This window comes from Zingiber officinale, chromosome 4B (assembly GCF_018446385.1).
Source record: "Zingiber officinale cultivar Zhangliang chromosome 4B, Zo_v1.1, whole genome shotgun sequence".
In the NCBI taxonomy this organism is placed as follows: Eukaryota; Viridiplantae; Streptophyta; class Magnoliopsida; order Zingiberales; family Zingiberaceae; genus Zingiber; species Zingiber officinale.
In genome coordinates this window covers 94,411,616-94,483,704 of record NC_055993.1, presented here as the reverse complement: position 1 = coordinate 94,483,704, position 72,089 = coordinate 94,411,616, and the positions used below count along the sequence as shown (strand labels likewise).

At 41.6% G+C, this 72,089-nt stretch overlaps 1 protein-coding gene across 1 annotated transcript; it reads left to right on the top strand.

Moving 5' to 3' along the window:
* The first annotated feature begins 57,710 nt into the window (after window positions 1-57,710).
* LOC121978406 lies at window positions 57,711-70,059 on the top strand. The gene is made up of 14 exons (XM_042530755.1): window positions 57,711-58,647; window positions 60,077-60,223; window positions 60,304-60,434; window positions 60,518-60,728; window positions 61,015-61,252; window positions 61,357-61,513; window positions 61,610-61,951; window positions 63,036-63,837; window positions 68,119-68,265; window positions 68,346-68,476; window positions 68,561-68,771; window positions 69,052-69,289; window positions 69,393-69,549; window positions 69,646-70,059. Exons 1-14 carry the CDS (start codon window positions 57,783-57,785, stop codon window positions 69,988-69,990), a joined length of 4,122 nt encoding a protein of 1,373 aa, XP_042386689.1. The 5' UTR covers window positions 57,711-57,782; the 3' UTR covers window positions 69,991-70,059.
* Window positions 70,060-72,089: the final 2,030 nt, after the last annotated feature.

Genomic DNA, 72,089 nt, shown 5'->3' with positions numbered 1-72,089 from the left:
GCGCTAGGGCTCGCCCGTGAGTTGCTGTGGTGGCGTCGGCTAGGGCAAAAATGATGGAGGAAGAGGAAAGAAGGGCCGGCGCTAGGGCAGAGGCGACAGCGGCCACAGCGGCACTGGGTCGAACCGGTGACCGGCACAGAGGAGACGGCCGACGGTATCACGAACCCAGGGAGGAGGAAGCAGGGTTGCGGCGTCGAGCGGCGGCGCGATGAAGAAGATGATGAGGAGAAGAATCGGGCGGAGGCAACTAGAGAAAGTGAGGAGAAGAAATGGGAAGTGATCGGGCGCGAGGGGAAGAAAAGAAGAAGGGAAGAGGCGCCGGTTAGGGCTCGGAGCAATCGGGCGCGGGGCGAGGCTCGGGCACGGGTCGGCTCGCGTGGGAGAGGGTTTTCGGCGAGGAAGATAAAGAAAAAAAAAGAATTTAAAAAGGAAAAGGAAAATCAACTTTTCCTCACTTAAATGGGGTAGCCTAAACAGGCTTTTCCGGGCCCCGTTTTTATCCCCGTCAACTCATACGTACGAGCTCCGAAAAATTCCCGAAAAATTTCCAAAAATTCCGGAAAAATCCCTTATTAATATTCGCCTATTTCCGGTATTTTACATACTCGCTTAAATTTTAAATCAATATTCACCCCCCTCCTCTATCGAATTACATGATCCAACAAGTGGTATCAGATCAGGTACCGCTCTGATTTGGTGCAACCATCAATCGGGCAAGGGGGGGTTCTTTTTAAAAGAAAATAGATATAATTTGTGTTTAAAACCATTTTCGAAAAAGTCATTTTCATCTTTTCACCATTCATCAATATTAGCAAAATAGTGTATTTTTCAAAATTTGTAATAATATTTTTTATTAATATTTTATTTTTTTAAAAAAATAATTAATTTTTTTTCCCGTATATTTCCTTATCTCCCACATTACTTACCCCAAGACAAAGTCTTGGAAATTGTCTCTTGTCTATTTTTTTTTGCATATACCAATGTCTATTCAAGAAGGGCAGAGCATCCACAAACTACCACCATACGATCAAGAAGATTTTAACTACTGGAGGCGAAGAATGGAATATTTCTTAGGAAGTCTAAATTTTGATTATTGGCTAATATTGAGAAAACCTTCTCGGGACTCAGAACTAAACAAAAATGTAAGTAAAATTATTTGTAAAGTTTTACCTAACAATGTTTTATGCAGACTAGAAAAGTACAAGAATGCACATGAACTTTGGACCCAGTTGATCAAGCTTCACGAGGAGCCAATGGAGCTAGAGGTTCAAGTGAAAATCAAATATGGACTCGAGTCATGTTCAATCGAAAAGCCTACTGAATTAGGGGATGCACTCAAGGTTAGTAATATTTATCAAAATACCTCTACTAGTAGTAGTTTAAATAATCTGCATGATAATTTAGATAAGTATGAGATTATCCCAAGTATGGTACATGATAATCCAAATTTACATTCAAAACCACAAATTAATTTAGTTTCTGATCAAGTCAATCAAGACTTTGATCAAATCAGTATCAACCTTTACTTGGTCAAACATAATAGTGACCAAATCAATTCAAATAATTCAGAAAATCTAAAATTAAGTGAAAACTCACTAGATAATCAATTCAAACAATAAAATAAATTCAAATTTAAAACTTAAAAATAAGAAAATAGATTTAGATAAAATTAATAAATACCTTAATAAAGTATTTAATCATCTAGACAATATCCATCTAAAAAATCCTATCCAAAACCAAGAAAATTTTAAAGACAAGACTAATCTAATAAATTTAATTAATAATATGAACTTAAAAACAAAGAAAATATAAGGAAGAATTCAAACATTCTATTAAAATCAAAACCAAATTCAAAATTAAATATGAAAGTAAATTCGAAATTAACAATTAATAACAAGTTAAAGGATAAACTATTAAAGAAATATAACTCAAACAATCTAATTAATTCAAATTTAAAAAATAATAAAAGCTTAAACATTAACAATAATCTATTAAAAGACAATTCAATTTACTTATTAAAATTAAAATGGAAAGAAAATTTAAATATTTTAAAGAAGGACAATTTGACCAATTTAATTAATTCAAAATTTAAAACTTAAATTTAAATTACAAATTAAACATTAACTAAAACTAATCTCAATTATATAAAAATCTTAAAAGAAAAATCAATAATTTAGGGGGAGGCTCCAGAATAGCCGACACCTCCAAAACTAATCTACCCGATCGAGAAACCAAAACTAACCTACCCAGTAGGGTAATTAGGAATAGTTCAAAGGGATAATAGTTTAACTTGATCAACGGTACTGGTGAAGTTTGAATGATAGTACATTCGGGAAACTTTGTTTATGCATGTCTAGGAAGATATGACTTTGACTTGGTGCATTTGGCTTAATGGAATTAACCGAAGCTACCCTTTACGGATCCTAACCAGTTAGACCAAGGTTTTGTATTAAGTTCAGTGGATAAAACTATTTGGAAAACCTCGAAGGCATGGTTACTCTAATGATGTCCAAGTGACTCACCGTAGCCTAGAAGTTTATCCAAAGAATGCCTATTTGTTGAGCTCAAAGCTAAATCTGAATCTAACACAAAGTAAATCAAACCATAAAATTGAACCTAATTCATCTCATAAAATTATAGGATTCCCTGATTGAAAATTTAAATCGTGTGAGATGACTAAGGACTGAACTTTAAATTAAATTAAATTAAAAATAAATTAAGTTAAATTAAAATTAAATTAAAATTACAATTAAATTAAAATTAAATTAAGTTAAATTAAATTTAAATTAAATTAAATTAAATTAAAATTAAAATTAAAATTAAATTAAGTTAATTAAAATTAAATTAAATTAAATTATTTTATCAAAAATCTTTTAACTTAAAATTTATTTTAAAAATCATTTTAACTTCAAAAACAATCTTGAAAATTATTTTAAAAACTATATTTTAGAAAATTATGTGAACTTAATAGCCTTTGAAAACTATCTAAACTTTATTTTTAGAAATTATACATGTAGATTAAAGACATATTTGAAAATCATAGCCCATTTTATTAAATTTTTTTACTCACGTTTATAAGTTTGATGCCCCCCCAGTAAACCTAAAAAATTTTCAGTTGTCAAAATTTACTTAGCCAATTTTTTATTTTTATAAGTTTACTTATTTATATTTATTATCTTTGATGCATGCCAAAGGGGGAGGGTTAGGTGGTTTACGTTAGAAACAAATACTAGACAAAACACCAACCTAACTAAATCAAAATTATTTCAGTGGTACAGTTATTTTTGTATATTTTTCACTAACTTAATGCAGGTTGTCATTACATCAAAAAGGGAGAGATTGATGATGCGATTAACACTAATGGTCTAACTCAGGTTTTGATGAATGCAAAAGTAGGTTAAGTTAGTTGTGTTATGATCTAATATTTTGACTGAGTGTGCAGGAGAACTCTAGCTAAGTCGACGGGTCGACCTGATAGCTGGCAAGAAGTCCAGATAGATCGACGGGCTGACCTGATATTTGACATGAAGCCCAGCTAGGTCGATGGACTGACCTGATAGCTAGCATGAAGTCTAAATAGGTCGATGGGATGACTTGATATATGGCACGAAGCCTAGCTAGGTCAACGGGCTGACCTGATAGCTAGCATGAAGTCTAGAGTAGTCGATGGGCTAACCAGATGTCTGGCAAACGGTAAGTGAATGTAAGTCACTGGAGGAGAGTGACTGTGAGGACGCATTCCAGTTGAGGGACATTAGGCGTTGGTCCAGTCTAGGACCATTTGGGATCCCTAGACTGAGACCTTGACTAGTTCCTGGTCCTGAGAGGATAGAAACTAATTACTCTTTTTATTATTTGTTTATTTGTCCTAACACATGTCTTGGATGATTAGTGGACTAATATTGTTTTGCAAGACAAAAGGAAGAAAATGGCCTTTGGCTGAACAGTGCCCGAAGGCGCCTTCCATAGGATAAATTTTGACTGATTTGCAGATAAGGTGTAGCGAAGTCAAGATAAATTTTTATCCCATTGGAGGCACCTTCAAGGCCTTTGGAAGTCGCCTTCCAAGCCCTTTATAAGGTTGTTTCGAGGAGGCTTTGGACAATCAAGAACATATGAGCTATTGCGTGCACCTCTGAGCCTTTGACTGCTTCCTGTTGCTGCTATGACACTACCAAGAAGTTGCTGAGCCCGATGACTGATCCGAGAAGCTCCTATCGCGCCCGGCAGATAGACATTAACACGAAGCGCATCATTTTCATTCCTATAAAGAGTGTTGGTAACAATTATTTTTCTGTACTTAATTTCTATAAAAGGGTAAGTGCAATTTGTTACACTTAACCTAATTCTTGCATACTCGACTTGACTTTGTTACGAATTTTTCGAGTGCTATTCACTCCCCTCTAGCGCTTTCACGATTCAACAACCTCCTCTAGCTGCTATTCTGAAAGGGTCGCATACATCAGTATATATGAGTCCTAACAGATCATTAGCTCTTTTGCTATGTCTACTAAATGGAGTCTTTGTTATCTTGCCTTGAAGACAATATTCACATACCTCATATGATTCAAAATCAGTCCAAAAGTTCATCCTTATGGAGTTGGGATATGCGACTCTCATTTATGTGACCTAAGCAACAATGCCAGATATATATTTGGTTCAAATCATTAGACTTGAACTATTTGGTATTTATGTTATAGATTCGGTTTTCAAAGTCTAGAACATAGAGTCCATTTAGTAGAGGTGCACTGCAATAAAACATGTCATTTAAATAAACAGAACAACATTTGTCCTTTATTATAAATGAAAACCCCTTCTTGTCTAAACAAGAAACAAATATTACGTTTTTGTTTAAAGTAGGCACAAAACAACACTCTTCTAGTTCTAACCCAATGGGCAAAGATAAGGAATATGTTTCTACAGCAACAGTAGCAACTCTTGCACCATTGCCTACTCGTAAGTTCACTTCACCCTTCGTCAATGTTCTACTATTTCTCAACCCCTGCACATTAGTACAAATGTGAGATGCACACGTGATACATAATACCCATGAAGAAGAAACAGATACATTGACTTCTATAACATATATACCTGAGGCAGAAATCTCATTTCTCTTTCTTTCAGTTCCTCTAGGTATACCTTGTAGTTCCTCTTCCAGTGTCCGGTCTCACCGCAATGGAAGCAGGTTCCTTCCTTAGCAACCTCGCCTTTAGGTTTCAGTGCATGAGTCTTGGCCTTGCATTTGGCTTGGGTCTTACCCTTACCTTTAGGCTTCCACTTGCCTTTGGTATAATCAAAATTGTACTAGGCTTTGCCTTCTTAAGGTTGAGTTCAGCAGTTCTCAACATGCTCAACATTTCAGGTAGTGGTTTGTAAATTTCATTCATGTTGTAGTTCATGACAAATTGACTGTAGCTCTCAAGCAATAACTGCAGAATAAGGTTAGTGGCGAATTCTTGGCCTAGTGGGAATCCCAACCTTTATAGATTCTCCACATACCCGATCATTTTGAGCACATAAGGTCCAACGGGACTTCCTACTTGCATTTTTCACTGAAACAATACCTTAGAGATTTCAAATCTCTCATACCTTGCTTGTCCTTGATATAGTTGTCGAAGATGTTCAACCATATCATAAGCATCCATGTTCTCATGTTGCTTCTGAAGCTCAGAGTTCAAGGTGGCAAGCATAAGACATGATACATCTAATGTGGGACGACTCTTCCTCGGACGAATCGGAGGATGACTTAAAAAGGTTTGATGGTACTATCCATATCACCAAGGTGCACCTTCCTTTTCGGAAGCCCAAACTTAAGAACTCCAAAGTTAAGCGTGCTTGGCTTGGAAAAATCTGAGGATGAGTGATCTCCTGGGAAGTTTTCCAGGGTGCGCACGAGTGAGGACAAAGCACGCTGAAAGGACCTCCGGTGGTCTGTGGAGTTAGTCGTCAACCCGATGGGCAATTCTAGTGGCGTTCCCGGTTTGGTTGGGTGGGGCCCATCGGGGCCGGGGCATTACAGATGGTATCAGAGCGACCTTGCGACCGTGAGTGCACCTGTGGTAAGAGCACTCAGGGCACCACCTAGTGAGGGAGATTATGGGATTTGTCTGTGGTGTGATTCGTGGTTACACAACGAGAACGTTGTTTCTTTAAGTGGGGGTGATTGTAATGCCCCGGTTCTGAGATTCTGGTTAAGTATGACTTAAAAGGTTAGATGGTACCATCCATATCACCAAGGTGAACCTTCATTTTCGGAAGCCCAAACTTAAGAACTCCAAAGTTTAGCGTGATTGGCTTGGAGAAATATGAGGATGGGTGACCTCCTGGGAAGTTTTCCAAGGTGCATACGAGTGAGGACAAAGCACGCTGAAAGGACCTCCGGTGGTCTGTGGAGCTAGTCGTCAACCCGATGGACAATTCTGGTGGCATTCCCGGTTCGGTCGGGTGGGGCCCGCCCAAGCCAGGGCGTTACAGAAAATATTGATGTCTGTCAGACAATCTCGAGACCACCCCAGCAGAGCATTGATCTGCTGGGAACAATCCTCTATAGCTAAGAATCCCAAGGGACTAAAACCGTTAATCATGCTCTGATACCATTTGTAATGCCCCGGCCCGGGCGGACCCCACCCGGGCCGAACCGGGAACGCCACCAGAATTACCCATCGGGTTGACGACTAGCTCCACAGACCACCAGAGGTCCTTTCAACGTGCTTTGTCCTCACTCGCACGCACCCTGGAAAACTTCCCAAGAGGTCACCCTTCCGTAGATTTCTCCAAGCTAAGCACACTTAACTTTGGAGTTCTTAAGTTTGGGCTTCCGAAAAGGAAGGTGCACCTTGGTGATATGGATAGTACCATCTAACCTTTTAAGCCATACTTAACTAGATCTCATAACCGGGGTATTACACATGTTATACCTCATCTTGAGTTAGCTTTGGCTAATTGCCCAAGACTTAGTATAATATAGGTAGGTAGCATTTACCAATTACATCCTATGTAACTCTTGTATCATTCGGTGAACAAGACTAATTGTTCATTTGTCCATCTTATGAAATCCACAGTATAGCTCATCTTGGGTTAGCTTTGGCTAATCGCTCAAGCCTAATATAACTTGAATTTCATCATATGGGATATGCCTTTAAGTTCTCAATCCAATTGATATAACTTAGTTAAGTCACACCCAAAGTTTAATAGTTAGACAACACAATTGTCCTGTCGCACTCTAGCAAGATAAATCGAGTTACTTTGCTTTGGAAAAACCTGACTACAATTGATCGAGTTAGAAGTGAGTACCAAACTTTGGTAGACATATATTAAAAGGACCTAATTATGGTTAAACTATACATGTATCGCATACAATCATGTCACACATCAATATATATGCTTAATTAAACGTGACATGGTTATGACCCCATCATCTACGATCCTCTCAAGCTAATGAGAAGATCGAAAGGTCAACCTAGGTCTAAGCATCTTCTCCAAGTGCTTCCTTGGTCGCCGTGTGTTGTTGTCCTTCTCCTTTTTCCACCATAGCCCAGTAGAATAATTCTTCTCTAATTTGTACATTACAAAATCTAAAGAACCCTTGAGTTACATTCAGCCAAAGCAAGAGAGGAGAAGAAGAAGAATGAATTCACACTCAAAAATGAGAGAAAGATACTTTTGTACTTCATCTAATAAAAATACTTAATAAGCATTAATTCACTTAATGAGACTTAATAAGCATTAACACTCCATTAAGGCCATTTTTGAACTCTTCAAAAATTTATTCAATTTTGAAATTGAATGAATTTCAAAAATAACTCTTCTAATGTTTTATTAATCTCCATTAATCCTCTTTAGTGAATGAATTCATTTGAATCTAACTCAAGTCTAATTTGCATTAGATTGAATCCATATGGTTGGATTCACTTGAGTCTAACTCAATGATTCTAATCCGAATGTGTCAATCATCTCATAATTGACTCTAAGAGTTAATACGAACACTTAGGAGAACAATTTCTCCTTTGAATTTATCTCTCTCTTGAGTAGAAGCATTAATCTCCTCCCTTAGGCTTGCTATAGTCTTCTCAGCCTCATTTAGCTTCAATACAAGACTATCCAACTACAACTTCAAGTCATCAATATCTTTAGCAACATGCAATGGGGTAAAGTTAGCTATGAAATTGCATGTTGATCTTGGTAGATGATTCCTGCATTTGGATGAACACAATATCACTTAGGAGATGTAGTTTTAACCTTGAATGCAACAAAATCTTTGGATTTGTTGACAAGTTAAACAGAACATGTACTCTAAATTATTAACATCAAAAGTGAACCTTAGTTCTTGAGGATAGATTTTTACAAGCATTTCGCCTACACCCATCGCCACCTTCCTCATTCAAAAGAGCATGGATCAAAACAAATGGACGAAACTAAAATAGAAAGTGAAAGGAAGTAAGAAACATCACCAAAAACGGCATCTCCAAGCCGCAGATTTAGATCTCTGGATGGCTTCATGGCGGTAGGAAATGGCTGAGCTCGCCCACAAATTCCCACAAGATCAGTGCACAAGATGGCAACGACGATGAACCCTAAGAAGTTATTTTTGCTACCAGAGAGGAGTTTTTGAGTAAACAACAAGATGGAAATCCCTAAAATCTCACTCACGATTTTGCTTCTGGATGCTGAAGACCCAATAAGGAAGATTCCTCTACTGAGGAGATCCATCATCCCCATCAACTACAAATTCTCTGACTTGAAATTGTCCTTCTGGGTCACACCATCCATGACCTCTTCCCCCACCTGCCACACCTGGTTCACCACCGTCGCCCACCTGGGTAGCTTCACCTTCCTGAACATCCACACCGCGCCATCGACAAACTCTGCTGCTAGATCCTACGTCTTGTACGTGATCAGATCATCGGAGATGGGTTCATACTCGGTGATGTTGTAGGTCTTGACCCCCATTGTGCTATCGGTCTGGCAGAAGGCGAAGGACCTGACACCTGATCATTATGCAGCCTGACGAGTTAATCGTCCACGACACCCACCCTCGAATGATTCGGAGGTTGAGCCATGAAGGAGAAGATGGCGGAAAGGAGGTGAGGAGGAGGCAGAGAGTAGAGGCGCGAGGAGGGCGGAGAGTTGAAGCGCGAGGGTTTTGGGAAAGAAATAAAAGAAAGAGGCAGAAATAAAAGACAAAGATTGAAAAAATTAACATTACACTCTTTGTAATTCCATTTGCAACATACCACATATCGTTGATAATAAATGGATGCATTAGCAGCGTACCATTTTTTTTTTCATGCTGTTATTGTTACAGCACAAGTTAACATGCATGCTGTTAATAATATTATTAACGGTGTGCTTTTAATGTGCACCATTAATGTCTCTTTTTTTTCTTCAAGTTTATACTATTAATAGCACACATCAATACGCTTGCTGTTAATAATACTATTAATGACATGCTTTTAAAATGCGCTGTTAATAGCGCATTGCGGAAAAGTAATTTTCTTGTAGTGTAACTCTTGATCTTTTAGTCTTCTTCCTCTTTTTTCCTTTGGCTAAATCCTCTCTTGGCCAAACCTCCTAGAGTGGCTAGCACCGTGAAGGTGTTGGTCCCTTGCGATCGACAAGAGGGGGGTGAATTGCCCCGTACAAGAAAATAATAATATATTTCTCAAACAATGGGGCTTAACACAATTACACACTTAATTAAACATATTAATAGAATAAAAAATAAGAACGAGACAAGTAAGGTTTTTTACTTGGTTGGTAATTAGAGGATTGCTATTCCAAGGAAAGTAGGCTCAGTAAGAAAATCTACTTCTTTAACAAAACGTTAGATGTGGAGAAGCCTTGTACATGAAAATAAAGCTAGAAAGTGAAGAACTGAATAGAACTCAAAGTACATAGTGTGTTATTAAAAAAAAGAGAAGATCAGGGCTATATTTATAGCCTCACTGGTCGAATACGATCGTTTATTGATGTGGCATGGTTCGAGATCCTAGACCCTCTCCGGGCGCTCCCAGCGTGGCAGATCTTATCTCCCGGCAAACGGCTACGCAACGGGCAAAAGATAATATTTTATCTGGTTCAGGCTCTTGGGACAACTTCGGGCGCCTGGATCGCCTTCGAAAAGGGACGCCTTCGTGAGGCGCTCTAGCCCGGACCATAGTAGTTCAGGCGCCTAGACTTCGGGCACCTAGAATAACTCCGGGCGCTCGGACTCCAGTCAACTAAATGTTGGCTTTCTGTCTGGGAAATCCACTCCGGCTTCGCTCGCTTGGGTGATCTCGACCATCCGGAATAGGGCTCACCCAAACCCATTTTCTAACTTTCTTGAGCAAACTTCCGCTCTGGTTTCTCACCCCTTGGAAACGCCACCCGCTTCCTTCTCATCTGCCAATGTACTCTTTCATAGCGCCTCATTTCTCGGATGCACCGAGTCCATCAACTCTCTCCTGTGACATCCTTTTCGCTAGCTGCGTCTTTTGCTCATCTTTCTGTGCTCCTAAGTTCCTGCACACTTAGACATAAGGCATCAAAAGATAAGAAGACCTAACTTGACTTGGTTGATCACATCAAAACTATCACAGGGTATTTACAAAAGATGGGTATCCTCCAAATTGTGAGTTTGTGAGACGGACGAAACGTGTTCGTGTGGATACCATAGAGGTGCGACCACTCGATCGTGTTGAGATCCACTGAGGACAAAGTTGCTGACAGAAGTTCTTCTTCACGTAACAAAGGTAGAACTCTCAATTCAACTAGTATACAATTTTCTTCACATGAATCTTCTAGAAAGGATCTTGATAATATTTCACTGTGCTTGTGTTGTTTTGTGCTCAAGATCCTTACAATTATATCCCATCTCTCGACTCTTAGAACTCCTCAACAAAATGGTGTTGCCGAAAGAAGGAACTAGACTTTGTTAGATATGGTAAGATCCATGATGAGCTATGCCTCGCTGCCTACATCCTTTTGGGGATACACTTTACAAATAGAAGTCTACATTTTTAATGTCATACCATCAAAATTAGTCCCCAAGACCCCAATAGAAATGTGGAATGGGCGTAAACCTAGCTTGCACCATTTCTGAATTGGGGATGTCTAGCTCATATGCTGAAAGGAAAATATGGGAAATTGGAACTATGAATAAAAGTGTTTTTGTTTGTTGGCTACCTAAAAGACACGAGAGGAGGTTTGTTTTATAGCCCATAAGAAAAGAAATTATCGACACATGCTGCTTTTCTTGAGAACGACTATATGACTAACTTCAAACCTCGAAGTAAAGTTGTACTTGAGCAATTGCTAAATGATCATATCATTCCACAATCGATGTCTGTTGAAGGCAATATAGAAGTAGAAGAAACCACTATTCCTAATCAGGAACGTTTGGTACCTAGAAGCAGTGGGAGGGTTGTTAGAACTCTTACCCACTACAAACAAGATGGTGAAACAAATGTTGTTGTAGCTAATACCAATGATGATGATCCATTATCATATCAACATGCGATGAATGATCTTGATAACGAAAAATGGCAAGTAGCCCAAAGAAATAGAGTCAATGTACTCTAATTCGGTCGGGAACTTATAGATTCGCCTGAAGATGTCAGACCCATAGGATGTAAATGAATCTTCAAGAAAAAGGGAGGTGTGGATGGAGAAATAGAGACTTTCAAAGCTAGACTAGTGGTAAAGGGTTATACCCAAAAGGACGGAGTTGATTATAAAGAAACCTTCTCTCTGGTTGCCATAATAAAGTCTATTCGCATTCTCTTTCCATTGCCACTTGTCTCGACTATGAGATTTGAAAAATGCATGTCAAGACAACCTTTTTGAATGGTCATCTTGAAGAAAGCATCTATGTGGTGCAACCAAAAGAGTTTGTGGTTAAAGACTAAGAGCAGAAAGTCTGCAAGTTTCAAAGGTCCATCTATAGACTTAAGTAAGAATCTAGATCTTGGAACCTTAGGTTTGATGAGATTATTAAGACCTATGACTTCCAACAAAATATTGATGAACTTTGTGTTTACAAGTTCATTAATGTTAATAGTGTGGTTTTCTTGGTCCTTTATGTAGATGACATTTTACTCACTGGGAATGATGTAAAAGTGTTATCTGATGTAAAGATATGGTTGACTGAGCAATTCAAAATGAAAGATTTGGGAGAAGCAAGTTATGTTCTTGGGATCCAGATTATTCGAGGTAGGAAGAATAAACTCCTAGCATTGTCTCAAGCAACTTATGTTGATAAGGCACCCACATGTTTTTTGATGCAAAATTCCAAGAAGGGCCTCTTGCCAATGCGACATGGAATTACTCTTTCTAATGCACAATGCCCTAACACTGCAAGAGGAAGAGCATATGAGACGTATCCCATATGCATCAGTAGTGGGGAGCCTTATATAGGTTATGTTGCGCACTAGACTTGATATTTGTTATGCAAGAGAAATTGTTAGTCGGTACTAGTCAAACCCAGTATTAGATCATTGGGTTGCAGTAAAACATATTCTCAAGTACCTTTGAAGAACAAGAAACTATATGTTAGGACCCGTGTAGCTAGCAAGAAGGGGTGAATTGCCTTTCAAAAATGAAAATAGAACTTTTCTCGATCTTTTGAAATAATAAGACATTTGTATAAAAAGAATTGATAAACTAATAAAAAAAAGTTATCAATTTTTTACTTTGTTACAATCGAGAAGGTTATTAATCCAAGACTCTGAAGCACTGCTCAAATTCTTCTTTCATCGTAGACGGAGAAGCCTCTTACAAGCATTAGAGGCACACAAAGTAGTAGAACACTTAAAGAAACTCATATACAAGTGATTCTAGACTACTGGGATCAGGATCATATTTATAGCCCTTCTCAGGGAGCTTGGAAAGGCTCCAGGTGCCTAGAGGGGATAAAATTTTATCCCCATCGAAATGACTCACACCACGTTGTGTTTGGTTAAGTTTTCAACTCTAGGTGCCCAGAGGGGTTCCAGGTGCTCAGAATGAAAAAGTCAGCATCTTGTTGACTTTTTGGTCCAAGTCTTCTCGCTTTGGTTCCGCTCGCTTGGGTCCGGGACCTCCACTTTGGTTTCGCTTGCTTGAGTGATTTCGACCATCCAAAATAGGGCTCACCCAAACTCATCCGGTCTTCTCGAGCAACCTTCCGTTCCGGCTTCTCGCCCCTCAGAAACATCACGTTCCTCCTTCTCGTTGCCAGCATACTCTTCCGCAGCACCTCGTCCCTCGGGCGCACCAAGCCCGTCGACTCTCTCCTATGCTTCTAAGTTCCTGCACACTTAAACACAGGACATCAAAACATAACAGGACCTAACTTGGCTTGGTTTGAACACATCAAAACTTCCACGGGGTTCTTACAATATCTCCCTTTTTGATGTGAGCAACTCTAAGTTAAGTTAGGGTAAACTAAACAAACATAGTAATAAATTTTGTATTTGTTTAAAAAAATATGTAAAAAAAAAATCTACCTCCCCCGAGACTTTACCTCTAATTCTCCCCTTTTGATCACATTAAAAATGGGGTGCTTTAAAATGACTTGGAAATAAGTCTTAAAATAAAATCTATGGGAAACAAAGTCTAAATTGACAATTATCCAGAAAATTAGGAAAATGTAAATTTCAAAAAATCGAATTTGAAAAAATATTTTTAAGTGGAACTCTTCTTTCTCTGAAAAATTAAGATTAAATTAATTTCAATCAGAAATTTTACACCATAATTTATTTGAAAGCATTAGATAGCTATATAACAGTTAAATGCTTAACAGTTAGTCAATTAAACATTAATTTCAGTAATTGACTTCCAGATTGTGGCGAGACACTAGGTCTTCTTGGTTATTGGAACAACAATCACTTATAGACAAAGTCTCTTAAAGAAATTAAATATTTAATTTTTTTTCTAAAAGCCCTAGGTCTAACTTAAAATAACTTAAAATAAGTCATGCACAAAAGATAATTTTAATTTAAACATGACTTTAGAACCCAAAACAGATTCTTTCCTACCGGATTTATCAAAAACTTTCTAGAAACATACTTTTGTGATATTCTTCTAATTTATCCCTTATGATATTTAAGATACCAATTTAGGTTTATATAATTTTTTCAGGTATTTTGATTATCATATGCAAAGTTTCTTGATTTTTTAATTTGGTCCTTCAATTTTTCATTTTCATCTTTTAATTTATGATACATTTCCAAGGGGCATGTATTTGCTAGGATTATTCTTAATTCAAAAACATCGTTTTTCAAATTATTATTTTTCATTTTTAGTTTACATAGTGATCTGGTCATTGATTTAATACCTGAATATAACTAGTTAAGGGGTAGTAAACATACCTCACTTACCATATTTGTTCTGAAGTTTGTTTCTTCCTCCTTGCTGCAACTTTCTTCTGAGGAGCTTCCCCCTTTATCTATGCTCTCCTCCTAGTGGCTTGCCATCAGTGCAAGTCTAGCGTACTCTTCCAGATTTGATTCTGATGACGATTCATCACACGTCAACTTCAGGGTATTGTATTTTTGTTGTGGTTGGTCCCTTCTTGTTATCCTTCTTCTTCAGCTTTGGACAGTCATCTTTAATGTGCCCCTTTTCATTGCAGTTATAGCATCTTAACTTCCTCGCTCTTCTTTTCTTTGCCTGCATTTGATTAAACTAATTAGTTTTAAAAAATTTCTTGAATTTCCTTACCATGTATGTTGTTTCATCATCATTGAAGGAGTTGTCGGCGTCTGATTCATCCTTCTTTACTTTTAGAGCAATGTTATTTGATTTCTCTATTTCCTGAGAATCTATACAGCGAGACTCGTGAAGTTCAAAAGTTGAAAATAAGCTTTCAAGAGTACATATTTCAAGATCCTTAGAGATGTAGTAAGCATCTACTAAGGCTAACTACTCTTGAGTTCTCGGAAAAGAGTTAAGTGCGTACCTTAAGGAGTCACGATTTGTTACCTTTTCTCTGAGGTAGTTGTTGAGATGGGTGATCAGGTCTTTGATTCTTGCATGGAGTTGGGCTGCCTTCTCTCCCTTGTTCATCCGTAGGTTCGTTAGTTGGCTTCGGAGGGTGTCCTACTTTGCTAGTTTGGCTTCCAAAGTACCTTCGTGGAGCTTCAAGAATTTCTCCTAGAGATCTTTGGCAGAGTCGTAGCTTCCGATCCAGTTGACCTCCTGGGGCGGAAGAACGCTGAGGAGATGGAACTCTGCTTTTTCATTAGCCACGAAGTCAGCTTTCTCCTTCTTCTTCCATGTGTACTCTTCTTTCTTAGCTCCGTGCTGATCCGTAGGTGCTACAAAATCATATTTTATAATTATTAAGAGAATTTTGAAGTTGGTTTTGAAGAATAGCTCCATGTGCTTCTTTCAAGTTGCGAAGTCTCCCTCAAATTTCGGTGGATAGATGCTGGATCCGACCATTTCTTTTACTTCGGATGGCGGTTAGTCTTTCTAAAGCGAGTCTGGCTCTGATACCACTTGTTAGGACCCGTACAACCGGCAAGAGGGGGCGAATTATCCTTCAAAAATGAAAATAGAACCTTTCTCGATCTTTTGAAATAATAAGATACTTGTATAAAAAGAATTGATAAACTAATAAAAAGAAAGAGGCTATAGATTTTTACTTGGTTACAATCGAAAAGGTTGTTAATCCAAGACTCTGAAACACTACTCAAATTCTCCTTTCGTCGTAGGTGAAGAAGCCTCTTACAAGCGTTGGAAGCACATAAAGCACTTAAAGAAACTTGTATACAAGTGATTCTAGACTACTGGGATCAGGGTATATTTATAGCCCTGCTCGGGGTGCCTGGAAGGATTTCCAGAACCTAGAGGGGGATAAAATTTTATCCCTATCGTGATGGCTTGCACCATGTTGCGTTTGGCTAAGTTTTCAACTCCCGGCACCTAGAACCAAAAAGTCAGCATCCTGTTGACTTTTTGGTTCGGGTCTTCCGCTCTCTTGGGTCAGGGTCCTCTGCTCCAGTTCTGCTCGCTTGGGTGATTTCGGTCATCCGAAATAGGGCTCACCTGAACCCATACGACATTCTTGAGCAACCTTCCGCTCCGGCTTCTCATTCCTCGGAAACATCGCACACCTCCTTCTCATTCGCCAACGTACTCTTCCGCAACACCTCGCCCCTCAGACGCACCGAGCCCGTTGACTCTCTCCCATGCCGTACTTCTTGCTAGCTGTGTCTTTCCCTCGATCTCCTGTGCTTCTAAGTTTCTTCACACTTAGACATAGGACATCAAAGTATAACAGGACCTAATTTGACTTGGTTTGATCACATCAAAACTTCCACGGGATACTTACACTATATGTTTGTCTATTCAGGAGGAGTCCTGAACCCCAAGGGATATACTGATTCTGACTTCATGTCAGATAAGTGTTGGTTGCTACTCGGAAAGCCTAGAGGTTCCACTGTACAAAAATTTTGTACAAAGGTCTGAACCTTTTCCTAGCTACCATGTGTTCTTTTAAATTAAATTTTGGATCGCCTGCGGAACTTAACACGTTTGATCCAAAACTTAATCTATTCGTTCTTTTAGGTTTTGACTTGGGTCTCCTGCGGAACTTAACACGTTCGACCCAAATCACCTTAAGTTATTAATTCCATTAAATATTAATTTCCATAATTGGTTCCCAGTACTGACGTGGCGAGGCACATGACCTTCTTGGATATGGGAGCAACCACCACCGACTAGACAAAACCTTTTATGGAAAGCTAATATTTAATTTCCTAAAATAACTTTAGGTTAACCAAAAAGAATAATCAAATCACAAGGAAAAAGAAAACAAAAGAACACAACATCGAAAAACATATTCGAAATACTAGAATCGCATGCCTCTTGTATTTGGTATTATTTCCAAAAATAACTAGTATGATGCGGAAAGAAAAATTACTAGTTATACCTTTTAGAAAGACCTCTTGATCTTCTACCGTATTCCTCTTCTAACCTCGGACGTTGTGTGGGCAACGATCTTCCGAGATGAGAAACCACCAAAGCACCTTCTTCTCCTTTCTTCAAGTTTCGGCCAAGCACTATGCTTCCAAGAGATGAAGATCTTTTTCCACCAATCAAGCTCCAAGGGATGTAAACTTTCTCTCCTTCTTCTCCAAGCTAAAATCCGGCCACCACTTGATCTTCAAGGAGGAAGAGAGGTCCGACCACAAGATGGAGAGAAGAGAAAGGAAGGAGGCCGGCCACACCAAGGAAGAAAAGAGGGAGAAAATAATAGAGGTTGTTCACCCATGAAAGCTCCTCTACCTCCTCTTTTATAATCCTTGGTCTTGGCAAATAAGGAAATTTTAATAAAAAACTTCCTTAATTCTTTTGCCATGAAAACGAAAATTTTATTTTAATTAAAATAATTTTTCTTCTCACTAAAACATGGTCGGCCACTTATTTCCTCAAATCAAGGAGAGTTTTAATTAAACAAGAATTAAAACTTCCTAATTTGTTTCCGGAAATTTATAAAATTTCTCTAATAATTTTATCCCTTCATGATTGGTTTATAAAAAGGAAATTTAATAAATTAAAATCTTTCTTTTAAACAAGTGGATAAAAAAGTGGATAAATATAAAATTAAAATCTCTTTCAATCTACAAATAAGGAAAGATATCAAATCTTTTCTTAATCTTTTGTAGAAACTTATAAAAGAGAATATTTAATTTTTAAACTCTCTTTTAAATCATGAACATGTTTAAAAAGGAAAGTTTTCTTAAAATTTAAAATCCTCCTTTAATCAACAAATAAGGAAAGATTTCAAATTTTAAACTCTCTTTTAATTATGTAGATGATTTACAAATAAGGAAAGTTTTTACCAAAAATTAAAACCATCCTTTTAAACTACAAATAAGGAAAGAGATTAATCTCTTCTCTTAATCTTTTGTAGAAAGTTATAAAAGGAAATTTTAATTTTTTTAACTCTCTTTTAAAATCATGATATCCACACAAGAAATAATTTTAATAAAAATCCTTTTTAATATTCTAGTGGCCGGCCACCTAAGCTTGGGACCCAAGCTTTTGGCTGGCCACCTTCATGGCTCATCCACTTGGTCTTGGCCGGCCCTAGCTTGGGTTCCAAGCTAGCTTGGCCGGCCCCATTGGATGGGTAAGAAGGTGGGTATGCGGTGGGTATAAATCTCTATATACTAGAGGCTACGATAGGGACCGAGAGGAGGAATTGGTTTTGGTCTCCCGATAAAATTAAGCATCCCGTGTTCGCCCCGAACACACAACTTAATTTTATCAATAATAATTCATTCCACTAGAGAACTATTATTGAACTACCGCACCAATCTCAAATTACATTTTGGGCTCCTTCTCATTATGAGTGTGTTAGTCTCCCTGTGTTTAAGATAACAAATGTCCACTAATTAAGTAAGTTACTGACAACTCACTTAATTAATATCTAGCTCCAAGAGTAGTACCACTCAACTTCATCGTCATGTCGGACTAAGTCCACCTGCAGGGTTTAACATGACAATCCTTATGAGCTCCTCTTGGGGACATTCTCAACCTAGATCACTAGGACACAGTTTCCTTCTATAATCAACAACACACACTATAAGTGATATCATTTCCCAACTTATCGGGCTTATTGATTCATCGAACTAAATCTCACCCATTGATAAATTAAAGAAATAAATATCAAATATATGTGCTTGTTATTATATTAGGATTAAGAGCACACACTTCCATAATAACTGAGGTCTTTGTTTCTTTATAAAGTCAGTATAAAAGAAACGACCTCTAATGGTCCTACTCAATACACTCTAAGTGTACTAGTGTAATTATATAGTTAAGATAAACTAATACCTAATTACACTACGACCTTTCAATGGTTTGTTCCTTTCCATTATGGTCGTGAGCTACTGTTTATAATTTATAAAGAACCGATAACATGATCCTCTGTGTGTGACACCACACACCATGTTATCTACAATATAAATTAATTGAACAACTACATTTATCATAAATGTAGACATTTGACCAATGTGATTCTTATTTCTAGATAAATATTTATACCAAAAGCTAGGCTTTTAGTATACACTCTAACAATCTCCCACTTATACTAAAAGACTAAGTTGCCATATCTGCTGCCATTCATCTGATTCCCAACCCTTCAACATGTCCATCAAAAGCTCTCGCCTTAAGGACCTTAGTGAAAAGATCTATAGATCATCATCTGATGCATTCTAGGCAGCAACAACTTCTCCTCGTTTATACGATTTCTCGTATTGGGTGGTACTTGCGCTCTATTGTGTTTACTTGCCTTTATAGACTTATGATTTCTTCGAGTTTGCTACTGCACCAATATTATTACAATAAATTGTAATAATCTTTGGACAAACCAGAAATCATATCTAAGTCTATCTTGAGGTTATTGAGTCATTCAGCTTTTATGACTACCTCAGAGGCTTGCCATATACTAAACTTCTATGGTGGAGTCCAGAAAAACACCTATGCTTATCACTCTTCCATAGTTATGACTTTACCTCCTAAAGTAAACACAAACCCCCGATGTTGACTTATTATTGTCCCTATCCGATTGGAAGTCAAAATCCATGCAACCCACAAGGACCAAATTAACTGCCTTATAAGCTAGCATATATTCTCTAGTGCCTCTAAGGTACTTCAATATATGCTTTGCTGCAATCCACTGTCCTTGTCTAGGGTTATTTTGATATCTGCTAACTATGCCCTTGGCAAAACAGATTTCTGATCTATAGCATACATTAGGCTTCCGACAGTCGAAGCATAAAGAACTGCCTTTATTTCCTTTATCTCCTTTGATGTCTAAAGTTACTCCATCCGGAAAAGTTAAGAAACCTTTCTTGGAGTTTTGCATGCTTAAAACGAGCAAGGATTTTTCTGATATATGAAGCTTGGGATAAGTAAAATATTCTTTTCTTGCGATCACTTATTACTTTGATCTCAAGAATATATACATTCTCCCAAGTCCTTTATATCGAATTATTTGGACAACCATACCCTTACTTCTGACAACATTTTGATATTGTTTCCAACTACCAAAAATGTTATCTACGTATAGTACAAGAAATACCACCACGCTTCTATCACACCTTTTATATACACAAGACTTATCCGGTTACTAAATCCATAGAATTTGATAAACCGGATGTTCTAAGGCCTTGAAGCTTTGCCTCAGTCCATAGACTGATTGAGCTTGCACACAAGATGCTCTTAGCCCTTTGCAATGAACCCTTCTGGTTGCTTTATATGGATGCTTTCTTCAAGACTTCCATTAAGGAATGCTGTCTTGACATCCACTTGCCAAATAGATAAAAGAATCCGGATAGACTTAAGCATGGCCACCAGCGAAAATGTTTCCTTTTTCATCAAGCCTTGCTTTGAAAGTTACTATCTTCCTGTCTATCCCTCTTTCCCTATTATAGACCTTTTTACACCCAACGGCTTTTACACCATTTGGTGATTCTACAAGCTTCCAGATTTTATTAGAATACAAATATTCTAATTCTGTTATTCATTACTCTTTGCCAAGATGCTGCATCTTTATCTTGGAGTGCTTCATTATATGACCGGAGATCAAGTTCATGTCCTCCAGGGATCGAGTCCAAAAACTCTCCCAAAACATGAACCTATTTAGGTTGCCTAACAACCCTCCCACTACAACAAGGCACTTTCTGTAATTGTGTATCATTTGTGATACGTGTTGCAGTTTCCTTGTGGTATCTCATCTTGTACAGTTGGTACTAGATTAGACATGTCTTTTATTATTTCCTTAAGAACAAATGGGCACATGGTTTATTACATAGTCCTTTTCTAAAAATTGATCATTGATGCTAACAATGACCTTCTGATTTTTAAGACTATAAATCTACTTTCATTTCACTAGGATAACCCACAAACAAGTGAATTCCTGTCCAACTTATCATTGTCTCTCTTCTGCATATGTGCTGGACTACCCGAATCCGAATATGCTTCGAAATAGGCTTACGCCTATTCAGCAATTCTATATGAGTAGAGAGTTCTGACTTTGGAAGGTACTATATTCACTTCCGTTTCCAGAGTATATCCTTAAAATGATTTTGGTAATATTCTAAATAACTCATCAATCTACTTATTTCCATAAGAGTCCTATACCTTCCTTTTTCTACACCATTCTGTTGGGGTGTACCAGGTGCAGTTAGTTGGGATTGAATCCCTACTTCTGATAAATGACTCCTAAATTCTCCCAAGAGGTATTTGCTACTACAATCTCACCGTAGTGTCTTGATACTTTTACTTTTGATGTTTCTCCACATTAGCCTCGTACTCTTTGAACTAATCAAAGCACTTAGACTTGCGGCACATCAAGTAAATATATCCGTATCTCAAATAGTTGTCTATAAAATAGATGAAATACTTGAAACAACCTCTTGCCTGGATGCTTATAGGATCACACAAATCAGAATGAACCAATTCCAATATATCTTTGATTCCATACCCCTTAGACTTAAAAGCTTCTTGGTTATTTTTCCTTCCAAGTAAGACTCGTAGGTTGGAAAGATTTCCACTACTAATGAACCCAAAAGTTCATCAGCTACCAATGAATCATACTTAAGTTAATATAACCTAGCTTTAGATGCCAAAGATATAATTGGTTCAATTCCGAAGGTTGCTTTCTCTTAAAATTAGAAGATGTGTTACTAATTTCCATTTGTTGCATCGTGGGAGTTATTGGATTATAAATTGTCAACCATCAGAATAGATAACTTCCCTATTTTTCTTGATAACAACTTTGTTATCAAAATAGTCACAATATCTATTCTATAATAGTTTAGAAACTGAAATCAGGTTCTTTCTAAACTTGGTAAGTAAAGACAATTACTTATAATCCATATTTTATTCTTATCAAAGGATAAACATCTCCCACTGCAACAGCTACCACTTTTACAGTAGTGCCCATGTGGACGGTGATTTACTTTTCATTTAGTTGTAGGATTTCCTGGAACCCTGCAATGAATTGCGGACATGATTAATGGCATCTGTATCTACATTCCAGGTTCTGGTAGATAACACCACTAAACATGTTTCAACTAATGAATTAAATACACCTATGTTGTTCTTAGTTCTAAGATGACAGTCTACCTTAATGTCCAAGTCCTATTTCCAATCATTACAATTGGGACTACTAAGTCTTTTCTATAGTATAACAACTAGGGATTGACAAACATTTTAAATCCTAAGAATCACAAAAATATTTGGTCAAGATCAATTCTTTAAAATCCCATGAATTTTGTATGCCACGATAGTGTGGACGTATACAAAATCAAAGAGGAGATTTTATCCATTAATTTTATTATCTCGTCAACTTTACTTTATGACGAATAAAATTAATAGTTGATCTGTCTTTGATCAAATATTTGGTCAAAACTTTTGAATTTAAAATAAAATATTGATTCCTCAAACAATATTATTTAAATTCACCAACACCTCAAACACCGTGAATTTTGCATGCCACGTTAGTGTGGACGTATACAAATTCAACATTTGTAAAAGGAGGGTTTTACCCATTAACTATCTTGTCAACGTATCTTTATGACAAATAAAATTATCTCAAACACCGTTAATTTTGTATGCCACGTTAGTGTGGACGTATACAAAATCAATCATTTGTAAGAGGGTTTTAACCCTTTAATTTTATTATCTTGTCAACCTAGTTTTATGACAAATTAATAGTTGGTTTCATTTGGTCACACAAATAATAGCAATGACTCGATGGGGAGGATACTATTAGACGTGCCTAAGTGTATACCACTACTTGACACTAAGTCCATTAATAAGATTGTGCCCCTTCTGATGGGGAAGATCACACATTCTTAATTAACTTCCTATAGTCATCCAAAATGGAAGTTTGTTCTAGTGATCTACAAACAAGCTCATCCGATATGGAGGAAGACACTCAGAGCCAACGCGCAAACTTGTTTGCATCACTTACAAACCAGTAATGGAGACCGTGGAATTTATTTAAAATCCCTCTCCCACTTAGTTATTTATAAATGAGGAATTTTAACTATGCCAGCCTACTAGACATGTATACTAACATGCACACACAGCACAATATAAAAGCAATAAATAGAAAATCTAATTTTCAACTATTATGGCTTTTATCTCTAGTTGTCCTCCGTGTGTTGTCATCCCAAGCTGCTGCCATATTTGGCCACCGCCACCGGGTCTAGCTGTCGCATCCATCTTGCTCCTTGTTCCGCTGCGCCTCTGGTCCTTAGAAGGTTCCACGCTTTGCAAGATTCGATCCGCGACATAAATAGAATTTTACATTTTGATCCTATATTCCATAAAAGGAATGTACATGTATCTAGATCAAAAATAAAATCCTAATAAAACTAAATACAGCTCCTGCTGTATTTTAATACAATCATGCACACACAGATAAATGCCCTTGACATGTCCAAGGGTCCAATCACACACATAATAACTAAAAGCCATAATAGTTGGATCCTGCATCCACAAAGTTAGCACATCCTACTATTAACCTGCCTAAATTATGTATGACATGTGCATAATTAAACTAATACCAAATACACAGAGGCAAAACCCTAGCTCTGATACCAATTGTTGGTTGCTACTCGGAAAGCCTAGAGGTTCCACTGTACAAAAATTTTGTACAAAGGTCTGAACCTTTTCCTAGCTACCATGTGTTCTTTTAAATTAAATTTTGGATCGCCTGCGGAACTTAACACGTTTGATCCAAAACTTAATCTATTTGTTCTTTTAGGTTTTGACTTGGATCTCCTGCGGAACTTAACACGTTCGACCTAAATCACCTTAAGTTATTAATTCCATTAAATATTAATTTCCATAATTGGTTCCCAGTACTGACGTGGCGAGGCACATGGCCTTCTTGGATATGGGAGCAACCACCACCGACTAGACAAAACCTTTTATGGAAAGCTAATATTTAATTTCCTAAAATAACTTTAGGTTAACCAAAAAGAATAATCAAATCACAAGGAAAAAGAAAACAAAAGAACACAACATCGAAAAACATATTCGAAATACTAGAATCGCATGCCTCTTGTATTTGGTATTATTTCCAAAAATAACTAGTATGATGCGGAAAGAAAAATTACTAGTTATACCTTTTAGAAAGACCTCTTGATCTTCTACCGTATTCCTCTTCTAACCTCGGACGTTGTGTGGGCAACGATCTTCCGAGATGAGAAACCACCAAAGCACCTTCTTCTCCTTTCTTCAAGTTTCGGCCAAGCACTATGCTTCCAAGAGATGAAGATCTTTTTCCACCAATCAAGCTCCAAGGGATGTAAACTTTCTCTCCTTCTTCTCCAAGCTAAAATCCGGCCACCACTTGATCTTCAAGGAGGAAGAGAGGTCCGACCACAAGATGGAGAGAAGAGAAAGGAAGGAGGCCGGCCACACCAAGGAAGAAAAGAGGGAGAAAATAATAGAGGTTGTTCACCCATGAAAGCTCCTCTACCTCCTCTTTTATAATCCTTGGTCTTGGCAAATAAGGAAATTTTAATAAAAAACTTCCTTAATTCTTTTGCCATGAAAACGAAAATTTTATTTTAATTAAAATAATTTTTCTTCTCACTAAAACATGGTCGGCCACTTATTTCCTCAAATCAAGGAGAGTTTTAATTAAACAAGAATTAAAACTTCCTAATTTGTTTCCGGAAATTTATAAAAATTTCTCTAATAATTTTATCCCTTCATGATTGGTTTATAAAAAAGGAAATTTAATAAATTAAAATCTTTCTTTTAAACAAGTGGATAAAAAGAAAGTTATCTCTAAAAATTAAAATCTCTTTCAATCTACAAATAAGGAAAGATATCAAATCTTTTCTTAATCTTTTGTAGAAACTTATAAAAGAGAATATTTAATTTTTAAACTCTCTTTTAAATCATGAACATGTTTAAAAAGGAAAATTTTCTTAAAATTTAAAATCCTCCTTTAATCAACAAATAAGGAAAGATTTCAAATTTTAAACTCTCTTTTAATCATGTAGATGATTTACAAATAAGGAAAGTTTTTACCAAAAATTAAAACCATCCTTTTAAACTACAAATAAGGAAAGAGATTAATCTCTTCTCTTAATCTTTTGTAGAAAGTTATAAAAGGAAATTTTTATTTTTTTTTAACTCTCTTTTAAAACATGATATCCACAAAAGAAATAATTTTAATAAAAATCCTTTTTAATATTCTAGTGGCCGGCCACCTAAGCTTGGGACCCAAGCTTTGGCTGGCCACCTTCATGGCTCATCCACTTGGTCTTGGCCGGCCCTAGCTTGGGTTCCAAGCTAGCTTGGCCGGCCCCATTGGATGGGTAAGAAGGTGGGTATGCGGTGGGTATAAATCTCTATATACTAGAGGCTACGATAGGGACCGAGAGGAGGAATTGGTTTTGGTCTCCCGATAAAATTAAGCATCTCGTGTTCGCCCCGAACACACAACTTAATTTTATCAATAATAATTCATTCCACTAGAGAACTATTATTGAACTACCGCACCAATCCCAAATTACATTTTGGGCTCCTTCTTATTATGAGTGTGTTAGTCTCCCTGTGTTTAAGATAACAAATGTCCACTAATTAAGTAAGTTACTGACAACTCACTTAATTAATATCTAGCTCCAAAAGTAGTACCACTCAACTTCATCGTCATGTCGGACTAAGTCCACCTGCAGGGTTTAACATGACAATCCTTATGAGCTCCTCTTGGGGACATTCTCAACCTAGATCACTAGGACACAGTTTCCTTCTATAATCAACAACACACACTATAAGTGATATCATTTCCCAACTTATCGGGCTTATTGATTCATCGAACTAAATCTCACCCATTGATAAATTAAAGAAATAAATATCAAATATATGTGCTTGTTATTATATTAGGATTAAGAGCACACACTTCCATAATAACTGAGGTCTTTGTTTCTTTATAAAGTCAGTATAAAAGAAACGACCTCTAATGGTCCTACTCAATACACTCTAAGTGTACTAGTGTAATTATATAGTTAAGATAAACTAATACCTAATTACACTACGACCTTTCAATGGTTTGTTCCTTTCCATTATGGTCGTGAGCTACTGTTTATAATTTATAAAGTACTGATAACATGATCCTCTGTGTGTGACACCACACACCATGTTATCTACAATATAAATTAATTGAACAACTACATTTATCATAAATGTAGACATTTGACCAATGTGATTCTTATTTCTAGATAAATATTTATACCAAAAGCTAGGCTTTTAGTATACACTCTAACAATAAGGACTCTCAAAAGTCCACGTCTGGATCAATATTCATTCTTGGTGGAGGAGCAGTTGTTTGGAGAAGTATTAAACAATCCAGTATAGCAGACTCTATCATGGAGGCTGAATATATAGCAGCTTGTAAAGATGTTAAGGAATCAATTTGGCTCAAAAAGTTCTACTCTAATATGTAAATAGTTCCAAATATGAATAAATCATTAACCCTATACTATGATAACAATGGGGTTGTGGAAAATTTGAAAGAACCACAGAATTATAAAAGAGGCAAGTACATAGAAAGAAAGTACCATCTCCTTAGGGAAATTGTATTATGAAGATAACATCGAAAGAGAACCTTGTAGATGGAATGAGTTTTAGAGGGAATGAGTCTTAGAGATATGTCTAATCTGCTTTAAGGCAAGTGAGAGTTTGTTGGGAATATGCTTATAAAATAGATATTTATTATTAATTGCTAAATTAAATAAAAGAAGTATTTATTTTATTATTTGTTGTTGTGTGCTTACTTATATAAAAATGAATATATATATATATATATATATATATATTATTGTAACTATGATTTTAGTACTAAGATTATTATATATACAACAAGATTAAAATAATAGATAATATATTTAAAATGTCCATGATTGATTAAAGTATGGATCTTTAATTGATCATCATTAATATAGTTTATTAACATTATGAATATGATAGTCTTATTCGGATAGTTAGTGTAGTGGTACTAAGTAGAAATATTTTATATAATGTGTATATAATACAAGGACCAGATATGATTTAAGAGTCTATATTTAAAGTACCGTTACAAAGACTCAAATCAACATCGCTAAGATGATTATATGTAGATCAATCTAAGTCTGAGTAGTCATAGACTCCTTGTTTGCATTAATACATCTCTTGATTTGTTTGTTAAAACATGTTTTAATAATAGGCGTAACACTTACATTTTGGAGACTCGGTTATACATTCAACTAAGAATATGATTTATAGATACAGAATCCATAACTTCTGAAAGGATGCTAAAATGATTATTTTGAGTGTTGATTTTAGCACTAAACAGTTTAAGTGCTCTAATTCATAATTAGATTATGAATTATCTATTCATTAGTGAATCAATGGTACTTAAGGTTTTAGATATAAATAGAGAGGTCAAACGATAATTCCACCTGGCTCTATCTATGACAAAAGGCGATTTGTTTGCCCCCAGTGCCCTCGTCAACCCGTCCCTAGACCAATATAGAGGAGATAAATTATGGATGATTACTAGTCATTAATGCAATGACCAAGGTATGAGGGAAGACATGCTCGAATCCGCCGAGTTTCGACCCCATTACCTAATGTGACAATACCTCATGCCTTAACTATCGCACCGCCCCGAGGGGACCACCTGACTTTATTTGTGGTGGCAAAAGGTGAATACGTTCGCCCCCAGCGCCCCCGCCAACCCGTCCTAGGGCCAACACGGAGGAGGTAAATCACGGACGGCTACTAGCCTTTGGAATAGTGACTAGCACTTACCCTATAAGCTCAAGCTTTATGATCCATGCTCTAGACCTCTTTGTTCTGATAAAGTTAATTGGCTAAACATTTACCCAAAAAGCTCTAGCTAATAAATTGTAATATGGTGTCTAAGCTTGTTGCTGGAAGAAAACACATGAGAAAAAGAACGGTGAAGGGAGAAGCGTGAAGTTGGATTGGGAAGGGAAGGCAGCCCTGTCACACCAATCTCGTGGTCTCTCTTAAGGGGATTGAAAAAGAAATTAACACTAATTGTAGCTGCCAAAATACCAATTTAAGAGAGACACAATGTATTATAATTATTACTCTCATACTTGTAACAGACAGCTTCTTAGAATGAATCTGTCTGGAACCTTATCTCCTGAGCTTGGAGCTCTGTCACGTATAGAAATATTATGAGTCAACACTAAACTTATATGTTAAGAAAGAGATATTTATTGTTCTTCTAGCCTCCAAATATATGGTGAATAATTTGCATGCACTCATTCTGGATTGCCAATATGTTTTTATCTTGAAGAAAGCTGTATAGTGTGGTGCTTGCTAAATCTTCTATTTATCTGTATAGGGATTTTATGTGGAACAATATAAGTGGCAGTATTCCTACGGAAGTTGGCAAGATCAATTCATTGAGACTTCTGTAAGTCAAGTAGCTAGCAAAACACATAATAACTATGTTATGTTTCTGAGTTCTAATTTCTTTTCTTCTCCAGAAGGATGGTTCAAGGAATTTCAAATTTAATCTTTGTAATTTTCTTTTAACTTGTTTCATTGGGTCAATGTGAATTACTTCTCATTCCTTGTTATTAATATATGGGATTACAGATGGTGATGTATATATTTTTAGTCCCATTTTCATAGGATCAATTTAATTACATGATATATATCTACACTCGATACTATTGAGAAGTTTCTAGCGAAAGAGAATATCTATTAGAGTTACTGAAGCATATTAATGACCAAAGTAAGGAGTAGGCATAGGGCATAACTACATTTGTTTGTGTTTTAATCTGATTATCTATTGGGTTGGATTTACTTCGATAATTAACTCAATTTGTAAGCAAACAAATTATATTCCATAGAATTGTAAATGCAAATCAACAAATAACACTACACAATCAGTAAATGCAGGATTTTGAACTTGCAAATGCAAAAGAACAAACAACACTATACTGTAAAAAAGTTGCTACAATCCTTAACACCATTACGTATACTTTCCCTAACACCATGAGTACGTACCTCCCATGATGGATGAAGTCTCTCATCTACAAATGCTTTCCAAACTGCTTTTGGAATCTGATATTGACTCGGTGAAGAACTCAATTTTTCAGGATTGTCTTTATTTGACCAAACAAATCTGCTAATGAGTTTGTTTTTGAAATCTCTCCATTTTTGAGATGATGAATTCATCACAGCAGCCTCGCTTTGTGGTGCTAATTCAAACACATTCTGCAACACAAAATATTAGTTGGTACTATTAATAGAGAAGTTGAAGATGAATAAGGAAAAAAGCAACATACAAGCTAGATGATTATACAACTAATATGATAAGAATGAATTAAAGAAGGTAATGACAACATAGAGTTGGAAAGCTAATTTCATTTGGGATTATATTTATATATTAATCTTACCGAGATCTCGTCCCATACTTTTTGTTTTATATTTTCTGGAACAGTAGGCCAAGACTTTATGTTGATTGGCACTATAGTTCTAGCAACAGAGCCAATGTAGGATTGCAATGCCTTTCCATTTGCATTGTATAATGGGCGCCCCATTTCATCATAATCAATCTTCGCTTTTTTCCCCCATCTTGTAGCTGCAGTGAGTTTACACATTGATGTAGGACCTCGTTTATTTTTCTGCACATCTACAGAACGTTCTTCTCTATCAGTAACTCCATGTAGCTCCGCATCGGCTACTCCATGAAGCTCAGCATCGGCTACTCCATGTGTCTCCTCAATTGCTACTCCCTGTTTTTTACGGCCCATCGAGTATTATTTGCATAATAGCATAAATGTAACAAATGTTAAAATTTGTACAATAATAGTAACATAAACATGACGTAAATAATTACAATAACACATATAAATAAATAACAACACAAGCGTAAACATGACATAGAATTGCATAACATAATTACTTAAAGTGCATACAGCATTCCTTCATGTTCATAAACATTGGATAAAAATACAAAACATCATTTTTTTTCTTTTTTGTGACCCATACACCCTCAATTTCTGATCTAAAATATCTTTCATGTGCAGGAATACAATGAGTATCAACATCATCAATTGGTCGAGAATCTGGAATACTGCTCCAATCATCATCATCTCCCTCATAACATCTATTTGGAACTGGGAGCACAATTGACCACCTCTTTTTTAATGGGTCATCAATATAAAAGACTTGGTTGACTTGACTTGCAAGCACAAATTCGTCATTCTTGTGTCCTCGTTTGTTCAAATTAACTAAGGTAAAACCACATTCATCGTTGTTGATTATTCCTTTGTCATTTGCAACCCACGCGCACTTGAAAAGAGGAATGTGAAATTGATGATAGTCTAATTCCCATATTTCTTCAATCGCTCCATAGTAAGACACATCAGCTAGCAAGGGATTCTTATCTTTAGCACTACATACAAGCATTGTGTTGGCAACTAAAGAAACCCTACTGTTTTGTCAAACTCTGTCATCATCCCGCGCCTTTGTTTGGTATAAATTACCATTTATCACATAACTATTATACTTAAGGATTTGCACACGTGGTCCATGGGCCAACCATGTTAATATCGATGTTGTTCCACCATTGCAACTGTCAATTTCAGTAGCCACCTAACATGTATTCAATTTGAATATGGTGATTAAAAATAGTAGATATAAGTTGTTCAGCGCAAATGATAGTAAAAATTTAATGAATCTAGTATCCACCTTTGCACGAAATCAATCAATAAACCTCTTGTTGTGAGCATCTTGTATCCACCTTTCATCTTTCTCTTTTTTGGGAAACATTGATTTCAAAAATGTTTTATGTTCACTATAGAAGTATTAATATATAAATTTGTGTCAGACATTAGATAATCTCAATTACATATGCAAAATCATAAATAATACAAAACACTTACATTATATAGGGAGATACTTCTTCCATATTTTCTAGCACCGTCAAATGTGCTTGTTGCAGATCAACTTGTTGCACTACAATTGGTGCATTGCATGCTTGCAAGCCATAAATATTTGCTTTCGAGTCTCGAATTGATTGAGGGACTCCAATAGGATCAACGCCATTAAGATATTCTGAACAAAACTCAATTGCTTCTTCTGCTAAATATCTCTGAACAATGCAACCTTCAGGATGTTTTCGACTGCCCACATAACTCTTAAGCACCTTCATGCATCTTTCAAATGGATACATCCATCTGAAGTAAACTGGTCCACATAATCAGACTTCTCAAACAAGATGGACAGTTAAGTGAAGCATGATATCGAAGAAAGATGGGGGAAAATATTGCTCTAATAAGCAGAGTGTAACAACCAAGTCAGATTGCAGCTTATCTAACTTGGCTACATCTATAACTTTGCAACAAATATCTTTGAAGAAGAAGCATAATCTTATGATGGCATATCTAACATGTTTTGGCAGTGCATCACGTATGACTATTGGCAAGAAATGCTGCATTAATACATGACAATCATGGGATTTCAAGACAATCATGGGATTTCAAGTAAGTCAACTTCAACTGATCCATGCACACAATATTATTCTTGTTCGAAGAGAAACCTTCTGGAACTTTTATATCCTTTAATGACTTGCACACTTGCAACTTTTCTTTTTTTTGTGAATGAGCACACAGCAAGAGGAAGATATGTTCTCTTCTACCCAACTATAGGTGTTAATTCAGGCCTAATTCCCATCTCAACCATGTCCAACCTAGCTGCTACATTATCCTTGGTTTGTCCTTTAACATTCATCAAAGTATTAATGAGGGATTCAAAGACATTTTTCTCAATGTGCATAACATTAAGACAATGTCTTACATGCAGGTGTTTCCAGTAAGGGATATTAAAAAAGATTGACTTCTTCTTCCAACATTTTCTGAAATTTGTTGCTCCTAAATCTTTTTCTTCTATATTGACTTCCAACTTATTAGCCTTTGCATTCTTTATTTTCCCTCTCACACTTATCTTCTTTCCAAACTCACACCTTATGTCAGAAAGTTTGTCAAACAACTTAATCCCAGATAATGGTTTAGCTGCTTCTCCAAGTTCCTCCATGCCATTAAACTCCTTCATTTACCTACGATAGGGATGAAACCGTGATAGGAATCTTCTATGGCCAGCAAATGACATTTTCTTCCCATTTTCCAAGTGTCTTGCATAAGTATCTTCTCCGCATACTGGACATGCATAATAACCATGTGTAGTACATCCACTAAGGTTGCCATAGGCAGGAAAGTCATTGATGGTCCATAATAAGACTGCTTTAAGAGTGAAGAACTGCCTTCGATAAGCATCATAGACTCCATCAACTCCTTCCCACAATCGTTGCAAATCTTCAACTAGCACCTCCAGATAGACATCAATATCATTTCCAGGCTGCTTAGGCCCTGAAATGAGCATAGTTAGCATGATGTATTTCCTCTTCATGCACATATTTGGAGGTAAATTATAGTTGACCAACATGATTGGCCAACAGCTATACCGACTGCTAAGGTTGCTATGAGGATTAATGCCATCAGCTGCAAGTGCTATGTGAAGATTTCTTGACTCACTTTCAAATTCAGGCCACATATGATCCACCAACTTCCATGACGGTGAATCAACTGGATGTCGTAACTGACCAACAACTCTTGTAGAATCTGCATGCCATGTTAAATTTCTCGAGGTCTCTAAAGATTTAAACATGCGCTTAAATCTTGGAATGGGAGGGAAATAGCAAACCACCTTAGCAGGAACACCTTTCTTCTCAACCTTGTTTTTTGTTAGCTTCCACCGTGACAAGCCACATCTAGGGCAACTTACGCAGTTTTCATATTGCTTCCTATAAAGAATGCAATCACTTGAGCAAGCATGAATCTTTTCATGAGTCAGCGCTAAACAACTCAATGTCTTTTTTACATCATACATTGAGGATGGTAGATTGTGATTATTTGGTAGCATATCCCCAAAATCTAATAGTAGATCTGAAAATAGAGCATCACTCATTCCATGCCTTGCTTTGGTATTGTACAGTTTAACAAGTGCACTCAACTTTGTGTAACGTACGCATCCCTTGTACAATGGCTTCTCTGATTCCTCTAAAAATTTCATAAACGCTTCAGGATTTTCTGTATAGTTATCGTACGCTGCTTCACACATGTGAGCGGTTTCAAAGTTGTCATAATCATTATTAATTGGCCCCTGGTTGTCACTCCATTTTACTTTATCATCTTTAGCAGGCTCACCATGCCAAATCCAATTCACATAGTTTTAATTAAGACCATGGAAATAAAGATGCTCTGAAATGGACTTAATCGACCCTTTTTTAAGATTGATACATTTGCAACAAGGACAATGAATGTCATTGGGGTCAATATTCGGATTCTGTAAACAATCTTTAATGAACTGTTCCACACCCTCCTCATACTGTTTGGACCTTCTATCCGAGTATATCCAGGATTTATTCATTTCAATCTAGCAAAATCCCCAAACAAATAAGTCAAAATCTGAAGATATTAAAGTAAATAAATAAAAGTTAAAAAAATACTAAATGTAACTCAAAATGTAAAATCATTGGAACTTCAATTTGTGAAATCTAATACAAGTAAGAAAAGATAGACCAAAGAGGTTGGTGTGTGGTATGAAGAAAAATTTATTAAAATTAATATACTAATCTCTAATGGTATTAAGTTGTTTATAATATATGTTGGTTAACAAAAGAGTGATCAATAGTTTCATAATTGCATTGTAAATAATAATATAGATTTGTAAATACATAATTGCATTGTAGAAAGAGCTATAAAATGGTCAACCTACATTGCATAACATTTCTCTAATGGTCAACCTACATTGCATTTGACATGTGCTGTACTTAATGTTCTCATTTGTTTGTACACTTCCATATCAACTTTTTTTGTTTATCACCTACCTTTGCAATCCTATTACGTTCCTTTCTTTTCTTCACTCATCTTCCTTCTTGCTCAAGAAGTGCAGATTCTTCCCCTTTTTCTCCAGCAATTCATTTCCTTCTCCTAATGATTCAAGCCCTACGAGTTAAAACCTATGACAGATTATCTGTTCCAAAATCGTGTCCCTCTCTACTTTTGCTGATTTTTTCTGAAGTTGAAGATTTACCATCGATACCAAGCTTCAAACAATGTTGTGGCTGTTCATGCATTAGGTGCTATGATCAAAATTTTTTTGGCAGGCTACTCGGGATTAATTGGAGAAAATCTATCAACATACCAAGTAACCTATCCTTAGTTTAGTCATATATCATGTAAAAAAGTTATCTTTGTTAGGGTACTGCTGTAAAAAAATTTTAGAGTTCATATTCTTTTGGTGGGAAGAAAAAACAAATACCATCCTAGTTTTATATTCTTGTCTCCTAACAATTTGAAGTGTTAATGGTTGGCTTTAGTTTTGCACAATTTGGCTCTTGGATTTCTGTAGATAAATGTTTCTAACATGGTAGTTGTTTTCAGGTATGACAAGGAAACTACACCGTGCAGTCTAATTAGCAATCCATACTCCATGTTCTAGCAATAGACGAACCAATTCGAGAGGAACTAACAGAAAACTGAAACCTTTCATCAAAACATACCTACTACTCAAGAGATGGAGGAGATATCTATAGGTAGAATATTAATGGCACAACATAGGAAAGAAGGGGTCGAGAAGGAAGAAACCTAGTGTCGGGTGACTCTCGGCGTCAGGGAGAAAATACAGAAGAAGCTGTCGTTCGCGTTGGGGAGAGACGTCGAAGGAGGAGATAGCCGTCGGGGGGAAAAGAGGCATGAAGGAGAAGGTTGGTGTCGAGGGGCTGTCGCGCGTCAGGGAGGAACCGCGACGAGTGGCCGTCGCATGTCGGGGAGAAAGCAAAGAGGAGAAAATGCGAGAAGAAATTAAAAGGGCAGATTCAGGTTTAGGGTTTAGTGAATTAAAAATCTTTATAATAATAAAACCAATTCGTTGAAAATCCTTATAACTAATAAACCAATTCAACTTTTAACCAACTATAACACTAATATTAATTCATTTAACTTATTACTTCATCAATTATCCATATAAAATTTATTTTATAACTTATTACTTCTCCGAAAATATAATATGAAGTAAAAAAGTTAGATAAAATTAGAAGTGAGGTCCACATTTTTAAACCTATGAAGTATAAAATTATATTTACTGTATCAAATTTATTATCGAAGTTGATTATCATATATTACTTCGCACTTGCTGATTGACGAAGTAAACAGTGGCGAAGTCTATTGTTCATTTTCACATAGTGATATAAGGGATGTATTTATCTCGGTTTTACCGAGATTCGAACCCCGGACCTCATGGTGGCAACACCTGACTTTATTTGTGGATCATGAACAAAGGGTTGATCGACATGTAATGATTATATCAATGACTGTTCAAATCTTTTGAGTAAACATGTTCCATAATTCTCAAGAGTGTAATTTCGAATTTTAATGGAATAATCTTGGAGTTAATAAATTAGATAATTAATTAAAGAGCTTTAATTAATTTTATCTAAATTTATTGGAGCTTGAAATTATGGGTCCATAATCTCCAAAACAACTTCATGTAATCATGATGAATATTTTTAAATAATTAATTTTATTAATTATTTATTCTTATAAAATTTATTAAATAATAAAATTATTTATTATTTAAATCAGAGAGAATATTTTATTTGTAATTTGATTACAAATTAAAATATAAAATTGAGAAATCAAATATTTGACAATATAATTTTATGAAAAGAATAATAGGATAAGACTTAAGGGTAAAAAGAATAACTCTCTCCCACATTATAATACATGTTTCTTCACCCCCCGCTCTCTTTTTATAATACACTACATGATCATTTTTCTCTCTCATGCTATATAATACAGGCCCTCGGAATACACGGTCATTTCTCTCTCTTCTATAGTTGATAAATTTGTATAGGAGAGTTAGCCCACACATTTGTTCATCAATTGATTTGAAGAATTGGCAAAAGAAGATCGTGATATTGAAAAAATTTAGACGACCTTCAAAGCTTAGACAAAAACCCAAGATCCAAGTAATGATTCTAATATCTTTGATAGAATTATAAATAAAATATTATAATATTTACATGTTAAATTATAAAAGAATTTGTAAAAAATTTTATAATTAAATAAGATTATTTGTTCCATCTAAACAATTTTTTTTTACTTTTTTGTTATGAAATTTTTTTAAAAGTTATTAGAATCTAATTTTTGACACCTTCTGTTATGCGAACAAATAAAAATTAATAATATCATCTTTTACTACAATCAATAATAGGTTAATGTCCTTGAAAAAAAGATTTATAATCTTATAATTTATTTATTTTTATATAATTTAGAAACGAGTTGTAAAAAATGTTTGAGAGCAATATAATTATTTTTTACTACAATAGCCGATGTTAAACCGCTTTGGAAGGATATGATTTTTGCTCCGGTGACGTCACTGAGCGAGTATCTTATGACACCTCAATAGTCAACAGTGTTCCTCTAAAAAGACTTTTTGGTTTTTGATTTTTTAATAGAAAATGACGGAACACTAATGCTGTTGCATCGGACCGGCAGGTCTTCGACGTGACGGAATAATGTAAACACGGTAGTTGGACTTTGACGATTGCAGCTGGTCAAAGCTAAACTTGCCTGTTACATTATTTGTTTTGGCAAGGAATACTTCATTGTTTCTTTTATATATCCTTTAATTGTGCTAAATTAACTCGGATACTTTTCTTTATTAACTAGACGTATAATTAGTGAAAGGATGGATTTATAATTTATTTGTAGATTATTTTTTTATCAAATTATGATCCAAATAAAATAAACATTTTTTACCTAGGTAATATTAAATGGTTAGAATCTAGCCACCCAGAATATATACATTCATGTGTATTGATACGGTTGGTAATGGAGGGGCCCATGAGGAAAGGGTTGGAAAAGTCAAGGCCATATGGCGGTCAAAAGTCAAGAGGACGTGGTGGTCAATAGTCAAGGTGATGTGGCAGTCAATGGTCAAGCTGGCGGGGCGGTTAAAGGCAAGCAGGTGTGTTAGTCAGAGGTCAGGCAGGCTGGTCGATCAAGGGGGCAAAGCAGTCGGAAGACGAGGGAAGACGTCAGGCGGAACACAGGTCACGGGTCGGCAGAGCTACAGACCTGCGGTTGAGGGCCAGGAAGTACAAAGCGCAGGATGCAAGTCGGGATCGGCAGAGCTAAGCAGAGGCCAAGAACTGGAGGTATAGGCCAATGGGTCGGAAGCGGCAGAGCTGATCAGAAGCAGCCCGAGCTACAGACCTGCGGTTGAGGGCCAGGAAGTACAAAACGCAGGATGCAAGTCGGGATCGGCAGAGCTAAGCAGAGGCCAATAACTGGAAGTATAGACCAATGGGGCGGAAGCGGCAGAGCTGATCAGAAGCAGCCCGATCTACAGACCTGCGGTTGAGGGCCAGGAAGTACAAAGCGCAGAATGCAAGTCGGGATGGGCAGAGCTAAGCAGAGGCCAAGAACTGGAAGTATAGACCAATGGGTCGGAAGCGGCAGAGCTGATCAGAAGCAGCCCGATCTACAGACCTGCGGTTGAGGGCCAGGAAGTACAAAGCGCAGGATGCAAGTCGGGATCGGCAGAGCTAAGCAGAGGCCAAGAACTGGAGGTATAGGCCAATGGGTCGGAAGCGGCAGAGCTGATCAGAAGCAGCCCGAGCTACAGACCTGCGGTTGAGGGCCAGAGAGTACAAAGTGCAGGATGCAGGTTGAAGATCAGCGTAGCTGTGTCTAGACAGCTAGGGCTGCAGGTCTGCGAGTTGGAGGCCTGGAAATGCGAACCACAGGCGCAGGCTGGTGCAGGGACACAATGGATCGGAGGAGCTAAGTAATACGGGTGCGGAGAATCTCAACGGCCCGTCAAGGAGAGTCATTACATATCAACAATATGGGCCAAAGCGGAGGTTCCTAAAACGAAAAGATGCCCTCATAACCGGTAGTAGCCTGCCAGCTGTCCCCCACTACAAGACAAAATCCATGTACGAAGGCGGAGGTTCCAAAACGGAAAGATGCTTGCACAACAAATGACAGTACGACAGGTGTCCGGAACTAGGCGACAAAGCCCAGCGTCTAACGTTTTTTCTGACAGGATGGCAGGCTCCAAAAGGAGGAGGCATAAAAGGCGAGAAATCCCTGGTATGCAGGTACGCGCACACACTCTCTCGTCACTTTTTTTTTCCACAACTGTTTTTTCTTCTTCTTCTCTCTACTTTTTTCTGGGGAAAAAGGACCTGAATTAAGCGTCGGAGGGCCTGATCCGGGGACTTTTTCCCTGGGTTTCGGTCTCTAACGTGAAGGGGGAGATCGTCTGAGTGTACGCAGGGTCCTGCAGTAGCGTCAGCCACCCGTGGGAGCCGAATCATCTTCTACGACCTTCCGTCAACCATCGGGACACCTCGACCAGCCTCCGTCCGACTCAGCCTCCGGACGGGATCAAATTTGGCGCCGTCTGTGGGAAAACAACAGCCTGATCCGGAGCGTAAAGATGGAGGACTCTGGTCGAAGCTCCAGCAGGAGGATTAACGTCACCATGACCGCGGGGGAGTACGAGCTCTTCAAGGAGGTCAGGAAGCAAGCCGCCTCTGAAAAACAAGGAACGGTTTCACGACCTCGCTTGGCGCCCGAAGCATCTAGAGAGCCAGCTCCTGCCTCCGACAGGGGCTCAAAGAGGAAGCAGCAGGAAGAACTCCCTCGTGCTTCATTTCGGGAGCCTCGCCACAACTATCGTCGAGCCGAACCCCGTGAGCACAGTCCAAAGAAAGAGGAGCCGCCGGCGTCGGTGGCGGAAAGCTCTCTACATCCACCTCGGGATTCAGGAAAGGGGAAAGTTATAATCCCTGCCAGAGATCTGCCTGAGGATCCGGATGACAAGGTACCCTTCTCGGCTCAGATCCTGAGGGAAAGCTTGCCCAAGAGGTATCGAGCCCCGAACATTGGAGAATACGACGGGAGTAAGGACCCGGAAGAGCACCTGAGGAAGTTCAAGAACGCGGCTATCTTGTACCAATACAGCGATGCTGTCAAATGCCGAGTATTCCTACACACCCTGTCCGGGTCGGTGCAGAAGTGGTTCGATGGATTGCCCCCGGAGTCCATCAATCGCTTCATGGATTTCAAAACGGCCTTCCTACACCGTTTCGCCAGTAGTCGTAAGTATCAAAAAATCGACCACTGTCTTTTTGCTCTCAAGCAGGATTCGACTGAGCCCTTGCGAAGCTACATCAACCGGTTCAGTCAGGTGGCCAACGACGTCCCCTCCGCCACCTCGGAAATATTGATGAGCGCCTTCTCCCATGGATTACGAGAAGGGGAATTCTTCAGGGACCTCATCAAAAACCCCGCCCGAAGCTTCGACGATATGGTGGAGAAAGCTTCTTGCTACATCAAGGTGGAAGAAGCGCAGGCCGCTAGGCGAAAAGCCGAGAAGACGGTGGCTCCGGGCAACCGACCTGAAAGGAGAGCACCGCAGCCAGCTCAGCCCTTCCAGCACGTTCAACCCAGGCCTGCCCCCCAGCCCGCTCAGGGAGTCAGGCCAGCTCCGCGAGTCACCGCCGTACACGCGCCCAGGCCTGGACCAAGGGGGCACCATATTGCACATATCATCGGTCCAGGACGCACGATCTCAGTAACTGCTTCCAATTCGCCCGCGACTCCAGGCGAGCTGCGGAGCAGGGCTTGCCTCCCCCGGCGTTGGCGCCCCAAATACAGAGAATGGAGGAAGAACGGGCTACAGCTGGACGTGCTCGGCAGACCCGGCCCGACCTAGCCGGCCCATCTAATCAAGCTGGCCTCGGGGAAGACCGAAGGGATGCCGGAGAACTAGAGAACCGGGGCAATGTTGCTGTGCGAGAGATCGGTATGATCTCAGGAGGGCCCACTGACGGGGACTCAGGCCGAGCCCGCAAGTCGCACGTTCGGCGGTTGTATGTGGGAGCCGTGGGATGCAGCCACGAGTAGGCCTCCGGCCCTGTTATTAGCTTTCGGCCTCAAGACCTGGAGGGTCTGGAACTGCCCCACGACGACGCCCTCATAATCAAGGCCGTTATTGCTAACAGCCGAGTGGCTCGGGTCTTTGTGGATACCGAGAGCTCGGTCAACATTTTATTCAGAGCTGCGTTCGAGGAGATGCAGATCGACACCGCGGAGCTCCAACCTGTAACCACTTCCTTGTATGGGTTTACAGGTAATGAAGTCAAACCCATGGGTCAGATCAAGCTGGCCATTTCCATGGGCACTGAGTCATTGGTGCGCACCCGGAGGAGCACCTTCATTGTGGTGGATTCGCCTTCCTCCTACAACGTCATCCTGGGAAGGCCAGCTCTGCATGAGTTCCGGGATGTCGTCTCCACTTTTCATCAGAAGATCAAGTTTCCGGTCGGCGAGCAAGTCGGGGAGGTCAAGGGAGAGCAGAAGGTGTCTCGAAGCTGCTACATAGATATGGTCCGGGTGGAGGCGCGCAAGAGCCGGCGGACTCAGGATGGTGGAGTACATGCTATCCAAGAAGAGCCTCTGCCTATTGCAGAGGAGCCCATTCCTTGGGAAGAAATTCGGCTGTATGAGGACAGAGCAGAGAGCATCACCCGCATTGCTAGTGACTTACCGCTGGAGCTTAAGTCTGAGCTAATACAGTGTCTGATCCGCAATAGGGACGTTTTTGCTTGGTCACTAGAAGAGTTGCCCGGGGTCAAGCCAGAAGTAGCTGAGCACAAGTTGCATATTATACTCGAGGCCAAGCCAGTCAAGCAGAAGAAGAGAAACTTCTCCGCCGACCAAAATAAGATTATCCGGGCTGAAGTGGATCAGCTCAGGAAGGCAGGACATGTTCGGGAGGTGCAATTCCCATCCTGGCTCTCCAACGTCGTATTGGTGAAGAAGCCCAACAACAAGTGGAGGGTGTGCTTAGACTTTCGCGACCTCAACAAAGCCACCCCCAAAGATTGTTACCCACTCCCGCGGATCGATCAGGTGGTGGATTCTACTGCTGGCTGTGAGAGGATATGCATGATGGACGCTTATCAGGGATATCATCAGATACCCTTGGCCAGGGAGGACCAGGAGAAAGTTAGTTTCATAACAGCTGATGGTACTTTTTGCTATACTGTCATGCCGTTTGGGCTCAGGAACGCTGGGGCTACCTACCAAAGGATGATGGACAAAGTCTTTCAGAGTCAGATCGGGCGGAACGTAGAGGTTTATGTGGATGACATCCTAATCAAGTCCCCCCTGGCGTCCAGCCTAATAAAAGATGTAGAAGAGACCTGTGGGACTCTGAGGCAATATGGGGTGAAGTTGAATCCCCTGAAATGTTTATTCGGGGCCAAAGGAGGGAAGTTTCTGGGCTACTTGGTGACCGAACGAGGGATAGAGGCCAACCCTGAGAAGGTGCAAGCACTTCGGAACATGCAGATCCCTCAGAATATGAAGGAAACGCAGAAGCTGGTCGACAGGATAACAGCACTGTCCCGATTCATCTCCAGATCTGCAGATAGAGTGGCACCCTTCTTCAAAGTGCTCAGGAAAGCGACCAAGTTTCAGTGGACGGAAGAATGCACACAGGCCTTTAAGGAGCTAAAGCAGTACCTGGAGTCCTTACCATCACTGTTCAAGCCTGTTGTGGGAGAGCCCCTTTGGGTCTACTTGTCAGCTACCCCCGAGGCCGTGGGGGTCGTGCTGGTTAAGGAGCAAGACAATGTACAATGGCCAGTGTATTTTTTCAGTCATCTATTGAAGGGGGCTGAGTCTCGGTACACGGCCCTGGAAAAGTTGGTTTACGGACTTGTTCTCATGGCTCGACGCCTTCGACCCTATTTCTTGGCACATCCTATTACTGTCTTGACAAACAGCACAATGGGGCGGGCTCTCACCAAAGTGGAGGTAGCAGGTCGGCTTATCAAATGGGCAACCGAGCTAGGGGAATATGATATACAGTATCAGCCCCGAACCGCGATCAAAGCGCAGGCTCTGGCGGATTTCTTGACAGAAGTTTATCAGGCCGACTCGGAGGAGGTCTGGAAGATTTATGTAGACGGATCAGCTACCCATCGGGGAAGTGGTGTAGGCGCACTTCTAATATCTCCACAGGGAGATATTATGCAGCTGGTTGTACGGCTGAATTTCAGAGCTACCAACAATGAGGCAGAATATGAAGCCCTATTGGCAGGTTTGCAAGCAGCTCGACATGTGGGGGCGAGCAAAGTCGTAATACATTCAGATTCATAGCTAGTAACTCAGCAGGTAACCGGACACTTCGAAGCAAACAACGAAAAGATGCAAGTTTACAAGGAAGCCTATGAGAAGATGAGGAAAGATTTCAAAGAAGTCATAGTTACCAAGATTCCTAGGGCTGAAAATGAAAGGGCAGATGAACTAGCTAAAATGGCCAGCTCTCTGACTACTTGGGTACTTGACAGACCTATAGCGCAGACCTTCCTTATAGCTCAGATCGATCTGCAAAATAATCTGGGAGAAGTAATTGATTGGAGGGCGCCTATAATAAGTTTCCTCCAGCAGGGAATTATACCCACCAACCCAGAAGAGGCACGAATGCTCAGGAGACAGGCCCATTCTTATGTTATGATTGGAGATCAACTGTACAAAAAATCCTTCTCCAGACCTCTACTAAGATGCCTGAATACGGAAGAAGCAGATCAGGCCTTACGAGAGATACACTTGGGGTGCTGCGGTAATCACGCAGGTGGGAGAACGCTGGCTCAGAAAATACTGTTGGCCGGGTATTTCTGGCCTACTTTGCAGAGGGGCGCGCAAAAGTTGGTGAATACTTGTCTGTCATGCCAAAGGTACCAGAACCTGACACACCGACCTACAGAGCTGCTGAGAACTTCTACAGTATCTTGCCCGTTTGATCAGTGGGGCATGGACATCATAGGACCGTTCCCAATGGCTACGGGGCAAAGGCGTTTCTTGCTGGTAGCAGTGGATTACTTCTCCAAGTGGGTGGAAGCGGAAACTTTGGCTAAGATCACTGAAGATGCGGTGATCCAGTTCTTATGGAAGAATATCTTTTGCAGATTCGGCTTGCCTCATAAATTGGTATCGGACAATGGCAGACAATTTCAAGGACGCAAAATACAGAAGTGGTGCGAAGGGTTCGGCATAACTCAGGCCTTCACTTCGGTGGCTCATCCGCAAAGCAATGGTCAGACAGAGGTAGTCAATCGGGAAATAGTGCGGGGGCTCAAAGTCAAGCTGGATCACACGGGAGGCAGCTGGGTGGACGAGCTGCCGAGCATCTTATGGGCCTATCGTACGACACCCTGAGAAAGTACAGGTCTGACACCTTTTCATTTAGTGTATGGCAATGAAGCGGTGGTGCCTCTGGAGGTCGGGATACCGTCCGTGAGAAGAATGATGTATGATGAAGGGAACGCGGAGCGACGGATGGCTGAGCTAGATTTTATCAGCGAAATCCGTGAACAAACAGCGGCCAGGTTGGAGGCCTATAGACAGAGAATGAGGCAGAACTATAATAGAAGGGCGACCCCCCGATTCTTCGGAGAAGGAGACCTAGTTTGGAAGCAGATAAAGCCCTTAGGGGAAGTGACGAAGTTGGCTCCTCAATGGGACGGACCGTACAAAGTCATCAAGAAGTTGGCATCGGGAGCCTATTATTTGCAGGACGCTCAAGGAAGGAAGATGAATCGACCTTGGAGTGCTAACTACCTACAGCCCTATCGAGTTTGAGGGGGCTGGCTCTGTGCACGTAGGCCGGATCAGACGAAGGGCGTGGAGACAGTAGGACAGTTAAGTGAAAACTCGAAAAGACATGTGTACATGTAACAATTTCCCACTTTAAGTGGCTAGTACAGATCATTTGAAAGGAGCAAAAATCTCATCCGGAAAGCCTTGAATGATTTGGTCGTGATTCAAGAAGTCTGCTGGGGGGATAGAGCTCAAGAAGCCCTGTGCGTGCAGTTGCCTGATAACTCCAGCCGCCGTATATGGCACGGTCGTAGCAAAGAGTGCCCCAGCCTGGGATAGAAATTCGGGAGAAGTCAGATACGACATTCGGCTTCGCAGGCAACGAGCCTCCTCTCCTTCTTGATAGACGGTTAAGGCGGAGGATACTCCAGTTAACGCCGCTCGGGACTGTGACAGTTCTGCTTTCAGCGACCTCAATTCAGCTGCTTGAGTCTCCAACTGTGCCGCCTGGACCTCCAGTTTATTGTTCTTGTCCTGCAGAAGAGTATTCTTGGATTGTATTTCCTGAGCTTGATGGGCTAGTTGCTGCTGAAACCCCGCCTCAGAGGTAGCTCTTTCCTCTTTTGCAACTCGGAGCTCATCTCTCACTCGTATCAAGGACCGTTTCTGACGGGCAGTCTGATTGGTTAGGGCTTGAATCTCCGCTCGCAAAGCATAACTGGCTTGGGTAGGGTCGTTCAGTTGCAGCTCTAGTTCGGAGACTCTTTCTCGGAGTTCTTTGCTCTCATGATGGAGGGCGTGAAAAGACTGATTCAGCACCAAAGATTCTGCGTGGGTCTGGGCAGAAAATACAACCTTCAGTTAAGGCAATGCAATAGCAGGAGTAAGGTGAGAGGTACATACCTTGGCCCAGGACTTCGAAAACCTGTCCATCTGGATTAATGGAGGCGCACTACCCATTTGATCCATGCTCTCTGCCCACAAACTGCCAAGACAGCCTTTCATCATCAGAAGGCTCGTGGGGGCGTCGGGCCACCGAGCTAGAGCAGCTTCGGAGGGGATGGTGGTCCTGAACGATGGCGAGCGGAGGAGGAAGGTTGAGAAGGGTCGGCGTCAGCACCAGGAGGAGCAGAAGGAGGTTCGAGAACGGGCTCTGTTGGCGCGAGGTTCGGAGGATCGCTTGGGATGTCTTCCTCTGCAGGAACGGGGGCGGAGCGCAAGGCAGCTGGTCTTCCCCTGTAAGAGTTGGGAGAGGCTGCCAGATAAAGGAAACAAAAAGGAAGAGGGAAGGGATGTCATAGCCAGTCTCGACGGCAGAGAGGGGGCAATGTGGTAGTGTAAGGAACAGAATCAAGTGTCAGTGAAGTCAGACCTGGTCTTCGGCGCTGCCTGTGAAGCAGGGGCTGGTTATCAGAGTCAGAGTCATCAGAGCGAGGCTGACCCTGTGAAGAGGCGGCCGCAACCCTGTCTGTGGCGCCCCGGCCGGATGAGCTCGGACCTGCGCGATGAAGAGCTGCGCGACCGCGTCCGGATGCCCGCGAGGCTCCTCGGAAGGCGCTTCTGGCCGGGCGAGTAGCTTGGCCCCGACCCCGACCTCGGCTCGAGGCGGCAGGGGAAGGAGAAGCGGCGTGTGAGGCAGGGCCGGGAGCAGGTTGAGTAGCTGCCCCAAAGGAAGCAGATCCGAGATGAGGAAGTAGTCTCCTGTCCAAGATTGCCCGACCGCGCCGCATTATCTCCAGGTCATCGAGGGGCAGAGGCAGAACCTCTGACGCACGATGCAGAACCTCAGCTGAAGACGCCAACACGAGAGGTCATTCTCACAGGGAAAGTGATAAAAAAGGAGGCACTCAACACGAACTTACCCAAGGAGCGCGGTGTGTCAGAGGTACAGCGGCTTAGCCTGAAGAAAGAAAGTAGATCTTCAGATAGTAGTCTCGTCAGATTCAAGCGCCAATCCTCCATTCGATCAACAGCCGTGGCATAGGGGAGGTCCATGTGGAATTCGTCCAGCACTGGAGTCAGAGGCAGTTCAGGTTGCCAGTGCATGGGCCAGTCAGTTTCCTCCGGAAACCGGAGAAAAAAGAACTTTTTCTTCCAGTTAGCATTGGGAGGAGGAAGAGGAGAAAAGAAAGCGGTTTGGCAGCGGGCTTAGAAATCAAAGAGGTCATCGGCACGCCGAACGAGAGTGAAGAAGCAATGAAAAAGGGGAGCTGACCAAGAAACCTCACAAACTTCGCAGAGTACTACAAAGCCACATAAAATCTTTATGGAATTGGGGGTTAGCTGACCTAAGGGAATCTTAAAGTAGCGGCACACTCCGGACAAAAAAGGATGCGGGGGTAGACGAAGGCCAGATACGAATTGCTCAGTAAAGAAAGTACAAGAACCCGGCGGGGGATCGAAGTACAAGTTCACACCAGTAGGAATGATGGGGCGAAAGCTAGTAGGGATTTCGTAAGTGTACCATAGGTCATCCCAATCTAACTCAGCGAAAGTTGAAGCGCCTGGGAAATGCTCCGCTAGCAAGGAAGCCCAAGAAGGAGAAGCCATTGCAAGGAAGGTTATCTCAGGCGGCAGAAGGAACAGACGAAAAGGGGAACCTTGGAGAAAAAAGAAGAAGCGCGGCGCAGTCTCAGAAACGATCAGTCGGCGGCGGCGACGTTTGAGTACTTCGTGGCGATGGCGAATCATAACAAAAGGGAGAAAGGAAGAAGATACTTATAGGTATGGTGGAGGAAGGATATTTTCGTAAAACCGCAACGGACGGTGGATGCAGGAGCGGAGGCAGGCAGGGAGCACTCTGTGATGAGCCCCGAAAATATAACCAGAGGGCATTATGGGAAAGGCGAGGGCTCGAAGCACGAAGCGTCCCCTAAAGGAGTCGCTCCAACCAAGACAAAAGTATACGGAAGAGCCAGCAGGGAGACCGGTAGTGCAGGTCAGCAGGCTTCAAGGACATGCGAGGCAAGAGTTGGCCCGGGCCGGGCTAGGTACAAAGACAGCTATCGGAGGAAGAGCTACGTGGCCGAACAAAGCAAGCAAAATGAGCAAGGGCAAACAAATTAGCGGAGATCTAACAAGGCCAAAGGCGACCTACTAAAGAAAGAAACAAGCTAAGGATGTATAAAGGGGAAGCGATATAATTTTCCGGAGTTCAGAACGACCATAGCAATAATTACAATCACAAAAGGGTCGGCGTCAACACATAGAAGGAGAATATGGCAGTACATCACTCATCATACTACATCCGGGGGAGAAGGCACTGAGTCAACGGAAGCCGAAGGAAGGAGCCCGGGGTCGACTGGTGTTGTGTCGGGGGATGCATGATCAGCCGACGTGTCACAGGCAGCAACGGAAGGGGCCTGGGCAGAGATATCCCCGAGAGCTGGATCGGCCGTAGGTGGAGGAGCCTCCAAGAGGAAAAGTCCCTCATCCGCTTCAAAAGAAGGGAAGGTGTCCTGCGGCAATTCCCTGGTCAGGCGAGCTGTGTCCAGGAAGGTGGCAGGAGGTGCCGAACGAAGGAAGCCTTGCTCAAAGGCTTGTCTGACCCCACCAGCGGCCCCATGACAAAGCAATAGGACCATCCATCGCCCCAGCTTATGGAGGAAAAAGGAAGAGCGGACGTAGGCCAGTCTGTACGTCTTCAGCCGTTCTGATTCGCCAGCCCGGTACACCTCCAAACTGTTTTGGTTCGCCACAGCCTCGGCGCGGGCCACGGATAAATCGCTCTGGCCCTGAGTAGCTGTTTCCTGGGCCTTCAAGAGATCCGCTTGCAAGGACTGGAGAGTGGCCTGACACGTTTCCCACTGAGTCTGCATGGTTGTTTCTCGGGCAGCGGCCGCACTAGCCAGGGCCTGGGCGTCGGCCAGCCTCATCTGCAAGAGCTCCTGACCTTGCCGTAGAAGCATCAACTCCTCTGATTGGGAGAGCAGCTCTGCCTCTTTGGCTTTCAGCTCAGAAACTGTCGCTTGGCGACGATCCACTTCAAAAGCCAGGGAAGACTCACTTGTCTTCAAAGCCGCCTCCAGCTGTTGAAGTTTATCGAAGGCAGCATGGGAAATGGTCCGAGCAGAGGCCGCCGACTCCCCGATGGCACGCAAATAGGCATCCAAGCTTCCCAGAGAAGGCTCGGGAGGAGCGGAGGAAGCCGCAGGGTGCTCAAGTTCCTGAAGACGTGCCTTGAGCACCGCGTTCTCTCGCTGAAGCTCGGTTGCTCGTTGCACGGCGCTCAGACTCGCGGAGCAGGTCTGCAAGTGGCCGGAAGAAGAGAAGGGGGTTACAGAAATACACGGATACAAGGAAAAAGAAGAGAAAGGGCTTACCGCGACCAGGGAGCGAGCAATTTGATCGAATTCCCCCAAAGGAGAACCGCTCTCCCAGAACTGCTGGATGGCTGATTGCCAAGAGATGGCCAGGTCCCCATAGAAGTTGACCCTACCAAAGATAAGCGACGAATCGACAGCGGGCGTGTAGGCCGGATCAGTCTCTGAAGGGAGCCGCCATGACGCTTCAAAGGCTGGGTCTGTAGAGGGCAGGTTCGGAAGCGGCATGGCTGGGCTCGGAGGCGCTATGAGAGGAGACGCAGAGGGCATCGGTAGGCCCAGGGGCTGGTCGCCAGAGGACGAAGGCGGGGCAGGGAGCATACTCTGGATTGGCGCAGAAGCAGTTAGGTCCAACGGTGGGTCTGCCACCTCCGGATCAGAGGCCTTCTCTTGGACCAAGCTTGCCTCTTGGACCGAGCTCGTATCCGAGGACCGGGTGGGGGAAGAAGAGCTCACTACACGCTGGCGGCGAGGAGGTGGAGGAGAAGTTGCAGTGACTGGGGCCGTCCGTTTGCCCTTGCGTGCCAGGCGCAGCTTCATAGTTGGAGGGAGAAGATGCACTTGTCCTGCAGGTGGTGGCTCAGTTGTAAACTGGTCAGAGGTGCAAGGCAGGGCTGAGTCCGCTGGATTAAGTGCAGTTGGCTCAACAAGCATCGGAGCCTCTCCCGCATCAGAAGGCCGGGGTTCCGAAAGCTGCGGACCGGCAGCGACGGCGGGAGCAGAAGGTGGATCCTGGGTTAGCTCCTCATTCAGAGCTTGCAGAACGGCCACCGCAGGTGTCTCTTGACTGGCGAAGGAACGGAGGATTGCAGCCACTGCAAAAAGAAGGAGAAAAAGCACCTCAGTTAGCGAAGAGCGGTATACAAAAAGATAACAACTTACCAAAAGGAGCTCCAATTTCGGTAGAGATAGGACTAAGGCCAAAAGCGTGCAGAATGCCTTCCAGCATCAGCACAGACAGGCGAACAACAACACCACTTAGCTTAACCGCAGCTGCGGAGCAGGCAGGTTCGTGAACATGCGAAGGGAGGTCCGAAGCGGAGAAAGAACGCCATTGAGAAGGCCCTGTTAAGGGGGCAGGGGGTTTGAGGAAGAAAAAGCGAGATCTCCAGCCTTTATTGGAAGAGGGTAGGTCATCGAAGAGCTTCTGGCCCGGCTTGGCCTGGATGTTGAATACCCCCGCCTCGGCTCGCCGGAAGGAATAAAAGTGATGGAATAGTCTGGCAGTCAAGGGAATTTGGTAAATGCGGCACAAGATGATGGTTCCGCAGATCACTCGGAATACGTTGGGGGCAAACTGAGAGATACTAATATTGCAATACTGACTCAGCTCAGAGAAGAAAGGATGCAAAGGAAAGCGAAGACCGCCTACGACCTAATCCTTAAAGACAGTGATAAACCCTTCGGGGGGAGAAGAAGGATGTTCATCTGTCGAGGGAAGGCGAAGCTCATATGTGGCGTCTAGCCCCAAGTTGGATTGCAGTGAAGACAGGTCGTGATGGTCTAAATCAGAGATGTAATGTGAATACCAGAGGGGGTCCTTACCATCCATGGCTGTGAGGGGCAAGCAGGTGAGGGGGACGAAGACAAGAAAGGCCACAGGTCGGGCGCAAGCAGGAAGACGAGGAGTTGCACTGCTAGAAACAGTCGCGAACGAAGGGAGGAGGAGGATGGCGAAGCGTCGGGGTAAGGAAAGCGGACTGCCTTTAGGGTTTATAAAGCTCATTCATTCCTAGGAAACATCGAGAGTTGAGCCGCATATCTTTTTAGGGCAACGTGCCTCAACGCCGTCGGATGGGAAATAAGCGCCGAAGGGTGCAAAAGGGGGTCAGATGCTGGCGTCAGGGGGCGTGCGCAGTAAAGGCGCCGGACAGGTGTCATCGCGAGAAGGAATGCATTAAAGGTCGACAAGGCAAGGTAATCATGAAGGGGCGTGGCCTCAAAAAAGAAGCATTCTTCGTGAAGGGCTCGAGGCTAGGCGGGAAGTCTCATGAAGCGGCAGAAGCCAAGCAATTCAAAAGGGTCGTAGGTAAGACGGGGCGGCAGAAGCGATTGCCAGACCAGAAAAGTAGCCAGCAGGTCTGCGGGGGTGTTCCTCGTGCGGATTGGCCGAGCGAGTAGCTCTACGTGGGTAGCCCCGATCTGAGCAGCTAACCGGGCGCGTCGCGAGGACTGTGGGGGCACCATAAGATGCAAGGGCACTGTGGCCCAGGGGTCGAGTAAGGGTTTTTTCGCTCCCTCTTCCATTCTTAATTCTATACTGTGCGTAATGTAATTGCAGGAAGAAACGCGACACAAATGAGTACGCCCAAAGCTAGCAATAGCGACCAGATTAACTAAAGCAATGAGGTCGGCGTAGGCGGCACGGATGGAGGCGAAAGAGAGTGATGCATCTAGGCCTTTGCCGTTTGGGGGTTACTACTGGTCTCGGACCAGCGCCATCGCCACCGGTCTCGGACCGGAGTATCATTACTGGTCTCGGACCAGCGCCATCGCCACCGGTCTCGGACCGGAGTATCATTACTGGTCTCGGATCAGCGCCATCGCCACCGGTCTCGGACCGGAGTATCATTACTGGTCTCGGATCAGCGCCATCGCCACCGGTCTCGGACCGGAGTATCATTACTGGTCTCGGACCAGCGCCATCGCCACCGGTCTCGGACCGGAGTATCTAGACTCTCGCCTCAGTGCGAGTTATAAGTGAGCTCTACTCTCACGCCCAACGACCTTTCAGGTCGGCTCCCATGCGAGAATTAAAAGTGAGCCTTGTGCTCACGCCCAACGACCTTTTAGGTCGGTAGTCCCAGACTCTCGCCCCAGTGCGAGTTATAAGTGAGCTCTCACGCCCAACGACCTTCGTGGTCGGCTCCCATGAATTAAAAGTGAGCTTGTGCTCACGCCCAACGACCTTTAGGTCGGTAGTCCCACACTCGCCCCAAGGCGAAGTTATAAGTGAGCTCGCTCACGCCCAACGACCTTCGGTCGGCTCCCATGCGAGAATTAAAAGTGAGCCCTGTGCTCAGCCCAACGACCTTTAGGTCGGTAGTCCCACACTCGCCCCAGGCGAGATAAGTGAGCTCTGCGCTCACGCCCAACGACCTTTCGTGTCGGCTCCCATGCGAGAATTAAAAGTGAGCCCCGTGCTCACGCCCAACGACCTTTAGGGCGGTAGTCCCAGGCTCGCCCCAGTGCGAGTTATAAGTTCTCGCCTCACGCCCAACGATCTTTCGGTCGGATCCCAGAATTGTGAGCACCGTGCTCACGCCCAACCACCTTTTGGTCGGGAGTCCATCACGCCTCGGCGAGTTATAAGTGAGCTCTGCTCTCACGCCCAACGACCTTTTAGGTCGGCTCCCATGCGAGATTCAAAAGTGAGCTCTGTCCTCACGCCCAACGACCTTTCAGGTCGGCCCCCACGCGGGGATTAGAAATCAACTCCTCTGCGAAAATCATAAGCGAGCTCGGTGCCTATACCTGACTACCTTTCTAAGGGATGTGCCTCACCTTGAGCGAAGCGTTTTCCATAATCAGGTCAGCTACATCTGGCTTTACTTTACGCAAATTCCAAATATGCAGCAAATACGGAGGGCAAAGGATGCGGAACGTCATCTACCCTACTCCTAGAGCGTCGATATTAACTACAAAATCAGGTTTTCCACGTCTACTACAGTTTTTAAGCTTTATATCAGTTTTACTATCCAAAATTCATACATGAAAAGGAGTCATGAAACAATTCTGGGCTCTTACATACGGGCCAGTTTCTAAGAAAATACTTGCTAGATGAAAATTGAGCAGGAGAAACTTGGCCAAAAGGGGACGGATGTACAAGCATTGCAGCACAATCCAATAAGAAGGCGATACAGCCAAGGCCACAAGCAGGAACGCCGTATGGCAAAGGAGCCACTGAGACAACTATTCCCCAGGCCGGCTTTGACTCGGGGAAGGAATTGGCCCTGGGGAATGAACACTTCCGCGTGAAGACCTGTCGGGAGATTCAGGGGCGTCCACAGCTCGAGCCAGCTCCGCGCGTAAAGATCTGATGGCCGCTTGCTGCTGAGTGATAGTGCGTTGCTTATCCTCGAGGCCCGCGTGGAGGAGGGAGAGCTCCTTTTCATGCTCTCGACGCAACTGTTCCTGGAGACCAAGTTGACGCTGTAGGCTAGCCTGGCACTGCTCCTTCCTCGTCTTCTCCACATCCATGCAGTACTTTGCAAGGTGATACTGGTCTTCCATGGAACGCAGAGCAGCTACCTGGCGATCTCGATCTTGAGACACGCGATTTAGCTCGCGCTCTCTCGAGACAAGTAGCGTGGTGAGTTCGTTTACCTGCATTTGGGAGGGCGGTTGGTCAACTTCCTGAGAAGAGGGAGGAGAATGCATCGTGTGGGGAAGCGGTTGGCGGAACGCGGGTGAGACAGCGTAAAAAAGAAGGGATAGCATGGAGAAGCGAACTTAAAGCTCCTTATAAAGAGGAGTAGCAGCTAAGTCAAAGCAACTGCGTGGGCCCGGCGCCCCAAGCGGCTGGCAACGCAATAAAGGAGGAGGCATGGGTCGGAAGCGACAGAGCTGATCAGAAGCAGCCCGAGCTACAGACCTGCGGTTGAGGGCCAGGAAGTACAAAACGCAGGATGCAAGTCGGGATCGGCAGAGCTAAGCAGAGGTCAATAACTGGAAATATAGACCAATGGGTCGGAAGCGGCAGAGCTGATCAGAAGCAGCCCGATCTACAGACCTGCGGTTGAGGGCCAGGAAGTACAAAGCGCAGGATGCAAGTCGGGATCGGCAGAGCTAAGCAGAGGCCAAGAACTGGAAGTATAGACCAATGGGTCGGAAGCGGCAGAGCTGATCATAAGCTTGCTGCTGAGTGATAGTGCGTTGCTTATCCCCGAGGCCCGCGCGGAGGAGGGAGAGCTCCTTTTCATGCTCTCGACGCAACTGTTCCTGGAGACCAAGTTGACGCTGTAGGCTAGCCTGGCACTGCTCCTTCCTCGTCTTCTCCACATCCACGCAGTACTTTGCAAGGCGATACTGGTCTTCCATGGAACGCAGAGCAGCTACCTGGCGATCTCGATCCTGAGACACGCGATTTAGCTCGCGCTCTCTCGAGACAAGTAGCGTGGTGAGTTCGTTTACCTGCATTTGGGAGGGCGGTTGGTCAACTTCCTGAGAAGAGGGAGGAGAATGCATCGTGTGGGGAAGCGGTTGGCGGAACGCGGGTGAGACAGCGTAAAAAAGAAGGGATAGCATGGAGAAGCGAACTTAAGGCTCCTTATAAAGAGGAGTAGCAGCTAAGTCAAAGCAACTGCGTGGGCGCGGCGCCCCAACTGGCTGGCAACGCAATAAAGGAGGAGGCATGGGTCGGAAGCGGCAGAGCTGATCAGAAGCAGCCCGAGCTACAGACCTGCGGTTGAGGGCCAGGAAGTACAAAACGCAGGATGCAAGTCGGGATCGGCAGAGCTAAGCAGAGGCCAATAACTGGAAGTATAGACCAATGGGTCGGAAGCGGCAGAGCTGATCAGAAGCAGCCCGATCTACAGACCTGCGGTTGAGGGCTAGGAAGTACAAAGCGCAGGATGCAAGTCGGGATCGGCAGAGCTAAGCAGAGGCCAAGAACTGGAAGTATAGACCAATGGGTCGGAAGCGGCAGAGCTGATCAGAAGTTTGCTGCTGAGTGATAATGCGTTGCTTATCCTCGAGGTCCGCGCGGAGGAGGGAGAGCTCCTTTTCATGCTCTCGACGCAACTGTTCCTGGAGACCAAGTTGACGCTGTAGGCTAGCCTGGCACTGCTCCTTCCTCGTCTTCTCCACATCCACGCAGTACTTTGCAAGGCGATACTGGTCTTCCATGGAACGCAGAGCAGCTACCTGGCGATCTCGATCCTGAGACACCGATTTAGCTCGCGCTCTCTCGAGACAAGTAGCGTGGTGAGTTCGTTTACCTACATTTGGGAGGGCGGTTGGTCAACTTCCTGAGAAGAGGGAAGAGAATGCATCGTGTGGGGAAGCGGTTGGCGGAACGCGGGTAAGACAGCGTAAAAAAGAAGGGATAGCATGGAGAAGCGAACTTAAAGCTCCTTATAAAGAGGAGTAGCAGCTAAGTCAAAGCAACTGCGTGGGCGCGGCGCCCCAAGCGGCTGGCAACAAAATAAAGGAGGAGGCATGGGTCGGAAGCGGCAGAGCTGATCAGAAACAGCCCGAGCTACAGACCTGCGGTTGAGGGCCAGGAAGTACAAAACGCAGGATGCAAGTCGGGATCGGCAGAGCTAAGCAGAGGCCAATACCTGGAAATATAGACCAATGGATCGGAAGCGGCAGAGCTGATCAGAAGCAGCCCAATCTACAGACCTGCGGTTGAGGGCCAGGAAGTACAAAGCGCAGGATGCAAGTCGGGATCGGCAGAGCTAAGCAGAGGCCAAGAACTGGAAGTATAGACCAATGGGTCGGAAGCGGCAGAGCTGATCAGAAGCAGCCCGATCTACAGACCTGCGGTTGAGGGCCAGGAAGTACAAAACGCAGGATGCAAGTCGGGATCGGCAGAGCTAAGCAGAGGCCAAGAACTGGAAGTATAGACCAATGGGTCGGAAGCGGCAGAGCTGATCATAAGCTTGCTGCTGAGTGATAGTGCGTTGCTTATCCTCGAGGCCCGCGCGGAGGAGGGAGAGCTCCTTTTCATGCTCTCGACGCAACTGTTCCTGGAGACCAAGTTGACGCTGTAGGCTAGCCTGACACTGCTCCTTCCTCGTCTTCTCCACATCCACGCAGTACTTTGCAAGGCGATACTGGTCTTCCATGGAACGCAGAGCAGCTACCTGGCGATCTCGATCCTGAGACACGCGATTTAGCTCGCGCTCTCTCGAGACAAGTAGCGTGGTGAGTTCGTTTACCTGGATTTGGGAGGGCGGTTGGTCAACTTCCTGAGAAGAGGGAGGAGAATGCATCGTGTGGGGAAGCGGTTGGCGGAACGCGGGTGAGACAGCGTAAAAAAGAAGGGATAGCATGGAGAAGCGAACTTAAGGCTCCTTATAAAGAGGAGTAACAGCTAAGTCAAAGCAACTGCGTGGGCGCGGCGCCCCAAGCGGCTAGCAACGCAATAAAGGAGGAGGCATGGGTCGGAAGCGGCAGAGCTGATCAGAAGCAACCCGAGCTACAGACCTGCGGTTGAGGGCCAGGAAGTACAAAACGCAGGATGCAAGTCGGGATCGGCAGAGCTAAGCAGAGGCCAATAACTGGAAGTATAGACCAATGGGTCGGAAGCGGCAGAGCTGATCAGAAGCAGCCCGATCTACAGACCTGCGGTTGAGGGCTAGGAAGTACAAAGCGCAGGATGCAAGTCGGGATCGGCAGAGCTAAGCAGAGGCCAAGAACTGGAAGTATAGACCAATGGGTCGGAAGCGGCAGAGCTGATCAGATGCTTGCTGCTGAGTGATAATGCGTTGCTTATCCTCGAGGCCCGCGCGGAGGAGGGAGAGCTCCTTTTCATGCTCTCGACGCAACTGTTCCTGGAGACCAAGTTGACGCTGTAGGCTAGCCTGGCACTGCTCCTTCCTCGTCTTCTCCACATCCACGCAGTACTTTGCAAGGCGATACTGGTCTTCCATGGAACGCAGAGCAGCTACCTGGCGATCTCGATCCTGAGACACGCGATTTAGCTCGCGCTCTCTCGAGACAAGTAGCGTGGTGAGTTTGTTTACCTGCATTTGGGAGGGCGGTTTGTCAACTTCCTGAGAAGAGGGAGGAGAATGCATCGTGTGGGGAAGCGGTTGGCGGAACGCGGGTGAGACAGCGTAAAAAAGAAGGGATAGCATGGAGAAGCGAACTTAAGGCTCCTTATAAAGAGGAGTAGCAGCTAAGTCAAAGCAACTGCGTGGGCGCGGCGCCCCAACTGGCTGGCAACGCAATAAAGGAGGAGGCATGGGTCGGAAGCGGCAGAGCTGATCAGAAGCAGCCCGAGCTACAGACCTGCGGTTGAGGGCCAGGAAGTACAAAACGCAGGATGCAAGTCAGGATCGGCAGAGCTAAGCAGAGGCCAATAACTGGAAGTATAGACCAATGGGTCTCAGAAGCAGCCCGATCTACAGACCTGCGGTTGAGGGCCAGGAAGTACAAAGCGCAGGATGCAAGTCGGGATCGGCAGAGCTAAGCAGAGGCCAAGAACTGGAGGTATAGGCCAATGGGTCGGAAGCGGCAGAGCTGATCAGAAGCAGCCCGAGCTACAGACCTGCGGTTGAGGGCCAGAGAGTACAAAGTGCAGGATGCAGGTTGAAGATCAGCGTAGCTGTGTCTAGACAGCTAGGGCTGTAGGTCTGCGAGTTGGAGGCCTGGAAATGCGAACCACAGGCGCAGGCTGGTGCAGGGACACAATGGATCGGAGGAGCTAAGTAATACGGGTGCGGAGAATCTCAACGGTCCGTCGAGGAGAGTCATTACATATCAACAATATGGGCGAAAGCGGAGGTTCCTAAAACGAAAAGATGTCCTCATAACCGGTAGTAGCCTGCCAGCTGTCCCCCACTACAAGACAAAATCCATGTACGAAGGCGGAGGTTCCAAAACGGAAAGATGCTTGCACAACAAATGGCAGTACGACAGGTGTCCGGAACTAGGCGACAAAGCCCAGCGTCTAAAGTTTTTTCTGACTGGATGGCAGGCTCCAAAAGGAGGAGGCATAAAAGGCGAGAAATCCCTGGTATGCAGGTACGCGCACACACTCTCTCGTCACTTTTTTTTTCCACAACTGTTTTTTCTTCTTCTTCTCTCTGCTTTTTTCTGGGGAAAAAGGACATGACTTAAGCGTCGGAGGGCTTGATCCGAGAACTTTTTCCCTGGGTTTCGGTCTCTAACGTGAAGGGGGAGATCGTCTGAGTGTGCGCAGGGTCCTGTAGCAGCGTCAGCCACCCGTGGGAGCCGAATCATCTTCTACGACCTTCCGTCAACCATCGGGACACCTCGACCAGCCTCCGTCCGACTCAGCCTCCGGACGGGATCATGTATGTATAGACATTTTAGTAATATTATATGTACATATTAATTACATGTATATATATATATATATATATATATATATATATATATATATATATATATATATATATATATATATATATATATATTAAGGGTAATGCTAAATGGCCAGAATCTGGCCAGCCAGAATCAATACATGCAAGTGTACACATAGATATTTTGGTAATATCATCTGTGTATATTAATTACATGCATGTACATGTATGCATTCTAATTGGAGCATAAAAAATTCTAGCTGATCAAATTCTGACCAACAAAAATTACCGATGTATTAATTATCTTTTTACCACATGTATATATTATGATTGATAGAAAAAAAATTTTAATTGATTAAATTTTGACCAATAAAATTTATTCTTTTTACCTCATAAAATCTCAATTATATTGCACCGTTTTCCAAGCGTTCTCTCTCTTAATCTGTTCAGCCTTTTGCACCGTTTTCCAAGCGCTCTCTCTTAATCTGTTTGTGAGTCCATCGATTGTTTGGCCGCGTGCTTACGGCTTGCTCGTGGAGCCCAAGGTTGCTCGGCACTGGCTTAACATTAAGGATATTAAGGATATATTTAGTATGATAACCTTGATTATTGATTTTTATGTAGCTAGTCGCTAAAAGGGCCATGGAATTCCTGAACAACGACTTCCTGTAATAGAGTAACTGGTCAAGTCTTCTCAGCCTTTTTATGAGCTGCTCTTTTCCAGCTTGGTTCAATCCCAATCCCCTAGCTCCATGGCTCTATCTCTTCATGGGTTTGTGAAAACGAGTTGCCGTCACAAGTTTAGGCTTTCCTACTCCTCCTACTTGCTGTCTTTCCTCATTATCTTTTACTTTAATCCTGCTGTGACTACCAACGATCCAAACTTCCTATGGAATTTGTGCCCAACTGATGCAAACTACACAATAAGCAGTGCATTCCACAACAATCTCATTCTTCTTCTCGCTTCCCTCTCTTCCTCCGCCACCGCCGCCACAGGATTCCACAACGACACGATGGGCCGACCTCCGGACCAAGCCTTCGGCCTCGCGTTGTGCCGAGGAGATCTCTCCCTCAGTGACTGCCAGGGCTGCCTCAGTGCCTCCGTCACACAAATCACCCACAGTTGCCCTACCGGTATGAGCTCCGCCATATGGTACGACATCTGCATGCTCCGCTACTCCAACACGAACTTCTTCTCCACCGACACGATTTCCTACAAGGTCTATCAAACCAACCCCAACAACGCATCGGACCCGCAGATCTTCAACGATAAGTTGGGAAATCTGATGAACAGTCTCGCCACGAAGGCGGCATTTACCTCGTCGAAGCTGTTCGCGGCGGGGGATGTGAATCTGACGAGCTTCACGAAGATATATGGGCTGGTGCAGTGCACAAGGGACTTGTACGCCGGTGAGTGCTACAATTGTCTTCTTGACGCAGTGGGGAGCATACCCACCTTGTGCGGCTGGAGGCAGGGGTGCAAGGTGTTAGGGCAGAGCTGCGATCTTCGATATGAAATTTACCCTTTCTACAACATTTCTGCTACAGAAGAAGTATCTTCGCCGCCGTTGACTCCAGTTTCACCTCCACCGTTGCAGTCGAGCACCAGCAGTAAAGGTGAACTTGTTTTACCCGTAAACTCTGCTCTGAATTTCGAATAGTCGTAAATTATTGTGGTTGACGAGCCTCATTTCGTGATTAAAAAATTCCGATCGAATGGCCATTCCTCAATTGCTTACTTAAACTACGAGTCGCATGTTATTTGCCATTTGCCAAAACATCACAAAAAAATGGCCGAATCCATCTTCTTCTCAATCTCCTTTCTTCTTCCCCTCCTCTGTCTCCGAACCATTAATTCTTCCCTTCTCTGGAACTACTGTCCTTCCGATACCAACTACACAACGGATAGCAGTTTCCGCTCCAACCTCGACCTCCTCCTCGCGTCCCTCTCCTCCCCCTCAACCGCCGCCGCCGGCTTCCTCAACTCAACCGTCAGTTTTCAGTCCCCAACCCGAATCAACGGCCTCGCCCTCTGCCGCGGCGACGTTTCCTCCTCCTCCTGCCAAACCTGCCTCTCATCCGCCGCCGTAGAAATCATCAACCGGTGCCCCAACGGCACCAGGTCCACCATCTGCTACGACGATTGCCTTCTCCGCTACTCCAACGAAAGCTTCTTCTCCGTCGTTGACACTGGTTTCCAGTACTGGGCGTGGAATGCTAACAACGCCACCGACCCCCAAACGTTCGACAGCCTGCTGGGGAACCTCATGGACACGCTCACGCTGGAAGCGCGCGGCTCGCCGGGGCTGTTCGCGGCCGGAACGGCGAACGTGTCGGCCTTCAACAGGATGTTCGGGCTGGTGCAGTGCACCAGGGACTTGTCCCCGGACGATTGTTACGTGTGTCTCCGACAAATGGTAGCGGGGATTCCCAAGTGTTGCGATTCAAAACAAGGGGGGAAAGTGTATTCACAGAGTTGTTTCCTTCGATTCGAGTCGTACCCTTTTTACAATCTTTCCGCCGTCGGTGCTCCGCCTCCGCCAGCACCGACGCCTCCGAGTTTCAACAGTTCCAGGCCAAACGAGGCAATTGGAGGTGCGTCACGATTTCATTATCAATTAAATCTTGTATAGTTAATCCAACTACGCAGACCGACTTTCTTTCTCAATTGTGGACTTGCGAGATTTTATTAATCTACTCATGTCGTAGTCCAGTCCGTAGAATAGTCAGTATTTGTTAGATTGGAACAGAGAACACGAGGCAGGCGGCGACGTAGCGTAGTATTAAATAGGAGAAATGGACAATTAAGCCATCGTTGTTGACGGGCTAAAGGTATGCCTATCGTTAAACGCCCATTAGCTAAATTATTCAACAACACTCCTGTCCCTATCTGCATTGTTGACAAATTGTATTACACGTAAAGGTTTCATATTACTTTTTTTTGACTTTGACAAACAAGAAACGTGCATGTATTGTTAATTTCATTGGGCAGTCTATAATGTTTTCATTTGAAGCATCAAGTTTCATTTATCATTTCTTTGTTTAGGAAATAGTAACAACGGTCGGGGAACCATACTATTTATCGCCATCCCTCTGGCTGCAGCAGTGTTGCTGTTATTATGTGCCATTTTTATCTGTTGTCGAAGAACAAAAGCAAAAATGCCAAGATGGAAACCACTTTCACATATATTCAGTATGACTGCTGAACTCTTATATAGTGTTTGAGCATGCGCAGATGCTTAGTGCTTACTATGAAAAAATATTTTTGAACAGATGCTAAATATCAAGGTGAAATAAGAGATGCAACATCTTTATTGTTTGATCTTGAGAGTATTCGTATCGCTACAGACAACTTCTCTGATGCAAACAAGTTAGGGGAAGGAGGATTTGGACCAGTTTATAAGGTTGGTATACAGACTGAAATATATGGACGGACGATTCTAAATTTGATAATTGAGAAATGATGTTTATGATACTTTGGATTCAGGGAAGACTGGAGAATGGAGAGCAAATAGCAGTGAAAAGGCTTTCGAGAAGCTCAGGGCAAGGACTAGTTGAGCTGAAAAATGAAGTGCTTTTGGTTGCCAAACTTCAACACAGAAACCTTGTCAGATTATTGGGCTGTTGCTTAGAATCTGAGGAGAAACTATTGGTTTATGAGTACCTTTCTAATACAAGTCTTGATAAGTTTTTATTCGGTACGTACTTAACTATTTTCTGAGTAAAATTTTGCAGCACAAGATGTCCAATAAATGGCAATTTTATCCCAGTTTATTTTGCTTTTGGTTAACTTACTGGCAGAAAACATTGATGGGTTAAAACATGAATCTTCTCATATGTTTTCAGATTGATAGTGTTAGATATAGTAGTTTAGTTTTAATTGCTTATCATGCTATGCAAAGTTTGAGAATATTGTTGCTCTGTTGCACACGCCATAACTAGTTCAAACTCAAGTAACATAATATTATATATTGATGGGGGCAGATCCTTTGAAGAGGGTACAATTAGATTGGACAAGGCGGTTTAAGATCATTGAGGGCATTGCTAGAGGACTTCTTTATCTTCATGAAGATTCACGACTGAAGATCATTCATCGAGACCTAAAAGCGAGTAACATCTTGCTAGATGCTAACATGAACCCAAAAATTTCAGATTTCGGTTTGGCGAAGCTTTTTGGAGTGGATGAAACACAAGGAAATACTAGTAGAATTGCTGGAACATAGTATGTAAACACTCTATTTACTCAATTGATTAAACCTAACATTTCTACTAAAGAAAAAGTTCAAGAATAAAGAAAGTGCTAAATCTAAGTTATTTTTTTTACAGTGGATATATGGCACCGGAATATGTTCTTCATGGTCTCTTATCAATTAAATCAGATGTGTTTAGTTATGGTGTGCTAACGTTGGAGATCTTGACGGGTCAGAAGAATAATAGTTATCGAGGGTCATCTTCAGTATATTCTGTTGATCTTGTTACTCATGTAAGTATCTATCATCTTTTCTCCTTTAATTGAATGTATTTTGTTTGAATGAAAAATAAATCATTAACTTGTTTTGTTCTCACTTGATTCGCAAAGATCTGGCGCAATTGGACTCAAGGAAATGCTCTACGAGCAATCGATCAAAACTTAGTCAACCAATGTCCGACTCAAGAAGTACTAAGATGCATGCACATAGGATTGCTGTGTGTGCAAGAAGACCCAGTTCAAAGACCTACCATGGCCAATGTTGTTATTATGCTCAACAGCCACTCTATTAGTCTTCCTACACCTTCAGCTCCAGCATTTGTCAATCATACTGGCAGCACAACCACTGAAACAAATGGTGTGTTAGGGAGGGACAGAAATTATAGTGAAAACCAGGTGAAGCCAATAAAATTTTCTATAAATGAGGTTTCAATCTCTGAGTTGGAGCCTAGATAACAACAAGTCCAAACATGATCATGGAAATTTTGTGTGTGTTTTTTCTCATATGCACTAAATTAAGTATTATTGTTCATCATATAAACTAATTTGTATTGAATTATAATAAATTCGGAGCTCGTGTCCAAATATTAGTTTCAAGTGCATGTTCAGATTTGTGTTACATTTAATTTGTATTTTATATGGATTTGGGGGTGATGATTCATACTATAACATGTAAAAGGAAGAGTACAAACTATATGGTTTGCTTGAGCTAATTAACTGAGGATCAAGAAATAAAACAAATGTCAGAATCCAACTGCCTAGCTAGATTGCAATAGAATGCAGAACAAACACACATCAGATAGTGAAGAAAGTCGGCCAAGACATTCTTAACTGTAAAAAGTTGATCGATAAAAAGGAATGAATATATATGATGGAAGATCTCTGCCTCACGGCAGGACATTTTGTGTTATGATCTCAATATCATCATCTTTGCAAGGAGGAGAAACAAACCACTTTGAACTGTCTGGGAAGTTTTTTGAGGTCATGCATCAATCAGGTAATTAACTAACTTTGATTGCGTTATAGACTTTATCAATCATGATCGAAATACTATATATCTTTGTAGTTTTGACAATAGATTATCCGATCTGTGCTTTGTTTAATGGTCTGGCTGCCGAGAAGCTGAGAAAAATTATTCATACAACCAAATATCTTGAAGAATTGTTAAAACTCTAAAGTAAATTACTTTGGATAAAAGTTTTTATCAAGTCTAAGATTAAGTTGTTTAGGCAATATAATGGTTAATTAAATTATTTTAGAATTTAATTTAATTATATTGTAATTTGATTGAATTTGTTTATCTAGAAAATATAATTATCAATTCCTTTTTAAAATTTACAAATATCATATCTCCGGCCGGTTTTAAATGTAAATCTCCGCTATGCATTTCGTATTACTCGTAAACTATCGTGGTTGAATGATTCAAAAACTTTCCCAATGGTCGACTGTTCTCACTAGCATCATCCCTCTCCTCTCTCCAATACTTAATTAAACTACGAGTCGTCTCTTTGTGTCATTTGCCAAAACGTCACTGAAGATGTCCGACTTCATCTTCTTCTTCCTCTCCTTTCTTCTCCTCTTCTCCCTTCCCCAAACTATTAATTCTTGGAACTACTGTCCTACCGATACCAACTACACAACTAATAGCAGTTTCCGCTCCAACCTCGATCTCCTCCTCGAGGCCCTCTCCTCCCCCTCAACCGCTGCCGCCGGCTTCTTCAATACAAGCGTCGGTTCTCAGCCCCCATCCCGAGTCAACGGCCTCGCTCTCTGCCGCGGCGACGTTTCCTCCTCCGTCTGCCAAGCCTGCCTCGCATCTGCCGCCGTAGAAATCATCAGCACATGCCCCAACGGCACCAGGTCCACCCTCGGCCACGACGAATGCCTCCTCCGCTACTCCAACGAAAGCTTTTTCTCCGTCCCTGACATTGGCTACCAGTTGTGGGCGTGGAATACCAACAACGCCAGCGACCCCCAAAAGTTCGACAGCCTGCTGGGGAACCTCATGGACTCGCTCACGCAGGAAGCGCGCGGTTCGGCGAGGCTCTTCGCGGCCGAAACGGAAAACGTGTCGGACTTCGACAGGATATACGGGCTGGTGCAGTGCACCAGGGACTTGTCTCCGGACGATTGTTACTATTGTCTCCGAAGCATGGTGTCGTCGATTTCCAGGTGCTGCGTTTCAAAACAAGGGGCAGCACTGTTTTCACAGAGTTGCTTCCTTCGATTCGAGTTGTACCCTTTCTATAATCTTTCCGGCGTAGGTGCTCCGCCTCCGCAAGCACCACCACCGCCGTCTCGGAGTTCCAACGGTTCCAGGCCAAGCGAAGCAATTGGAGGTACGAAAAAGATTGCATTATCAAATAAAATTCTGTATACTTAATTAATCAACTCATGTCGGAGGCCCTAGAGATTAGAATGATGTTTTTTTTTTTTGTCCCGGGGCTATGTTGCAGCAGTTGGGCATCTAGGTTGTCACTTAGACACACACAATTCGAGTCCAGCTAAGGCGAATTTGCAGGAATTTTTCCTCCAAATGGGACACGCAACTAAAGGATGTTGGGCTCCTGGACTGGCCGCTGCAAGCGCTTCTTGATTTACCCTGGTGGTCGGTGGGAAACTTTCATGGGGTCGGGTCGGTTACCCCAAATTCGACGTTACCCAGCCTTGTTAATCATTTTTTTAGAGATCAGAATTGTTTTTAAATAATAGTATAATCCGGTCTGAAAGCTGAGAAGACGGGGGGAGGGTATGATGAACTATCTTCTATATTGACTAAGTCATCAGAAGATTTTTGATCAACGCTATTTGTAGACAGGACCTGAGTTTTCTCGATCCCTTGCATCCCAATGATCGAGACAGATTTCACAGATATAGAAGGAGCAAGATAATAGTAAAATAATGAAACAAATGACAAGTGAGTACGGTGACATACCCTGGTCCCGGGGGCGCTCTCTGATAGACCAGTGAGCTGGTCCTAAGATTGATTGAGTCGTCGTGACTCAAAAAAGTAGGTGAACGTGAGCTGGATGAGGAATTGGATTGGGAGACGACGTCACGGAGCTGAATGCAGTATGGATCCGGAAGACGACACGCAGACCGGAATACAACAACGACACACAAGTCGAAATACAACAACGGCGCGAAGGTCGGAACACCACATTGGCACGAAATTAGAATACAACAAGTCAGATCGAAGCACAATGGCAATGAGGGCTCAGAGGCCCGATCAACATCGGAAGCGTACGACAGTGCGGATGGCCGGGAGGTGGCCTGTAGAGAGGCGATGCTGTGGCCTTTTGGAGGAGACTGCCGATGGACGACTGTGGATGCCAAAAAGATGGAGATAGAGACAACAACGCTTGGCGACCGGCGGTCTTGAGGGCGGCGGCCGTTGGAAGCGGCTGTGGACGCAGGAGTCTCGAGAGAGAGGGAGACGGCATGCGTGGCAGCGGCCTAACCCGCAGTGGGGATTGTGAAGCGGTTCCCGGCGGTGGCCGGAGGCTGTCGGCGGGCGATGAGGGAGAAGGGGAGGCGACGGTAGCATTGTGAGAGGAAGCAGCGGCGGTATTCGTGACGGGGTCCAGGAGAGGGTAGCGTGAGAGGGCGGTGCAGGGATAGGCAGCGCTGGCCGGTCTGATGAGCGGCAGAGGCTATGTCTTCCTGTGTCCGTGGTGGCAGCGGACTGATGCGACGAAGAAAACGCCCCCCTCCTCTCAACGTGTTAAACCGTGCGTCATAAAACTCCAAAACTTTCCACATGTGAAAAAGACTAAAATGCCCTCTTCTTCTCAAAATTCCCTCTGGACAATAGATATATCCGCATCATAGTGTATAATTAAAATTTAGTATAATTAATCACTCGTGTCGTAGTCCCTACTCTAGAATAATTTTTAAGTAATATTGGTAGGATTAGAACAAGGACCAGGAGTCATGCGCGTAGAATAATAGGGAGAAATGAAGAAGTAAGCCACCTTCTGGTGGGTCAAAGATATACCTGTCAAGGACTGGACTCAAGACTTGGCTACACAAGTCTAAGTAATTAATGAGAAAGCTTATTGTTTCCACAATATGACTGTTTCGGAATCGAGTATAGTTTTGAAGTGTTGAAGTTTATTTGATATGGTAATCGAATCAAGTCAAGTCAAATTTAAAATAACTAAATCTTTGAAATAATTATTTAAGTTTGGCTTAGTTTATTTTTCATGAGCTTAAGTTTGTTTGAACCTTGCCTTGAGTTTGGTTTATTTAGATATTATCGAGCTCTTAATTGAAATTTAGAGCTCAGCTTGAGCTTGAGTTTGGTTCGTTTAGATGTTATTGAGCTCTCAATTCAAACTTATTTAATTATTTAAAATTTTTACTTGTTTGATCAATTATTGAGTTTGTTTTAAACTTGTCGTAGTCCCTATAATAGTTTTAAGTAATATTTGTTGGATTGAAAAACAATCATGTCGACTGAATTTTAACACCAGTCGAATCGATTTTTCTCTACCAAAGTTTGAAGCAAATCAATTTGACTGATAATGAAAATCAATTAAATCGATTTACTTCTGTATTAAAGTCGATTTTGGACAAAATTGATTGATGGACCAAACGTTCTCAGATTGATATGAAACTAGTTCATATATGTTCGGTCAGTTCTCCTGATTATATACATGCTCTCAATATCAATTTGACCCAATATATTGAGAGCAATCATTTTCTGAACACTAATGTATTCGAAAATTTTTTGTGGTCCATCAGTCATTTTTGGGCAAGATTCGTTGATGGACCAATCGACCTTGGATTGATTTCATCTACTTCTCCTAATTATATTAATGCACTCAAATATCATTTTGATTCAATATATTGAGAGCGATGATTTATTGAACACAAATATATTTGAAAATTTTAATTGGTATTTAAAAAATTGTTGCTCTTAATATATTGGGTTATTTCAGGATATGAATATAATTAGAAGAACTAGTCAAATATATAGGAGATAGTTTCATGTCAATCCGAGGTCGTTTGGTTTATTAGTCGATTCTGTCCAAAATAGACTGATGAACCAAACGTTTTCAGATTGATATAAAATTAATTCCTATGTGTTCATTTAGTTCTCCTTATTATATTAATGCCCTCAAATATCAAGTTGATCGAATATATTGAGAGCAGTGTTTTTTTGAATACGAATTAGATTTTTCGAATATATTTGTGTTCAAAAAATCATCGCTCTCAATATATTATGTTAAATTGATGTTTGAGAGTATAGATATAATTATGAGAACTAGCCGAACACATAATAAATAATTTCATATCAATCCGAGGATGTTTGGTCCATAAGTCGATTTTGCCTAAAATCAGCTGATGGACTAAACAACCTCGGATTGATATGAAACTAGTTCATATGTGTTCGTTTTCTTCTCATGATTATATCATGCCCTCAAACATCAATTTGACTCAATATATTGAGAGAAGTGATTCTTTGAACACTAATTGAATTTTTAAAACATATTCCTGTTTAAAAAATCATCGCTCTCAATATATTGAGTCAAATTGATGTTTGAGGACATGAAAATAATCAAGAGAACTAACTGAACAAATAACTAGTTTCATGTCAATTCTAGGGTGTTTGATCCATTTGTCAATTTTGCCCAAAATCTACTAATGGACCATGAATTAAATTTTTCAAACATATTCGTATTCAAAAAATCACAGGTCTCAATATATTTGATCAAATTGGTATTTGAGTACATGAATATAATCAACAAAATTAGCCGAATACAATAGAATTAGTTTCATGTCAATCCGATGTCGTTTGATCTATCAACCGATTTTGTCCAAATCTGATTTTGATATAAAAGTAAATCAATTCAATTGATTTTCATTATCAATCGATTGGTTTTCTCGAAACTATCAATTTGATTGATTTTTTTATCAGTTGACTGATTATTTGTAAAACGGGACGTGCCTACGTGATTTGGTAATTTTAAAAGTAACCTATGCAATTTGATAATTTCATAAGCTTACCTACCTAATTTGGTAAAAAACTATTTTTTTTACTTTTTTTTAACTCTTTTTTAGTAAGACCAAAGAACATGAAATTTGCATTTACTACATATTAATTTCATTTGGGCAGTATATATTTTACTGTTTTCATTTTGAAACACTAAGTTTCATTTACTAATTTTTTGGTTTCGTGAGGCAATTGGAGGTGCGTCACGATTTCATTATCAATCACTACGCAGACCGACTTTCTTTATCAATTGTGGGCTTGAGATATTTATTAATCTACTCATGTCGTAGTTAGAATAGTCAATATTTGTTAGATTAGAACAAAGAAGACGAGGCCCCAGCGACGTATCGTAGAATTAAAGAGGAGAAATGGACAATTAAGGCACCGTTGTTGACGGGCTAAAGGTATGCCTATCGTTACATGCCCATTAGCTAAATTCTTCAACAGTGCTCCTGTCCCTATCTGCATTGTTGACAAATTGTATTACACGTAAAGGTTTCATATTACTTTTTTTGACTTTGACAAACAAGAAACGTGTATGTATTATATGCTAATTTCATTTGGGCAGTCTATAATGTTTTCATTTGAAGCATCAAGTTTCATTTATCATTTCTTTGTTTAGGAAATAGAAACAACGGTCGGGGAACCATACTATTTATCGCCATCCCTCTGGCTGCAGCAGTGTTGCTGTTACTATGTGCCATTTTTATCTGTTGTCGAAGAACAAAAGCAAAAATGCCAAGATGGAAACCACTTTCACATATATTCAGTATGACTGCTGAACTCTGATATAGTGTTTGAGCATGCGCCCATGCTTATTGCTTACTATGAAAAAATATTTTTGAACAGATAATAAATATCAAGGTGAAATAAGAGCTGCAGAATCTTTATTGTTTGATCTTGAGAGTATTCGAATCGCTACAGACAACTTCTCTGATGCAAACAAGTTAGGGGAAGGAGGATTTGGACCAGTTTATAAGGTTGGTATAGAGACTGAAATATATGGACCGGACGATTCTAAATTTGATAATTGAGAAATGATGTTCATGATACTTTGGATTCAGGGAAGACTGGAGAATGGAGAGCAAATAGCAGTGAAGAGGCTTTCGAGAAGCTCAGGGCAAGGACTAGTTGAGCTGAAAAATGAAGTGCTTTTGGTTGCCAAACTTCAACACAGAAACCTTGTCAGATTATTGGGCTGCTGCTTAGAATCTGAGGAGAAACTATTGGTTTATGAGTACCTTTCTAATACAAGTCTTGATAAGTTTTTATTCGGTACGTACTTAACTACTTTATGAGTAAAATTTTTCAGCACAATATGTCCAATACATGGCAATTTTATCCCAGTTTATTTTGCTTTTGGTTAACTTACTGGCAGAAAACATGGAGCTATGTTAAACCATGAATCTTCTCATATGTTTTCAGATTGATAGTGTTAGTTTAGTTTTGAATTGCTTATCATGCTATGCAAAGTTTGAGAATATTGTTGCTCTGTTGCACATGCCATAACTAGTTCAAACTCAAGTAACATAATATTATATATTGATGGGGGCAGATCCTTTGAAGAGGGTGCAATTAGATTGGACAAGGCGGTTTAAGATCATTGAGGGCATTGCTAGAGGACTTCTTTATCTTCATGAAGATTCACGACTGAAGATCATTCATCGAGACTTAAAAGCGAGTAACATCTTGCTAGATGCTAACATGAACCCAAAAATTTCAGATTTCGGTTTGGCGAAGCTTTTTGGAGTGGATGAAACACAAGGAAATACTAGTAGAATTGCTGGGACATAGTATGTGAACACTCTATTTACTCAATTGATTAAACCTAACATTTCTACTAAAGAAAAAGTTCAAGAATAAAGAAAGTGCTAAATCTAAGTTATTTTTTTACAGTGGATATATGGCACCGGAATATGCTCTTCATGGTCTCTTATCAATTAAATCAGATGTATTTAGTTATGGTGTGCTAACGTTGGAGATCTTGACGGGTCAGAAGAATAATAGTTACCGAGGGTCATCCTCAGTATATTCTGTTGATCTTGTTACTCATGTAAGTATCTATCATCTTTTCTCCTTTGATTGAATGTATTTTGTTTGAATGAAAAATAAATCATTAACTTGTTTTGTTCTCACTTAACTCGCAAAGATCTGGCGCAATTGGACTCAAGGAAATGCTCTACAAGCAATCGATCAAAACTTAGTCAACCAATGTCCGACTCAAGAAGTACTAAGATGCATGCATATAGGATTGCTGTGTGTGCAAGAAGACCCAGTTCAAAGACCTACCATGGCCAATGTTGTTATTATGCTCAACAGCCACTCTATTAGTCTTCCTACACCTTCAGCTCCAGCATTTGTCAATCATACTGGCAGCACAACCATTGAAACAAATGGTGTTTTAGGGAGGGGCAGAAATTATAGTGAAAACCAGGTGAAGCCAACAAAATTTTCTATAAATGAGGTTTCAATCTCTGAGTTGGAGCCTAGATAACAACAGGTCCAAACATGATCATGGAAAGTTTAGTGTGTTTTTTTCTCATATGCACTAAATTAAGTATTATTTTTCATCATATAAACTTTTTGAATTTGTATTGAATTATAATAAATTTGGAGCTCGTGTCTAAATATTAGTTTCAAGTGCATGTTCAGGTTTGTGTTACATTTAATTTGTATTTTATATGGATTAGTGATGATTCGTACTATGACATGTAAAAGGAAGAGTACAAACTATCTGGTTTGCTTAAGCTAATTAACTGAGGATCAAGAAATAAAACAAATGTCCGAATCCAACTGCCTAGCTAGATTCAACAGAATGCAGCACAAGCACACATCAGATAGTGAAGAAAGTCAGCCAAGAACATTCTTAACTATAAAAAATTGATCGATAAAAAGGAATGAATCTATATGATGGAACGTATCGGCATCAAGGCAGGATATTTGTGTTATGTTCTCAACACTACCATCTTTACATGGATGAGAAATAAATCATTTTTTTTAGTTGACATTGGTATCTAACTTATGTCGTCGATTAATCCTAGGTGACTTATCTGATCCCATGGAAGTTTACTACTGACTACTAAGGTAAATCAAGAAGCGCTCGCAGCAGGTGACCCATCAGTCCAGCGTTCTTAGGTCAATTATCCATTAAGAAAATTCATTCGTTAATTCGTCGAGATTAGGACTTAATCATTAGATGACTAGGAAATTGAGAAGACGCTCTACCGCTGCATCATTGCCCTGGCGACAGAAATAAACCACTTTAAACTGGTTGCGAAGCTTTTTGCTGCAATCAATCAGGTAATTAACTAACTTTGTTTGCGTTATAAACTTTATCAATCATGATCTAGAATACTATCTTCGTAGCTTTCACTACAAGAATAATCGGGTTTAGCGATTGAAATTTCGATCACTAATTGTCGCTAACTACAAATAGCGACTGATTAGAGACCGAAAACTTCGATCACTAAAAGTTTGGTTGTCGACATCCTTTAGCGATGGAATTTAATTTCCGTAACTAAAATTAGTGACGAATATAAACTTTCTGTTGTTAGCTGTAGCGATGAAATTAATTTTTCGTTACTAAATTAGCGACGGAAAGTTTACTTTAGTCGCTAAATTAGCAATGAAGAGTTTAGTTTGTCGATAATTTAGTGACGAAAATAAATTTCGTCGCTAATTTTCTATAAGATTTTAGCAGCACCTCCTCTATTTAAACTTTCAATCCTGTTTACATATATATCATCACATCAATGATATCCACAATGATATCACATCAACAACGATATCAACGTATAGGTACAGCAACATTCAGTATATAAACAAAAAGAGCACATATATATATCAACAAACCAAGACAAACTAACGATACATTCAACGTTCCAAATACTTCCATCACAAAAACATCACACATGGTTCAAAAACATTCCCAATACTTCCATCACAAAAACAAACACATAGAGTTCAAATTCAATACATGATCATGATAAAAAAACCAATACATTCATCATTGTCGCATCTCATCATATTATCCTGTAGTAACTATAATACGATATATTATTATAAAATGCAAGCACATGGTTTAAACTTCACTACATTTTTCTATTTTGAAATCAACCTACTCATATATAAATTTAAAGTTAAGCTAGATATATACAAAGTCAAAACTATTTATTAGAAAAATGTAAAAAATGATTAGTACAAGTTTAACATGTTTAAAAAAATATATACCTTAATGAAAGTTTGGATATCTTGTGATGGTGATAAAATATACTTTCATCTACATTGTTCCTTAAAAGATGTAATACAATTAGAGATGTTATGTGTGTAATTTATGGATATTTTTAAGCATTGTTTAGAATATATTTTATTGCATTTCATGAGCATATTTTACATTCGCACACCCTCTTTTTATGTGTTTGCATTATTTTTACTCTTTTGGTGTGTAGAATTGCTCTTTACTTATTTTCATTGATAGGACATGAATTCATAGCTAAAATGACATATATACCCTTGGAATGTGGAGTTAGAGCAAGGAGCATGCTCTGGTCGTGTCTCAAGACACGGGTGTGTTCCTCCAAACAAAATTTTTCA

What these genes read in the sequence shown, in the direction of transcription:
- LOC121978406 (XM_042530755.1), top strand. Translation starts at nt 57,783, where the DNA reads ATGGCTCTATCTCTTCATGGGTTTGTGAAAACGAGTTGCCGTCACAAG. An exon ending in GATTTGGACCAGTTTATAAG is followed by an intron (nt 60,435 to 60,517) that starts GTTGGTATACAG and finishes CTTTGGATTCAG; the next exon opens with GGAAGACTGGAGAATGGAGA. An exon ending in CTGTTGATCTTGTTACTCAT is followed by an intron (nt 61,514 to 61,609) that starts GTAAGTATCTAT and finishes TGATTCGCAAAG; the next exon opens with ATCTGGCGCAATTGGACTCA.